This window comes from Chroicocephalus ridibundus, chromosome 11 (assembly GCF_963924245.1).
Source record: "Chroicocephalus ridibundus chromosome 11, bChrRid1.1, whole genome shotgun sequence".
NCBI classification, from domain to species: domain Eukaryota; kingdom Metazoa; phylum Chordata; class Aves; order Charadriiformes; family Laridae; genus Chroicocephalus; species Chroicocephalus ridibundus.
In genome coordinates, this window is record NC_086294.1 from 421,421 (window position 1) to 482,368 (window position 60,948).

General features: G+C 55.7%; 4 protein-coding genes across 4 annotated transcripts; all 4 read left to right on the forward strand.

Annotated features, from left to right (window-relative positions):
- Positions 1–16,940: 16,940 nt before the first annotated feature.
- Positions 16,941–19,549, forward strand: LOC134522107 (uncharacterized). Its single transcript, XM_063349409.1, has 6 exons — positions 16,941–17,062; positions 17,337–17,443; positions 17,889–18,038; positions 18,240–18,394; positions 18,769–18,916; positions 19,397–19,549. Exons 1-6 carry the CDS (start codon positions 16,945–16,947, stop codon positions 19,547–19,549), a joined length of 831 nt encoding a protein of 276 aa, XP_063205479.1. The 5' UTR covers positions 16,941–16,944.
- Positions 19,550–19,999: 450 nt separating this feature from the next.
- Positions 20,000–22,704, forward strand: LOC134522108 (uncharacterized). Its single transcript, XM_063349410.1, has 7 exons — positions 20,000–20,143; positions 20,272–20,387; positions 20,478–20,590; positions 21,107–21,208; positions 21,625–21,727; positions 22,025–22,084; positions 22,358–22,704. The coding sequence occupies exons 1-7, from the start codon at positions 20,000–20,002 to the stop codon at positions 22,527–22,529; spliced, it is 810 nt and encodes a 269-aa protein (XP_063205480.1). The 3' UTR covers positions 22,530–22,704.
- Positions 22,705–35,101: 12,397 nt separating this feature from the next.
- Positions 35,102–37,706, forward strand: LOC134522109 (uncharacterized). The gene is made up of 6 exons (XM_063349411.1): positions 35,102–35,219; positions 35,494–35,600; positions 36,046–36,195; positions 36,397–36,551; positions 36,926–37,073; positions 37,554–37,706. The coding sequence occupies exons 1-6, from the start codon at positions 35,102–35,104 to the stop codon at positions 37,704–37,706; spliced, it is 831 nt and encodes a 276-aa protein (XP_063205481.1).
- A 15,546-nt stretch (positions 37,707–53,252) lies between these two features.
- Positions 53,253–59,486, forward strand: LOC134522110 (uncharacterized). The gene is made up of 13 exons (XM_063349412.1): positions 53,253–53,374; positions 53,649–53,755; positions 54,201–54,350; positions 54,552–54,706; positions 55,081–55,228; positions 55,709–55,846; positions 56,279–56,455; positions 56,584–56,699; positions 56,790–56,902; positions 57,419–57,520; positions 57,937–58,039; positions 58,337–58,396; positions 58,670–59,486. The coding sequence occupies exons 1-13, from the start codon at positions 53,257–53,259 to the stop codon at positions 58,839–58,841; spliced, it is 1,659 nt and encodes a 552-aa protein (XP_063205482.1). The 5' UTR covers positions 53,253–53,256; the 3' UTR covers positions 58,842–59,486.
- The last annotated feature ends 1,462 nt before the right edge of the window (positions 59,487–60,948 follow it).

The window sequence follows — 60,948 nt, forward strand, 5'->3', positions numbered from 1 at the left end:
CTTTAGTCCGTAACACAACCAGCAATGTTCTGTAAGGTTAGGGTTAGTTTTGTTCAATACTTGGTAGCTAGCTTGCATCATTTTCCAGAGCGGCGCTACTGGTGTGGTAGTATATTTTCCTGTTGATGTTTCCTGGTTGTTGGTCTTTTTAGTCATGTAATCTTGACTGGGGGTGGTCAGAACTACTTCATTAACAAATGCTTGGCTGGGGCCTACCGGCAGTGGATCGTTCGGGACAACCTCCTTTTTTATGAGGATTAAGCCACCCTCGTCTGTTCCTGGTTCTGCGTACCTTATTCCCCAAATTCTCCCAAGTAACCAACTATCCTCTTGGGGCTCAGTAACATTTAAGAAGAGGTATCGGCAATTTCCACGTCCTTGCCATGCCTGTGGTGGAATGCACCCATATGGACCCCACTGGACTTTTAGGTATCTGTCTCTACCGCTACCCGGTATCCAAGCAGGGGCTATGGTCTCACATCCCCAACGGCTACAATAGTATTGATTAGGGTAGTTACAATACCCCTTCCCAGGATTCGAGCTAGGACACATATAGAATCCTAGGTATTCCCAACATCGGTCTCTCGGGACAAGCTGGCACAGAGAGGCATTAAAACTGGGTGCACCTGATGTTATTTGGGTTGCGATAACTTGGTGGTCCTCTAGTCGAAGGAAGGACCATTTAAATGGCTGGTGGTGAAGGTGACCTGATTTTACCTGTCCTATGGTGACAAGGTCTAAAATCAAAATCACACAAAGGCATCGCAGTCGTCGCTTGGTTTCTGCCAATGCGGGGCTCCCAGGCCTAGATAGGGCGCCTGCTGGCTTGTCAACTTCTTTTGCCACTGGGGTATACGGGTTACGGGGGTGTCCGATGATCCGGTCCTGTAAACAGAAACTCACAGTTTTCATTAATTACGTTAGTCTTATTCTGAAGGTCCGGTTTAATAGACTTAAGCGGACACCATTTAATTCTGCCGTCTTTTCTGACCGCAGCATACCCTCGGCCTGTCAGGACTAATTTCCACCCTTGTTCCCAGTCTCCCAGCTCATTTCTAACTATGACCGACGGGCCTTCTTCTAATGCTCGAGTGACCCAATGTTTTTGGGCGGGACTGTTCATCTCCTCTCCTCTGGGGAACTGGTTTAGTGCCAATAACGCAGTCGCTAGCAAGCGCGCCTGGTCTCCTGAGGGAACAGTGTTGGTAAAACCTTCTGTTTTTGCTAGTACCTCCAATTTAGATTTCAGAGTTTGGTTCGCTCGTTCTACTATGGCTTGTCCTGTGCTATTATACGGGATGCCACGTAATAGAGTAATGCCCCATTTCAGAGCGAATGCTTGGACTGACTTAGATACAAAGTTCGGACCATTGTCTGTTTTGATTTGATTAGGGACGCCGAGCCATGCCATGGCTGTCAGCCAATGTTGGATAGTTGCTTTGGAGTCGGTCTTAAGGTGTTGTGTAGCTACGATCACCCCGCTATATGTGTCTACGGTTACCGCTAGCCACGCTCGAGGTTTCAGCAACTGACAGAGCGTAAAATCCGTCTGCCACACCTCGGAGGCTTTGAGACCTCTGGGGTTAACTCCACTGGACCACAGTGGTACTTTTTGGCAGTGGGGACACGTAGCTACTATGTGTTTCGCGTCAGTGGCTGAAATCCCACATCTCTTTGCTAGCGCTTTAGCTCCAATGTGGAGAGATTCGTGTAGTTGGCGGGCATCTCTTAGTGTCCATAATCCTTTAGCAGCGGCATCGGCTTTGTCGTTACCGGTTTGGAAAAACCCTTTAACTGGGGTGTGGCTGTTGACGTGGATGACCGATATGGTACCTTTTCGGGAAAAAAGCGCCTCTTCTAGCATTAGAGCTACTGTAGATGTTGACACACCGGGCCCTGACATGGCTAAGCAAAGCTTGGCCACGAACATTGAATCAGTTACTATATTGAGATGTTCCGTTGGAAACAGTCCGCACGCTAGTACTACGGCCGCCGCTTCCAGCTGTTGGACTGAAAGCGCACAATCGGTCATTTTAATGCAGTGCCATTCTCCTCCTGATTGCCATACTGCTGCCGCGGTTGAGGTCGCTGAGGATGCGTCTGTGAAGACCGTTGGTCCCGACTGGGGCCGGTCCATGATCTTCTGTGGAAGGTCGATATCGACAATTGCCAGCAATTGAGTCCAAGGGGGCCTTGTGGCATACTGGACTTCCCCACCAAATCCGATGAGGGCTATAGCTAGATACTCTGACATTGCCACTGATTGCGTTGGGAGCCATTTGCGGAAGGGTAGGTATATTCTGGCAGGTTCAATGCCTAGATGTCTTAGGGCGAGTTTTCTGCCTTTCATGATGAGGTTACCAAGGCACTCGACTCCTGGGGAGAATGCACGTGACGGTTTTCCCAGGACTACCCATTGTATCGGTTGAGCTTTTTCAGGGGGGCCCTGGGCCAGTGCCCCTACTCCCCCCCATTTCGTGAAATGCACGTACAGATCGAGTGGTACAGCCGGGTTCCATCTGGCGAGTGAGCTTGACGACACCTGACGCTCGATAAAGTCAAGAGAAGTCAGTGCTTCCGGCGTTAGAGTTTTTGGTTCCCACGGGTGCTGTCCTTTTAAAAGATCGTATAGGGGGGCCATGGTTTCTGGAGGGATCAGGACGATATTGCGGAGCCATTGCAAGGACCCTACTAGCTGTTGTATGTCATGAAGCGTTTTGATGTTTCGACGGATTTTCATTAGGGGGGGGGTCACGTAGGAGCTTGTGATCCCCACTCCCAAAAAGCTAACACATGGTCCTTTTTTAATTTTTGCGCTCGCGATCTCAAACCCGCTTGTTTTGAGAGTCTCTGAAACCGTTAGCACCAGCTGGTCCACCTGGCTCCCTGATGGCGCGGCGATCAAAATATCATCCATATATTGAATGATAGTCGCAGTCGGGTCGCTGCGTCGGACCGGTGCCAACGCCTGATCCACTGTGATTTGACAGATAGTAGGTGAGTTAATCATTCCTTGTGGCAGCACTTTCCACTGGAAGCGTAGGTTGGGGCGTTGGCTATTTGGAAACACGACGGAAAAGGCAAACCGTTCCTTATCCTCCTCATGCAGAGGTATTGAAAAGAAACAGTCTTTAATATCGAGGACAGCGCAAGGTTGCCCTTCCGGTATCATAGAGTTCATGGGCAACAGCGTTTGGACAGGACCCATTGGTTGGATTCTTTTGTTTACTTCACGTAGGTCATGGAGGAGGCAAAACCCCTCACTGTTCCGCTTGGGTATTACAAAAACTGGGGTGTTCCATGGGCTAGTAGAAGGCTCTATGTGACCTCGTTGTAGCTCGCGATCGACTAGCTCGAGAAGAGCATCCATTCGAGGCTTCGACAGGGGCCACTGCTCGACCCACACTGGATCGGACGATTTCCACGTCAGTCTGATTGGTGGAAATGGGTGTACGGCAGTGGCCCTTAAGGTAAATTTGTCACCCTGGCATTTAATAGGGCTAGGGCGTCCCTTCCCAATAGTGGTGGGACTCCTGGCATGACATATGGGAAAAGGTTGATGGTTTTCTCCGGTCCCTTTTCAGTGTGAAGCGTAATTGCTATTAATTGGGCGCTCTTCCGAGCTTGGGTTAATCCCCCAACTCCGCCCACCATGGGGGCGTCTTCCAATTTCCAACCTGGGGGCCAGCTCGACTCGGGAAGAACTGTAACATCTGCTCCGGTGTCAATCAAAAAGGGGACCTTAATGGTGGTGCCATTGGGGATATTATAGAGAGAACAGATCCCCCACACCACCGGTGGGTTGTCACACTTTATTGCCAGGGCCACCCCAAGGTCTCGCCCCCAAGGGGTGGTCCTTGCTGTCCCTGAGATAAGGGCTGACTCAGTTGGACTATCGGTTGGGCCATGAAGCTGGTCGCTTCTCGAGGGGGCAACGGGTTCGAAAGCGCCTCGCCCCACCCAAGGTTGGTATGACTGGGCCGCGGGAGCTGTGTGGGAGAAGGCTGTGTGCGGCCCAGATGCCCTCTCCCCATCCCGTTTCCCTGAATTTTAGTTCTACATTCCTTAGCGAAATGCCCTTTCTTTCCACAAGACCAACACGGCCCTCTAGATCGATTCTGGTGTGGGGGGAACGCTGTTGGCGGGTCCCCCAACCGAGGGCAGTTTGCCACAACGTGGCCCGCTTGGCCACATTTAAAACATGCCATCAGATCAGTTATTGCGGTGCGAACAGCCACTTGAATCGGGGCTAAATGCTCTTCATTCACGACATGCCTAATCATGTCTGCGATAGCTGACCCCGGTGGTAGAGATCGTAAAATGTCTTTGGTTTTCGAATTACACTGCTGACGTAAGCAGTCTGCAACGACCGGGCCTTTCGCTTCCGCGGGCAGGGTCGAGGAGTCGACCGCTGCCTGAAGGCGGTCTACGAATTGCGTAAAGCTCTCACTTTCATTTTGTTTTATTGTGGACCATGGCGATGGCTTGGCGACAATTCTAGAGGCTACACGAATAGCTTCTCTGGCCGCACGAGTGGTTGCCGTAACTTCATGGGCCCGCATGCCTTGAGCTTGCGCCTGGGGGGTAACCATTGTAGGGTCTGTACCCATTAGCCGCTGCAGGCTGGAGCCGTGTAGCGGGTGGTCCGCTCCGGTTATTTGGGCTAGTTGCTTCGTACAGTTGTCCTCCCATTCTTGTTTAAAAACAATCATCCCTGCTCCGTCAAAGATCAATCTACAAGCTTGTTTTATATCGAACGGGAGCATGTCGTCCCCCCCGAAAACTCCGTCTATGAGGGTGAAAACCATGGCAGAATTAAGCCCTTTGTCTGCGATTGCTTTAACAATCGCTTGTATATCCTTAGGATTTATTGGCGAGTGGACCCTTTGTCCCCCGTCCGCCACCCGGACCGGGAACGCTAGCGTGGCCGATGGGGCCCAATCGGCGCATGCGATCTTTATTTTTCTCCAATCCGTGAGGGGAATTTTTCCCCTTCGCGTTTTCTCTTTATTGTGAATTGGGATATTGTGGCTTTTGACTCTGTCTACCCCTATTTCCTCCTCCTCTGAACTTGAATCGATTGCGCGCCACTCGTTCCAGGTAGTGTCTGACCCGGAGTCAGAACTCGACTGACTGCTCACTTCCGGGTTCCAGTGCTTTTCAGGTGGGCTCTGGCCCCGCCCATTTACCTTGCGGGCGGGCCATTCCCTCCCCCTTAGCTCACCTCGCCTTCTGCCCGGGGGGGTGTTTGCTCTGTGAGGGCATTTGTGCAGATGACGGCTCTGATTGGCTTTCCGCCCCCCGCTCGCGCTCCCCTCCTCCCCCCGATCGCCCCCGCCGCTTGCCTCTTTCTCATTCTCCCCCTTCCTTTGTCCGTGAGCACCTGTAGGTTTTAGCGCTTCCTCCCTGTTCCCGCCGGGGGCATCTTCGCCCCGCCTTTCCCTTCTTCGGTCGGGGCCGTCTTGGGGCGCACAGGGGGGTGGTCTCGCCCAGGGGTCCTCAGACTCTGATTTCCCTGCGGCACCCCTGGCCTCCTCGGCTAATTCGCCCCAGAAGGGCTTTGTTTGATTTTGTCCCTCCGCGAGCGGGACGGGGTTCGGGGATTGGGGGGGCGTACCGCCCTCCCGCGAGTCCGTGGGCTCAGCAGGATTACCGTCGCCCTGGGGGCACGGAGTCTGTGTGGCTGCCCCGACTCCCAATTTCGGGGTAACCATCAAACAGTCCCTTGCCGCCCTCCAGGTGTCCTGCTCCTGTATGGCCTTCTGCAAAGCCTGTACGACTTTTCCCCATGACTTAAGATTTTTCCCACAACCCGAAGACATCGTCTCCTCAGCTAACGCTTTAGTACATTTATCCCACACTTCTGGGTGGAGAATATCCACCGGCTGGTCAATGACCCCAATCTGTAAAAGCCTCGCAACTGCAAGGGTAAAATCTTTGAGCTTACAATCAATCCCCCACTGTTTATATACTTGGGATACGACCTTCACAAGGGCTTCCATCCTCCTTGTTGGTCCTGGTCTGGGAGCGTCCTCCCCTGACCTCCCCCGCCGGGCTGGTCCAGCCGCTCCGGCCGCCGTTCACCCGAATCCAGGTGACGATTCCCGGGTTTCGGCACCACTTGTTGCCTGGGGTAGGCGTGGCGACCTGGTTCAGGAACGGCACGGCGACCAATCACAGGCCGCTCGGTCCATCGACTCGCTGACACCAATGTGGTGGACGGCAAATGGCGTTTATTAGCACGTGGCACAGCCTTATATAGCTCGAGTTTACAACGTCACTTCCGTCTGCTTACATCATCAACTAACCGCCATTGGGGGAGGGGCTCTGTCTTTCCGTACAGCGCGATATCTTCCGGCCGCCAGACCCTAACTACCCACAGCGTGGGACCAATCTCCAGACATATGGCCATTTTTGTGCCTGGCGCGGCGCCACGTGGGAAAGGGTGCTTTTGAGGCTGAAGGCAGCAGGAAGGCCTGCAGGCCCCAGGTGTGTGGGGCTACGCAAGCGGTTCCCAAAGAGCTTTAGAACAAGGCATAGTTTTCCCTGCTCGCTCTTTGGGCGTGGGACCAGTCTCCAGACATATGGCCATTTTTGTGCCTGGCGTGGCGCCAAGTGGGAAAGGGTGGTTTTGAGGCTGAAGGCAGCAGGAAAGCCTGCAGCCCCCAGGTGTGTGGGGCTACGCAAGTGGTTCCCAAAGAGCTTTAGAAGAAGGCATAGTTTTCCCTGCTGGCTCTTTGGGCGTGGCACCAATCTCCAGACATATGGCCATTTTTTGCCTTGCGCGGTTAGAAGTGGGAAAGGGTGGTTTTGAGGCTGAAGGCAGCAGGAAAGCCTGCAGCCCCCAGGTGTGTGGGGCTACACAAGTAGTTTCCCAAAGAGCTTTAGAACAAGGCATAGTTTTCCCTGCTGGATCTTTGGGCGTGGGACCAATCTCCAGACATATGGCCATTTTTGTGCCTGGCGCAGCGCCAAGTGGGAAAGGGTGGTTTTGAAGCTGAAGGCAGCAGGAAAGCCTGCAGCCCCCAGGTGTGTGGGGCTACGCAAGCGGTTCCCAAAGAGCTTTAGAACAAGGCATAGCTTTCCCTGCTGGCTCTTTGGGCGGGGGACCCATCTCCAGACATATGGCCGTTTTTGTGCCTGGCGCGGCGCCAAGTGGTAAAGGGTGATTTTCAGGCTGAAGGCTCTAGAAAAGGCTGCAGCCCCCAGGTCTGTGGGGCTACGCAAGTTGTTTCCAAAGAGCTTTAGAACAAGGCAGTATTTGGCTCACCTCCCGGGACAGCCTCAACTCAGCTCCTGGGATGCCTCCGGAAGGCTCCCGGCCTGGCTCCGCATGGCTCCTAGGCCACACTCCATTCAGCTCCTTGGTCCAAGTCAACTTGCCCCCATGTGCCGCCTCAGCTTGCCTTTTGAGCCCGCTCAGCTCGGCTCCTTGCACCAACGTACCTTGACTGCTGGTGGCAGCTCAGCTCTGATCCTGAACAGCAAAGCTCGATTTTTGGGGACACCTCCACTCAGTTCTTGGGAACGACACAGCTCAGCTCCAGGGGCTGGCTGCCCTCAGCATGCTCAGCATCTCTGCCCGACTACTGAGCTGTCTCCGCTCGGCCCTCGCCAGAGACTTGCCTGGTCTTTTGACACAAAGTCAGATGGACTCTTGTGGCCAGCTCTGCCCAACTCCTTGGCCAGCTCATCTTGGCTCCTGGGACGGCTCATGGAGGCTCCTACATTGCCTCCGCAGGGTTCCTAGGGCCAGCTCAGCTCCTGGCGCTATCTCCGCATCCTTCCTTGTCCCCGCTGAGCTCGACTCTTTGGTCCAGCTGTGCTCTGCTCTGCTCCTACACCTGCATCAGCGTCACTCCTGTGACGGACTTGCCTGGCCGTTTGTGGCCAGCGCAGCTTGATATTTGGGCTCTGTTTGGCTCCGTTCCCGCGACCGCCTCAACTCAGCTCCTGGGACGTTGCCATAAGGCTCCTGGCCTGGCTCCGCATGGCTCCTAGGCCACACTCCACTCAGCTCCTTGGACCAACTCAAATTGCTTCCCTGGGCCGCCTTGGCTTGCCTATTGGAGCCGGCTCAGCTTGACTACTTGGTCCAGTGCTGCTCTGCTCCTAGGCCTGCATCAGCTTCACTCCTGTGACAAACTTGCCTGGGTCTTTGTCACCAGGGCGGCTCGACCTAAGGCCTCTCTTTGGCTCACCTCTGGGACCGTCTCCACTCGGCTCATGGGAAACCTCTGTAAGGCTCCTGGCCTGGCTCCACATGCCTCCTAGGGAACTCTCAACTCAGCTCCGTGGACCAACTCAAGGTGCTTCTATGTGTTGCCTCGGCTTGCCTTTTGGAACCAGGTCAGCTTGATTCCTTGGACTAACCTATCTTGACTCCTGGTGGCAGCACACCTCGGAACCTGAGGCCAGTGAAGCTCAACTTTGGGGCTGCCTCCCCTCGTTTCCTGGGACCAACGCAGCTCAGCTCTGGGGGCTTGCTCGTCCCAGCATCTGTTGCATATCGGCCCGAATCCTTAGCTTACACAGCTCAGCCCTCGCCGCAGCCTTGCCTGGTCTTATGGCACAAAGTCAGATGGGCTCCTGCGGCCAGCTCTGCCCAACTCCCTGGCCAGCTCATCTTGGCTCCTGGGATGGCTCATGGAGGCTCCTACGTTGGCTCCGCAGGGTTCCTAGGGCCGGCTCAGCTCCTGGCGCTATCTCAGCTTCGTTCCGTGTGCCAGCTCGACACGGCTCCTTGGTACAGCTCTGCTTTGCTCCTGGGCCTGCATCAGCTTGGCTCCTGTGATGGACTCGCCTCGGCGTGTGTTGCCAGTGAGGCTCAACCTTGCCGCTGTATTTGGCTCACCTCCCGGGACAGCCTCAACTCAGCTCCTGGGATGCCTCCAGAAGGCTCCCGGCCTGGCTCCGCATGGCTTGCTTGATTCCTCTGTTCATTTATTAGCAACTAATATTTCAGGTCCTTTACCCCCGAAAACACAAGGGCTACTATTAGGGAGATCATCGGTTACCTTAGCCGGACTTTTTGTATTGCCTGGAGTAATTGATGCGGATACCATTGGGGAAATTAAAATCATGGCCTGGACCCCATTTCCCCCTTGCACAGTACCCAAAGGAAGCCGCATTGCACAATTACTATTGATCCCGCAGAACGCAAGCTCTCTTTCGCTTCACCCACCTCCGCAGCAAAGACAAGGAGGTTTTGGATCTACTGGGGATCCACAGATTCTCTGGGTACAGTCCATTTCCCAGAAGCGACCACTTTGTCAATGTACTCTTATTCATGGCACTCAGCAAGTAATCCTGAATGGGATTATTGACACAGGGGCCGATGTTACCGTAATTTCACAGGCGAAGTGGCCTCCACAATGGCCTTTGGCAGCTGTGCCTCAGGCGCTAGCCGGAATCGCAGGAGTTGGTAGAAGCCACCAATCCTCGGAATTGATCCAAATCAAAGGCCCAGAAGGACGAGTAGCTTCCGTCAAGCCTTTTGTGCTGCCTGTTCCTATGGTCTTATGGGGACGTGATGTGCTGTCACAAGGGGGAACTTCCATTCAGTCGCATTTTTAGGGGGGGCCATTGAGGTGCACGACACCCTGAAACTGACTTGGAAAACTCAGACGCCCATTTGGGTAGATCAGTGGCCCCTACCACTCGAAAAGCTTCGCGCTCTCCAAGAACTGGTTACGGAACAATTAGCAAAAGGACATATAGTACCTACTACTAGTCCTTGGAATTCACCTGTCTTTGTTATTAAGAAGCAGTCTGGCAAGTGGCGCCTCCTCCATGATCTCAGAAAAATCAATGATGCTATGGTAGATATGGGAGCTCTGCAGCCAGGGCTCCCTTCTCCAACTATGATCCCCCGCAATTGGCATCTCACCGTTATTGACCTTAAGGATTGCTTTTTTAATATTCCACTACACCCTGACGACGCTGCCAAATTTGCTTTTTCAGTCCCAAGTGTCAATATGCAAGCTCCTGTGCAACGATATCAGTGGGTTGTACTGCCACAGGGAATGAAAAAGAGCCCGACAATTTGTCAATGGTATGTCGCTAAGGTACTTAGCCCTGTCAGGGTTGCGTTGCCTCAAGTTCTGTTATATCATTATATGGATGATATCTTGATGGCTGCGCCTCACCTTGAGCTCATGGAAAAGGCCGTAGCCCTTGTCACGGCCACTGTCAATTCGGCAGGCCTCTGTATTGCGCCCAAAAAAGTCCAGAAAATGCCCCCTTGGACCTACTTGGGTTGGCGCATCAGGACCCAGACGATAGTTCCCCAACCTGTGCATATACAGGCGGACATTAAAAATTTGCACGATGTTCAAAAATTATTAGGGACCATTACTTGGGTCCGACCCTTGCTAGGAATCTCCAATTCAGACTTAAGCCCTTTGTTTGAACTCCTCAAGGGAGATTCCGATTTACGCTCCCCTCGTCGACTGGGTCCTGAAGCCGCTGCCTCATTACAAAAAGTAGCGGAAGCCATTGCCTCACGGCAAGCACACCGCTGTGCGCCTGAATTGCCCTTCAATTTAATTATTTTGAACCCTGCACGTCAGCCATATGCTTTGATTTTTCAATGGGACCCTAACAATCCTGATCCCTTATTAATCATTGAGTGGGTCTTTTTACCCAACCAGCCCACTAAAACAATTTGGACGCAACATGAAATGTTTGCTTCCTTGATAATTAAAGCACGGCAGCGATTGCTTGCCCTGTCAGGGATGGACTTTGCTTCTATCTGTTTACCTGTAACTAATATGTACCTACAATGGTTATTCCAACAGTCTGATGCTTTCGTATTTGCCTTAACAGATTATTCGGGTCAACTAACCTCACATCCTCCGTCCCACAAGCTTCTACATGCTCATTTTAACTTAATATCCATACCAAAGAGATGTCACCAGCCCCTCCAAGGCCTTACTGTGTTCACCGATGGGTCTGGAAAAACACACAAGTCGGTGATTGTCTGGTGGGATGACCGCTCTCAACAATGGGAGTCGGACGTTGAGACAGTTTCCGGGTCCCCTCAAATCGTAGAGCTTGCCGCTGTTGTTCGAGCTTTTCGTAAGTGGTCTACACCACTGAATCTTATTACTGATTCTGCTTATGTTGCAGGCGTCGTCGAACGGGCAGAGGCCTCGGTGCTGCGTCATACTTCGCATGCTGATTTGTTTGCTTTGTTGCAGGAACTTGTTTTCCTTTTAACCTCTCGAACACATCCCTATTTTGTTTTACATGTTAGATCGCACACCTCTTTACCTGGGTTTATTGCAGAGGGCAATCGACGGGCCGATATGCTCACTCTGCCGGTACAAGTTTTACCTGACCGTATTGCGCAAGCTAAGCTTAGTCATTCCTTTTTCCATCAGAATGCAGGGGGCCTCAAACATCAGTTTGGCCTCACTTCTCAGCAAGCGGCGAACATTATCGCTGTCTGCCCTGATTGTCAAAAACATTCTTTTCCTACGGCACCAGGTGGGGTTAATCCCAGAGGCTTACAAAGCCTGCAATTATGGCAGACGGATGTCACACACTATCCAGACTTTGGGAGATTAAAATACGTCCATTCCTCTATTGACACCCTTTCAGGCGCTCTGTTTGCCTCCTGCCATGTGGGGGAGGCGGCAAAAGATGTTTGCAGGCATCTGCTGCGTGCTTTTGCTACCTTAGGCATCCCTGCACAAATCAAAACAGACAATGGCCCTGCTTATATCTCGGCTGCACTTAAAACCTTTTTTATCTCTTGGGGGATCACTCACATCACTGGGATCCCGCATTGCCCTACGGGCCAGTCCCTGATTGAACGCTCTCATCAGTCTTTAAAGCGCTTGTTGCAGCAACAGAAGGGGGGAGTAGGGACAGCCACCCCTGAAGAACGTCTACAGAAAGCCCTGTATGTTTTTAACTTTTTAAATTGTTCTTTAATAGATAACAACCCTCCGATCGTTCGCCACTTTAACACAAACACTTCTTTCGAAGCCAGCGTAAAAGCTCCAGTCCTGATCCGCGACCCTGAGACAGGTAAGGTCTTGGGGCCATACCCCCTTGTCACATGGGGCAGAGGCTATGCTTGTGTTTCCACAGAACGAGGCCCCAGGTGGATCCCAGCGAAGAGCGTGCGACCTTTCCGTGAACCCCTACCACAGTCGGACGGCCACAACACCAATCCACAGCTAGATCATTCCCCTGAACAGCATACCGGAGAACATTCGGAGGACTGATGCAGTGCTCTTATGGACAATAGAGCAGAGACTCCAGTAGAACATATTCATTGCGTCACCTGTGGTAATTGTGACCCTTGGGTTTTATGTGACTGCTATCGCTGTGGTAAGAGATGGTAGCGACGGTTAACGTTGGCCAATAGATGGTGTCACAGTTGCCTAATATATGAAATTAGCATTGTAAGAATTTTGCTTGCAAAAAAAAAAAAAAAAAAAAGAGGGAAAAAGATTCCTTCAAACATTATGATCCTGTTAACACTTTTTTGTATATGTGCAGCCTGGACACATGCCAATCCTTTGCCAGGGTACCACCCTCACCTTTTTGACCCCCGTCAAAATTCTGGGTTACTCTGGCCAGGTCGCTCAATACAACTAGCTTTTGTGCTAGTCTTGCTACGCCCAGCTCGCCCTTCATCACCTGCTTAGTAGGGGTACCACTGAATAACTCGACCTTTTTACTGTTTAATAACTCTATGACAACCTTACGGAAGCAGTACAGTATTTCCGGAAGGTTTCCTTTTTCACGGAAAAATCTTAAGGACCTTTTTGAAAAACACGATAATTGGGATGATAAATTGCCAATAGGGCCCGAGCCGCAGGAAATTGACTTAGTAGATTCTCTTAATGCTTCTCACTGTTTGTTTATTGGCCTTAGGTCATGGTCGGGGGCCCAAAAAGAGGGGCGCTTAGTAAAGGATTCTCCACCGACCGCCATCTCACCTATTGGTAATGCTACCCTCTGGCAACAACAATGGTGTTTGAGCATTGCTCGAGACGCCACTCACTCAGCCCCCGGTACCATGCTCCCTAGGCGGCTCCCCTTGGGGTTCTTTTTTATTTGCGGAAACAGAGCTTGGTCTGGGATCCCTTCCAACCCTAGAGGAGGCCCGTGTACTATTGGACAGCTTAGTCTTGGCACTCCTCACTATCATCCAAGCCCAAAACAGCGGTTACGTTTTACCCGTGACACAACACAAGCATTAGAAAATACTTGCGACGATAATGTTAAGCTATGGAATCGCTGGGAGGTTTTTTTCGCCTCGCTATTTACCCCTGGGGTGGCAGCAGTGAGAGCCCACAGAGACTTAGATGCAATTGCTTGTTGGGTTGTTAAGCAAGCAAATGCTACCAGCCGCATACTATCTGAGATGGCTGAAGACTTGTCCACGGTACAACACGCAGTCCTGCAAAACAGAGCCGCTATTGACTTCTTGCTACTAGCCCACGGACATGGCTGTGAGGACTTTGACGGAATGTGCTGCATGGACTTAGAGGACCACTCTTCTTCGCTACATAAGCAAATTAAACAACTCCTCACGCATTCGCAAAAGGTGCAATCTGATATGGACTTCTTCGGATTGGGTGCTTTGGGTGATTGGTTTGGGCTAAAGGGCTGGCTTAGGAGCCTGGTACAATCTGCTGTACTCATATTAGTTATTATATTGGTAGGCCTTTCGATTCTAAGCTGCGCTCTTTCCTGTGTCAGGTCTATGGCGACTAAAGTTGTTCGACATACATGGTTTATTCAAAACGGCGATATTCCGAAGATTTACGGTAGTGTTAGTTCTGTCCAGCTCACTGAGTATGATGACCTTTAAACCCGTGCCTCAGTTCTGCCTTTAAAGAAACAAAAAAGGGGGAGATGTCGGGGCGGCTAGCGGAAAAGTACAGGTATGCAAGAAACTCGAGGGCGTGCCAGCCTTGCAGATCTGGGAGAAATAACTCTGAGGAGTCAGGGAACAGCTGGCCTTGCAGGTCCGAGATAAATAACCTTGAAGAAGTAGGGAGTAGGCAACAAGTTATAACTGTAGCTTCTAGCACGTAGCAAAACCGTAGCTTCTAGCATGTAGCGAAACCGCAAGTAGGAGGGATTATTGTAATGAAATATTTAGAGCTAAGCCAATCAGAAATGATAGAATTTGTGTAATTTGTGTAACTGTTAAGTAGCTGTATAAAAGGCTTTCCGACGCGTCTAATAAACTGACATTTTGCTTGCATCAAGCAGCGTCCCGTCTCTCAATCGCGGCAGTGACCTGTGTTCTCCCACAGACATGGGGGATGTCTCCTCCTCCTCCTCCTCTTTGTCCTGTTCCTCCTGTTCATCCACTTCCTTTGTCTGTTCTTTCTTCTTCTGTTTCTTCTGATCTTTTTCCTATTCCTCCTTTTCCATGTCTTCCTCTTCCTGTTTTTCCTCTAATGCCTGCTGCTCCTGTTCCTTATGTGCCTCTTCTCGTTCTCCCTCTTCCTCCTACAACTCCTCCTCCTGTTCATTTCTTGTTCCTCCTGTTCCTCCCTCTGCTCCTCCTTTTCCTTCTCACCTCCTCTTCCTCCCACAAGAGGGAGTCCTTGCTAGAGAGTGGTTTTAACGAGAGAGTCCTTGCTAATGAGAGAGAGAAAGAGAGAGAGTCCAAACCTGCTGTTCTCCCCTGTTTTTCAGGGATTGAAGCAGGCGAAGTTTTCCACCGTGCTTTCATTTTTTCTGACAGCAAGGCAGGAATCTCAAGCATGGTCGATAAGGGGCCTCCGAGGCCATCACAGGCCTATGTTATCTAAGTGCAGATGTTCTGCTTGTCAAGCACGCAAGACTAAATGACGATTAGTGTGATACACGTGTTCTCCGACACCCCAGGTGCGAGTCACTTGAGCGTATTTGCAGTCCTCCTCACCAATCTTCCGTTACTGTCCCACATACGATTTGCGTGAGTACTATGTTGAGGTACGGCAGTCATAGTGCCATCAGAAGAAAAGCAAGGGAAAGAAGACGAGGATGGCGAAGAAGTTAAAAACTGTTACAACCTTTGACAGTGGAAACATGTCATTTAGAGCTTATACAAACAGTTTTCCTTCAATGTAACATTCTTTCTAAAGATGAGGAGGGGACGGTTTGCTATGCCCACATCAGAGCTCACTGAGGTTTTAAAACAAAACCCCCAAACAAATGGGTGCTGGAAAAAAGAGTAATGAGACTCAAGAGCCTTGTTGTTTTCAGTTCTACTGAAAGCGCAGGTCTTTGTTTTTTCACTTGTGCCTGGCAGCGATTGCAAAGAAAAAAGAAAAAAATCCTTGAAAGTTCCTTGGAAATGCCAGGTCAGCGAGACACAGCACCGTTTCTGCCTCTTCCGCTCTCCTGCTTTCTCTGAAACTTGTTTGTATCATTTTTCCAAATCCTTTGCTTTTGCTAGAGCTGAGACAACCAAAGATCCTGTTTTCGGGCCGGCGGAAAACAGATGAGGAAAAGAGATGCAGATGACGTGTGTCGTGGTTTGGCCTCAGACAGCGACAGAACTGTTGGCTGGCGAGGTTTGATCCCTCCTCTGTCCTCTCCAGGGTGCCGCTTTGCTGATGTTGGGGAGCGCTCCAGGTCTGCCTGACTCCAGGAGCCGGTCAAAGCCAGGCAGTGCAGGCAGGGCAACAGGTCTCTCGTCCTGCTGCGCTGGCAGGTACAGGGCTGCTGGACTGGCACCCCCAGGCATCCCCAGCTATTTTCAGCTGAACCTTCTAGTCCCTCTGTCGTGGCTTGGCCTCAGACGGCAACAAAGAACCACCTGCCGCTCTCTCGAACTCCCCCCACCACGGGGAGGAATCGGAAGAAAAAGGCAAAGCTCGTGGGTTGAGACAAAGGCAGTTTAACAGAACAGCAAAGGGAACAAGAAAACAACAACAGCAACGCGGACAGAGGAATGTACAAACACGATTATGGAACCAGCGCTCACCGACCGGACCCAGGGCGCCCCAGCCCGCTCCCAAGAGGCGACTTCCTGCCCCCTCCCCCGGCAGCTCCTGGCTACAGACCGGGGGATGGAATACCTGTGTCCCTGCCGGAGCCTGGGGAGAATTAACCCTGTCCCCACCGGAACCAGGACGCCCTCTTTTCCCCTTTTATCCTGACGGTCTATTTTCCAGTCTTTTGCCCGGTAGGTTTTACCGGTATGGTCTCCCCAGTTTCACCCCAGGCCAACTAGTTTTCTGCATGACTCCTCAAGCTCTCTCTCTCTTAGGCTGTAGGTGAAGGCATTGATTAAAGATTTTAAGCCAGCGTAGAAAAGAGAGAGGATATTCCTTTCTCATCTCCTGTTCTGACAGCATCTGGTGAGCGACACACACTGTAAGAGTCCCATCACCAACTGTATCCCCAACCAGCGATGGGAGGAGAGGAGCAGGCGTAAACATCTTTTGCTTCCTGGTACAGAACGAGGTTATCGGAGTCGGGGAAAGGATGTCATTGTGAGAGGCCAGAAACTGTAGAGATGTGAAGAGAGCACTACACGGATGGGGAGAAGCAGGGATCTCCCAGGGAGGTCCTGGGGCCACGCCGGGCTGTGTGAGCACACGGCTCTGGGACGAGCCGGAGAATACAGAAAGGTCCTGAGGGGACATGAGGGCAGATGAGAGGAGCCATGGGCCAGCTGGCTCCCTGCCCCCCGCAAAAGTGGGCGCCCTGCCCCTCCTGGCCCGGGCAGCGGGTCCCATTGGGGCCCTTTGTGACATCACTGCGTGACACCCCACAGCACCCTAGAAACCCAGCGTGGCCGCGGCCCTGCAGTGTCCGGCAGGACAGCGACGGGACAGGGCGGGAGTGCGGAGCTGGCGAGGAGACTCCAAGCGCAAGCCCACGTCTTTCCCCGCCACCCCCAGTAGCCCCGCGGCACTGAGGTGTTCCCCTTAAGCTGCCCTCCCCTCTCCCCCACGCTTTCCTCCATTTGGCAGGATGGCGGAGAGACCCCCCAGCAGCCCCAGGGTGGCCTGGGAGGAGGTGGCGGCTCCCCGGGAGACCAGGTCTCCAGCGGAGCCCTACGCGGTGACCATGGTCCAGCCGCTGCAGATGGGTGAGTGAGGAGCCCCTCCGGGACTGGCAGGGCCAGCAAGCGCGACCGCCTCGATGCCGGAATCCCGTTTCCGCGGCACACCTGCAACAGGGGTCCCACGGGCAGGGGGCAAAGCGGTGCTTGCATGCCAGGGACGCTCAGGGCTGGGAGCCCTCCCCAGCACAGCCTCCTCCTCCTCAGCTGTGCCGAGCTTAAAGCTCTTTTCACCCTTTGGGAAGCTTGTTGGCAAAGGTGCTGTGTCCTGCTGACTCTTCTCTGTTTCCCCTCCTTGTAGGCGAGACGCTGCCAGAGGAGAATCCAGAGCATCCAGAGCTCGAACCAGGATGGGATTCCGAGGGCAGCTGCTCGCTTTCTTCGCTTGACAGCAGCGAGTCGACCACGGTAACAAGCTGCCCCCTTCCTGGGACTCTTGTCCGTGTCACCAGCAGGAGGCTTGTGTGAGCAAAGGGACCCACAATCAGCGTGTCTCGCGTGGCCTCCCTGTCCCCGGTGAGAGGGTTCCTGCTGTCCCCGCGCAGGGACTATGTGAGGGCGGCACTCCAGTGTCCCAGCAGCAGCTCCAGCCCTCCTCAGCAGCAGCGAGCCCCGGTTCTCTCTCGGGCCAGCACACTATGCCCATGAGCCCAAGCCTCCTCCCTCACCCTGGGGACCCTCTGCTCTCACGCTCTGCCCTGCAGAGACTGCAGCCCCTGCTGCCACCTTTCCTGCGGGCACTGCCGACAGCACTGCAGGGCATCTGTCGCCAGAGCTCCTCGGCTGCTCAGTCTAGCAGCACCAGCAGGGTGCTTGGCATGACATGGCTTCCCTCCCTTCCTTCCTCCCGTAGGTGTTTGGACTACACCTTGAGCCTTCTCAGGTGACAGACATTGTCCTCATTGCGATCGAGGCCCTGACAGCAGATGACATCTCTGACAGGCAGATGGGCAGCAACATCCTGGACATGGTCGTGCTAGACCCTGGCTACTGGCTGACGGACGTAAGTGCCCTGTGGCTGGACTGCCCTGCCCGTGAGCCCTGACAGGCCTTGCTCTTCCCTCCTTCCCTAAGCCAGCTCTCTCGGGCACCTGAAGCCGTTTCAAGGCAACAGAGAGGGATGGGAAGGGCAGCACTTTCAGTCGCAGCTGGAGAAATGGCTGCACTCCACTGGCCGCACCATCCTCACCTGTGTCCTCTCCAGGTGCCAAAGTTCATGAGGTACATCCACAAAAACGTGGAGTGCATCTGCACGGAGCCAGCCCGGCACAGCCTGGACTCCCTTCTCCTCCGAATGACCGAGTGGTGCCCCAGAGAAGTGGTCAGGAGCCTGTTGAAGATCTCGCCAACCTGTGACAGGTACTAGCCCAGACAGCCTTGAGGGCTTGTGCCCTGCGGGGAGAGGGACGCGGGGACTCTCTGGCTGCCAGACCCAAGGAATGTTGCAAGACATCGCTGAGGAGCAGGGCCCTCCATCCCACCACGCTTCCCAGAACCAGTGGGTCACCAGGCCTGCAGCAGCCAGAGCTGGCCAAGCCAGAGCCCCACCACCACGCTCCTCCCAGCCCCAGGGGGAACACCACCGCAGCCCCCTCCCGCCTGCCCGGTCAGGGCCCCCGCACACCCCAAGCGAAAGGGCCAGGGCTGCAGCACAGCCAGGGCCCGGAGAGGCTGGCCCAGGCATGGTGCAGTGGCCGAGGCAGCCCTGCTGACCCAGCGCTCTGGGTCTGCAGCGCTGCCCTGGCCATGTGGGAGGTGATGATCTCCGTGCCTTGGATTTTGTGGAGCGTCTTGACGGAGCTGCTCAGCGTGCTCCAGGACCAGCGGGTGCGCAAGGTGTTCAGCTGTGCCACGGAGGACGCCTGCATCTATCCCTTGGCTGTGAGTGACCACGCTCATCCTCAGGGCTGCGCCTGCCTCCCCAGCGAAACGGGCACGGAGCCCTCCCCTCCTGTCTGCCTCCAAATGGCCACCTCCCCCCGTACAGAGGGACACAGCCCCTTAGGGCCAGCAGGGCCTTGCCCAGCACCAGCCAGACCCCCTGCCAGACTCTTGGGGCTGCCCTGCGCCCTTTTGGCCCCGGTGCACAAACACAAAGCCTGCTCCTGCCCGGGCAGCGCTCTGCTTCCCCCCGCCCTGCTCTGCAGCCCACAAACCTGGGGCAGAGAAAGGGGCAGAAGCCAGAGCCAGGCCAGGCGCTGGGCCTGGGGCGGAGGCATGGCCTCTGCACAGCCTGAGGGGGCTTCAGGTCTGGGGAGAGGAGATGATTGCCACCGCTGGCGGGTCACGCCGCCTTCGTGCCAGCGTGGCGGAGGGAGCCCCGCAGGCTCTGCTGCTCTCTAACCGCTGTCTTCGTTTTAGCTGCTGCTCTACACTGACATTGACGCCGAGGAGTTTGCTGCCCTGTACAGAGCCCAGAGGTACCTGAGGTGTCCAAGCTCAGTGATGCTCTCGCTGGTGCTCAGTGTCCTCATCACGCTTTCGAAAAAACCTAAGATGGTGAGCAAGGTGTAGCCAAGCGGAGCCACGTTGGCAGCTGGGGCCTGGGGCAGTGGGTGATGCGGTGGCTTGGCCTTGGCTGGGAGTCAGGAGGTGGGGTGTCAGGTCCAGTCACCCTCCCTGCTACGGAGGGGGCTGGTGGGTGCCGGCGGAGCCCTCCAGGCACAGAGGGTTACCAGTCCATCTGCCCCTTCCGCCTGGTCGGTAAAGGGCATGGCTGAGTAAGGGGATGCTGCTCTCCCGCAATCCCTTCCCTTCCTCCTGCTCTCCCTGCATGCCATCAGTGGCCACTGCCGGCCAGGAGGCTGCTGCAGTGACTCCTGTGACACCTGCTGGGAAGCAGCACGGGAGGCTGGTGCTTAGCAACCAGTGCATTTTTGCCAGGGTGGCCTTTCACCACTTCATCCTAAGGAAACTGTGTGTTTCATACAGGCAACAGAAATGCAGGTCCTGCTGCCAGACATCATGGAGAACCTGCAGGATGCCAACGCTGATGCCAAGATGAAGGCCCTGGTGTTCCTCAGGAGCATGATGGGTGACGCGAAGACTGAGGAGGCCAGCCTCATTGCTGTGCAGCTGGCGGAGAAGCTCCCACCCCTCTTTGATGATGTAAGGCTGCCGCGGGCACCTCAGCCCTACAGATGGGCGCTCTGCACAGACAGCTGCCCCTCAGCCCAGCCCGGTGGGCAGCGCTCGGGCAGGGCTGCCCTCCTCGCCCCTCTTGCCTGGCCTTTCAGGGCTCTGGGGCCACTCAGCCTCAGCTGCACAGCGGGCCCACAGCTCCTGTGTTCGGGATCCGAGCCCAGAGCATCTCCCCTCACATCAGCCACGCTAACGCCCTTGCTCACCGTGGGCAGGGAGCGGCTGTTGATGAAGTCCCCCTGTGCTCCTCCCTGCCAGGAGTCCAGCCAGGTGCGGGAGCTCTCCATCAGCCTCTTCAAAGATGTGATGAAGGCCGTGGTGGGGATAAACAAGAAAAAGATGAAGAAGAGAGTGCAGAGGGTCCTGCTCCCGCTCTTCCTCCACATGAGCGACGAGATCGAGAGCGTGGCACAGGTACAGTGACCAGCGACCAGTGTCACGGGGAAGGGTGTGCTGACAGCGCAGTCCAGCAGCGGACTGGCCCTGCATCCCTGCATCAAAGCTCTGCCCACCCTGGGCCTGGCCGTGAAGGAGCTGGGGCAGCCCCAGCTGGGCAGCCAAGCGTCCTGCCGGGGGATGCCCGTGGGAGGTGCTGCTGGCCCGGTCCTGCCCCGCTGTCTCTGGCACTGCTGCCCTCCCTGCCTACAGCCCAGGGCCCGCAGCTCCTTTGCCCTTCACTTTGCCCCCAGCCCTGGCGGCAGCTCAGCAGCTCCTGAGAATCTCTCTTCTGCTGGCCGGCAGCATGAGACACCCGAGGTGGTGGCTGCCCCGTGTCCCTGCCCTGGGCACTGAACCCAGTTCAGCCTCGGTCCCCCGCTGCCTCTTCCCATAAGGGGCTGGGAAAGGCTCGCAGCCTGGACAAGAGGAGGAGGATGCCAGCTCTCCTTCCCTGGGCTCTGGTGCCATCTCCCAGTCTCTGCTTCTCTGCAGGCCTCAAGGGACACCCTCCTCGCCTGTGCCGAGTTCCTGGGGTGGAGGAAGCTCAGCCACCTGGCCAAGACAAACCAGACGCACCTGATCGGAGAGTCCTTGGTGAGGACAAGCCCCAAGCCCCAGGGCCGGGTGGACAAGGGCTGCTCCAGGTGCCCGTGGGCTGCGCTGTGCAACCCTGCCTCTGCTCCCGCCTGGAGCATGCGGCCTGCAGCTGCATTCTCCTTCCCTGCCCTCAAGCACGGAGCCCCCAAGGGCTCTTCTCCAGGCCCCTCTCCCCTCCCTGCCCCCGGGATGCTGAAGGAGACCCCGGCCCATCTGGGTCCTGGCAGTGGGACAGAGGAGTCTCGCCGTCCTCCGGCCCCCTCCGCCTGCAGCTCCCTCTGGACCTCAGCCCCACAGGGCTCCTGGCTGGGAGACGGGAAGCGCCGGGAGGGAAAGGGGGTGCTGGTAGGAGGGGCTGGTCCAGATGGCTGCCGAGGGTCTGTGCCAGCCCCGTTCCCTTGTTCTCTCTCCAGTTAGTGCACGACAGGAGCAGGGCAGAAGACTATCTGTTTCAGAGCCTGCAGTACCTGCGCAACGCTCAGGCCACCTTGCGAGAGGTGGCTGTCAGGTTCATTGGTGAGCCACGTCCCCCGGGGTCGCTCTTTTGGCGGCCAGGCCCCTGTCCCCACCGCTGCACCGGCAGTGAGGGGCAGCCCTGCGGTGCCAGAGCCCTGGCTGCCCTCTGCAGGGCCCACCACACAGGTGGGCTCGCTGGGAGCCTTGCTCAGTCCCACTGCCCTTGGGTGCTGCCATTCCCTGGGCTCAGCCCTGCTGAGGAGCAGGAGGGCGTGCAGCCCCGAGCTGGCAGGGCCAGGGGCCGTGCTGCCGGGCGTGTGCTGGGGAGCAGAGCTCTGACACGAATTCTGTGCCTAGGGCTTGCCGTGCAGCACCTGAGGAACCTAAGTCAGACCAAGGTGTGGAATGTCTGCAACGGTGAGTAGGGGCAGTGCTGGGCTGGTGGGGCAGGGGACAGAGCCTGGGCAGGGTGCTGCCATGCCTAAGCCTGCTCCAGGGAACTGCGTCAGGGGCAAGAGGAACACGTCCGGGCCACATGGGGCACTCCTGAGCAACAGCTTCCAGCTGCTCTCTTTGTCTCACCTGCTCCTCCTGGCCAGGGAAAGAGATGAGTGGGGTGGCACGGTCGGGATGGAGGAGGTCTCTGCAGGCAGTGGGGGTTCATGTCTGCTCGCCTTCCTTCTCTTGCAGCCCTCTTGCCCTTGAGGAGAGACACGGAGCGCTTGGTCAGCTCCCTGGCAGCTCAGACCGTCTTCAAACTGACAAAACGCGTGAGAACACGAGGATGGAGCCGGCGGTGGCTGTGCTGCTGTCTCGGCTGAGCCATGGAGAACTGAAAGAATCCTCTGGAAAAGGGCCATAGATTTGAATAATTCTTTGTTTTTAATAAAGCTGGAATAACAAGCCCCGTCCCATGGTGTCCTTCCCATGGGGACCACCCTGAGCGGGCCGAGCAGACAGCGTCCCTCCTGGCCTCTGCTGCTGCCTGCAGGACAGCACCCGCGGACCCAGGCTGTCCTGGCAACAAAGCCCCAGCTGCGCCCCTAGACCACCAAGCCCGGAGGGGAGGAGGAGGAGAGAAGCTTTAGCCCAACCTGCCCCTCCTGAGACATCTCAGGGCACGCAAAGGCATCCAAGCTCCGCAAAGCTGGCGAGTCGTCATTTCTCCCAGCATCAAAATCCTCTCTTGTTCCGCGGAGCTGTGCGGGCGTTGGCTGGGATGGAGTTAATTTTCTTCCTACTAGCTCCTATGGGGCGATGTTTTGGATTCGTGATGGAAACGGTGTTGATCACACAGGGATGTTTTCATTATGGCCGAGCAGTGCAGCCATATGATATATGATATAGTGATGACCCCAGCTGACCAAAGGGACGTTCCGTGCCGTATGACGTCGTGCTCAGTGACAAACGTGGGGGGAGGCTGGTGGGGGACTGCTGCCCGGGCATCGGTTGGTCAGTGGTGAGCAAGTGCTTTCCTTTGCATCGCTTGTCTGTCTCGGGGTTTAGTTCTCTCTCTGTGTTATTTCCTTGGCCATCACAATTTATTGTTACTCTTACTACCCTGTTTCTCCAATCATTAAAGGGTTTTTCCCTCAACCCACCAGCTGTCTCACTTTTCACCCCTCCGATTCTCTCCCCCGTCCCGCTGGGGGCAGTGAGGGAGCGCCTGTCTGCTGCTCAGTTACCGGCCGGCGTCAAACCACGGCAGTCCTTTCCCCACCCCTCACTCCACACCACAAACGTCAGGCCCAGGTCCCGCACCACCCAGTGCATCCTCAGGAGCCACCGCTCCCCTTCCCACCCTTTTGACAGGATGCACAGGCAGCACTCCCTCAGTCGACGGAGCACCCCTGTTAGACGTCCATAAAAAGTCCACAAAACGCCCACGGAGCCCATTCGGCCCATGCCTTCGGGCTCCACCCCTCACGCTGCTCCCTCCGGACAGGAGAGGTGGTGTCTTGCGGCACCAAAGTTCCTGGGCACCAAAGCCCGCTCAGGCCGGAACCAAGAGGTCGGTCCCCCTCGTTTTCAGGGTCCAAAGCGCCACTGTGTGCATCTAGCCCACCCTTTGCGTGCCCAAAGCCTCCTGTCCTCGGCCGAAATCCTCACGCTGAGGGCCCCCACCCGCCTTCCATGCCCCACGGCCTGTCCTCAGGGCCCACAGGTCCAACCCCTGAAGGCGGAGCCGGTCGCCTGGCAGCACCCGCCCAGGAGGGGAGGCAGCGGCCCGGGACAGCCAATGGCCTCAGGGGAGGCGGGGCAAGGCATGTGATTGACTGGAAGCAGGCAGCCAATCAGAGGAAACATCCCCACAGGGCAGGGCGGGCCCTGGTGTGTGGGAGGGGAGCGACGCCTCAGGCAGCCAATAAGAGAGAGCATCCCCGCAGGGGAGGGTAGGCCTGAAACCAGGGCAGAGTGACAGCCCAGATGGCCAATCAGACATGAAGGGCGGGCACTGCAGCCCAGCAGCCTGCCCCCCCGTGGCCAATCAGCGGCGGTAGCGCCTCAGGGGAGGAGACTGACAGCACTCCCGACCTATGAGGGCGGAGACCGAGGGGGGAAGAAGGCGGGCTCCGCTGGTGGCCAGGCCCAGCTTCGCCGTGGCGCCCGTGGGGCCTGCCCCGAGGCCCAGCAGCCCCCGGCCCAGGCCCGAGGCCCCTCTTCCCCCCCTCCCAGCCCTCCCTCCCCTCAGCTGCCCCTGTCTTCCGGAAACCCCCATCTCCAAGGGAGCCACCGCGTCCCAGAGAGTCAGGATGCCCTGGCCATGCCACTGGACGGCAGCCATGGGCCCTGGGGCTTCTGGCTGCCATCGCCACCGGCGTCCGCCCGACGGTGATGAGGAGGTGAGGCTGAGGCCGCAGGGATGGTGGTGGGGTGGGGGAGGATGGGGGAGGCTGATGCTTGCTGTGGGTCCGCCCGCCATCACATCCCCTCCCCGCAGCCCAAGTGACCCTGCAGTGGCCTGAAGGGTGTTGGGGAGGGGGAAGACGCAGCACCTCCTCCTCCTGCATTACGGTGTGGTGTTGGGGGAAACTGAGGGGATGGGAGGGACACTTTGCGGTGGGGAGCAAACTGGGACACACACACACACGCACACGCGCGCGCACACACACACAAACCGCAAATACAGCCCCCAGGCTCCCCCTCGGTGAACACAGAGTGGGGTAGGTGTACGACCTGCGGCTGGACATAGCCCACTTGGCCCCACAACATACTGGCCAAAGTCCCCTAAATGCACTCAAACCCCACTCCCTCAGGTGACCTGTCGGGGCGGCTAGCGGAAAAGTACAAGTATGCAAGAAACTCGAGGGCATGCCAGCCTTGCAGATCTGGGAGAAATAACTCTGAGGAGTCAGGGAACAGCTGGCCTTGCAGGTCCGAGATAAATAACCTTGAAGAAGTAGGGAGTAGGCAACAAGTTATAACTGTAGCTTCTAGCATACAGCAAAACAGTAGCTTCTAGCGTGTAGCGAAACCACAAGTAGGAGGGATTATTGTAATGAAATATTTAGAGCTAAGCCAATCAGAAATGATAGAATTTGTGTAATTTGTGTAACTGTTAAGTAGCTGTATAAAAGGCTTTCCGACGCGTCTAATAAACTGACATTTTGCTTGCATCAAGCAGCATCCCGTCTCTCAATCGCGGCAAATTGGTGACCCCGACGTGATGGGGTGGTGAACCGCCTAGCTGAGCGGCTTGCTGCGAGTCCCACGGAACATTGAATGAGCTGCTGAAAGGAAGCAGGAACTGGCCAGGAATCCCTCTGGATTTAAGAGGTGAGCTGTGGGAAACATGGGGAATCAGATTATCCCCCGCAGAGAGAGACGTATATGAGGTTATGAAAACGCTCCTCCGGAAACATAAAAAAGATATTTCCGGGCAGGACTTAAAGATTACGCTTAAGTGGGTACAAATGAAGATCCCCACTGTTACGGCCTCTAGTATTTTTACCCGGGAACTTTGGGACGATGTGGGGGTAAAGTTGTGGGACTCAGCGACGTCAGGGAATGCCGAGGCTCAGCGTTTGCTTCCGTGGTGGAGAAATATCTTTGAGGCTATTAAGGCACAGGGAAGGGGCCATAAAGACTCTCCAGATACTAAGGGGGAACCTTCATCAGCTCAGCCTTTGCTTCCCCCTCCGCTATCTCCGCGACGCGCTAAGTCGCCCGGACCCTTAAAGGTCTGTGCTGCAGGCTACCCTCCTGAGGAAGATCCGCTTGACCCGGGGCCCGTTGATCCTGATAAGGAGCCTGACTTGTACCCCCCTGACCCTCATGATACGTGGGCGAATATTAAACGTCAAGCTTTAAAAGAAGGTGACTTGGAAATAGCGCGAACGATAGTCGCCCCTGTTATTTATCAAGGCCGGGGAGTGCAGTGGGAGGCTTTGTCCTTCCCGGTGATTAAAGAGCTGCGCCGTACCGTCACAGAACACGGGCTCTCTTCCCCATATTTTGCGAGCCTGCTGTCTTCTGTCTTTGATACGTATGTTATGACTCCCCGTGATTTAAAATCGCTAGCGCAATTGTTATTAACCCCTTCCCAGTATTCCCTCTGGGAGTCGCGTTGGAGGGGGGGCCTTCAAACTCTCCTCACCAGCTACGTGGGTCATAATAATGCTGCTCTTGCCGCACTGACCATGGAGCACCTTATGGGTACGGGTCAGCACTCTGATCCAGCGGCACAGGCTCGAGATTGTCTACGAGAGGCCCTTGGAAGCGATCCGCGAAGAAGCAAAAAAGGCTTTACTCAAAATACCCGATTCCCGTAAACCTCAAAAGGCATTCACCTCTATTACGCAGGAACCTCGGGAGCCGTACATGCAATTCATTGATAGACTTAAGCAAGCTTTAGAACGCCAAATAGATAATACCGAAGCTCGAGAGATTTTGCTATTAAAATTAGCAGTTGAAAATGCTAACGCCGACTGTAAAAAATTACTTAAATCTCTCCCTAACCCAGCTCCGACTTTGGTTGAAATGGTAGAGGCTTGTAATCGTATTGGTACTGTGGACCATAAATTTGAAGCGATGGCAGCTGCTTTCGTAGCTATGAGAGGCATGTCTGGGGGAGGAAATTGCTACGGTTGTGGTAAACCAGGCCATATCAAACGAAATTGTCCCGCTTCTAATGGGGGGGCTAAAGCCCAAGTCCCTGGGATCTGTCCCCGATGCAGGAAGGGGCGTCATTATGCTAATCAATGTCGTTCTAAGTATAATTTTCAAGGGCAGCCGATACAGGGAAACCGCTTGCGGAGCGCGGGGCAGCGACGCGCACAGACACAAGTATCGTCGCCGGTGAATCGAGCCATGCGGATGGGTGTGACCTCGCCACAAGTCTTCGCCCAGCAACAGCCGGTAGCGCCGGATTGGACCTGGCAACCTCACACGCGGTAACGTTGCTTGATTCCTCTGTTCATTTATTAGCAACTAATGTTTCAGGTCCTTTACCCCCGAAAACACAAGGGCTACTATTAGGGAGATCATCGGTTACCTTAGCCGGACTTTTTGTATTGCCTGGAGTAATTGATGCGGATACCATTGGGGAAATTAAAATCATGGCCTGGACCCCATTTCCCCCTTGCACAGTACCCAAAGGAAGCCGCATTGCACAATTACTATTGATCCCGCAGAACGCAAGCTCTCTTTCGCTTCACCCACCTCCGCAGCAAAGACAAGGAGGTTTTGGATCTACTGGGGATCCACAGATTCTCTGGGTACAGTCCATTTCCCAGAAGCGACCACTTTGTCAATGTACTCTTATTCATGGCACTCAGCAAGTAATCCTGAATGGGATTATTGACACAGGGGCCGATGTTACCGTAATTTCACAGGCGAAGTGGCCTCCACAATGGCCTTTGGCAGCTGTGCCTCAGGCGCTAGCCGGAATCGCAGGAGTTGGTAGAAGCCACCAATCCTCGGAATTGATCCAAATCAAAGGCCCAGAAGGACGAGTAGCTTCCGTCAAGCCTTTTGTGCTGCCTGTTCCTATGGTCTTATGGGGACATGATGTGCTGTCACAAGGGGGAACTTCCATTCAGTCGCATTTTTAGGGGGGGCCATTGAGGTGCACGACACCCTGAAACTGACTTGGAAAACTCAGACGCCCATTTGGGTAGATCAGTGGCCCCTACCACTCGAAAAGCTTCGCGCTCTCCAAGAACTGGTTACGGAACAATTAGCAAAAGGACATATAGTACCTACTACTAGTCCTTGGAATTCACCTGTCTTTGTTATTAAGAAGCAGTCTGGCAAGTGGCGCCTGCTCCATGATCTCAGAAAAATCAATGATGCTATGGTAGATATGGGAGCTCTGCAGCCAGGGCTCCCTTCTCCAACTATGATCCCCCGCAATTGGCATCTCACCGTTATTGACCTTAAGGATTGCTTTTTTAATATTCCACTACACCCTGACGACGCTGCCAAATTTGCTTTTTCAGTCCCAAGTGTCAATATGCAAGCTCCTGTGCAACGATATCAGTGGGTTGTACTGCCACAGGGAATGAAAAAGAGCCCGACAATTTGTCAATGGTATGTCGCTAAGGTACTTAGCCCTGTCAGGGTTGCGTTGCCTCAAGTTCTGTTATATCATTATATGGATGATATCTTGATGGCTGCGCCTCACCTTGAGCTCATGGAAAAGGCCGTAGCCCTTGTCACGGCCACTGTCAATTCGGCAGGCCTCTGTATTGCGCCCAAAAAAGTCCAGAAAATGCCCCTTTGGACCTACTTGGGTTGGCGCATCAGGACCCAGACGATAGTTCCCCAACCTGTGCATATACAGGCGGACATTAAAAATTTGCACGATGTTCAAAAATTATTAGGGACCATTACTTGGGTCCGACCCTTGCTAGGAATCTCCAATTCAGACTTAAGCCCTTTGTTTGAACTCCTCAAGGGAGATTCCGATTTACGCTCCCCTCGTCGACTGGGTCCTGAAGCCGCTGCCTCATTACAAAAAGTAGCGGAAGCCATTGCCTCACGGCAAGCACACCGCTGTGCGCCTGAATTGCCCTTCAATTTAATTATTTTGAACCCTGCACGTCAGCCATATGCTTTGATTTTTCAATGGGACCCTAACAATCCTGATCCCTTATTAATCATTGAGTGGGTCTTTTTACCCAACCAGCCCACTAAAACAATTTGGACGCAACATGAAATGTTTGCTTCCTTGATAATTAAAGCACGGCAGCGATTGCTTGCCCTGTCAGGGATGGACTTTGCTTCTATCTGTTTACCTGTAACTAATATGTACCTACAATGGTTATTCCAACAGTCTGATGCTTTCGTATTTGCCTTAACAGATTATTCGGGTCAACTAACCTCACATCCTCCGTCCCACAAGCTTCTACATGCTCATTTTAACTTAATATCCATACCAAAGAGATGTCACCAGCCCCTCCAAGGCCTTACTGTGTTCACCGATGGGTCTGGAAAAACACACAAGTCGGTGATTGTCTGGTGGGATGACCGCTCTCAACAATGGGAGTCGGACGTTGAGACAGTTTCCGGGTCCCCTCAAATCGTAGAGCTTGCCGCTGTTGTTCGAGCTTTTCGTAAGTGGTCTACACCACTGAATCTTATTACTGATTCTGCTTATGTTGCAGGCGTCGTCGAACGGGCAGAGGCCTCGGTGCTGCGTCATACTTCGCATGCTGATTTGTTTGCTTTGTTGCAGGAACTTGTTTTCCTTTTAACCTCTCGAACACATCCCTATTTTGTTTTACATGTTAGATCGCACACCTCTTTACCTGGGTTTATTGCAGAGGGCAATCGACGGGCCGATATGCTCACTCTGCCGGTACAAGTTTTACCTGACCGTATTGCGCAAGCTAAGCTTAGTCATTCCTTTTTCCATCAGAATGCAGGGGGCCTCAAACATCAGTTTGGCCTCACTTCTCAGCAAGCGGCGAACATTATCGCTGTCTGCCCTGATTGTCAAAAACATTCTTTTCCTACGGCACCAGGTGGGGTTAATCCCAGAGGCTTACAAAGCCTGCAATTATGGCAGACGGATGTCACACACTATCCAGACTTTGGGAGATTAAAATACGTCCATTCCTCTATTGACACCCTTTCAGGCGCTCTGTTTGCCTCCTGCCATGTGGGGGAGGCGGCAAAAGATGTTTGCAGGCATCTGCTGCGTGCTTTTGCTACCTTAGGCATCCCTGCACAAATCAAAACAGACAATGGCCCTGCTTATATCTCGGCTGCACTTAAAACCTTTTTTATCTCTTGGGGGATCACTCACATCACTGGGATCCCGCATTGCCCTACGGGCCAGTCCCTGATTGAACGCTCTCATCAGTCTTTAAAGCGCTTGTTGCAGCAACAGAAGGGGGGAGTAGGGACAGCCACCCCTGAAGAACGTCTACAGAAAGCCCTGTATGTTTTTAACTTTTTAAATTGTTCTTTAATAGATAACAACCCTCCGATCGTTCGCCACTTTAACACAAACACTTCTTTCGAAGCCAGCGTAAAAGCTCCAGTCCTGATCCGCGACCCTGAGACAGGTAAGGTCTTGGGGCCATACCCCCTTGTCACATGGGGCAGAGGCTATGCTTGTGTTTCCACAGAACGAGGCCCCAGGTGGATCCCAGCGAAGAGCGTGCGACCTTTCCGTGAACCCCTACCACAGTCGGACGGCCACAACACCAATCCACAGCTAGATCATTCCCCTGAACAGCATACCGGAGAACATTCGGAGGACTGATGCAGTGCTCTTATGGACAATAGAGCAGAGACTCCAGTAGAACATATTCATTGCGTCACCTGTGGTAATTGTGACCCTTGGGTTTTATGTGACTGCTATCGCTGTGGTAAGAGATGGTAGCGACGGTTAACGTTGGCCAATAGATGGTGTCACAGTTGCCTAATATATGAAATTAGCATTGTAAGAATTTTGCTTGCAAAAAAAAAAAAAAAAAAAAGAGGGAAAAAGATTCCTTCAAACATTATGATCCTGTTAACACTTTTTTGTATATGTGCAGCCTGGACACATGCCAATCCTTTGCCAGGGTACCACCCTCACCTTTTTGACCCCCGTCAAAATTCTGGGTTACTCTGGCCAGGTCGCTCAATACAACTAGCTTTTGTGCTAGTCTTGCTACGCCCAGCTCGCCCTTCATCACCTGCTTAGTAGGGGTACCACTGAATAACTCGACCTTTTTACTGTTTAATAACTCTATGACAACCTTACGGAAGCAGTACAGTATTTCCGGAAGGTTTCCTTTTTCACGGAAAAATCTTAAGGACCTTTTTGAAAAACACGATAATTGGGATGATAAATTGCCAATAGGGCCCGAGCCGCAGGAAATTGACTTAGTAGATTCTCTTAATGCTTCTCACTGTTTGTTTATTGGCCTTAGGTCATGGTCGGGGGCCCAAAAAGAGGGGCGCTTAGTAAAGGATTCTCCACCGACCGCCATCTCACCTATTGGTAATGCTACCCTCTGGCAACAACAATGGTGTTTGAGCATTGCTCGAGACGCCACTCACTCAGCCCCCGGTACCATGCTCCCTAGGCGGCTCCCCTTGGGGTTCTTTTTTATTTGCGGAAACAGAGCTTGGTCTGGGATCCCTTCCAACCCTAGAGGAGGCCCGTGTACTATTGGACAGCTTAGTCTTGGCACTCCTCACTATCATCCAAGCCCAAAACAGCGGTTACGTTTTACCCGTGACACAACACAAGCATTAGAAAATACTTGCGACGATAATGTTAAGCTACGGAATCGCTGGGAGGTTTTTTTCGCCTCGCTATTTACCCCTGGGGTGGCAGCAGTGAGAGCCCACAGAGACTTAGATGCAATTGCCTGTTGGGTTGTTAAGCAAGCAAATGCTACCAGCCGCATACTATCTGAGATGGCTGAAGACTTGTCCACGGTACAACACGCAGTCCTGCAAAACAGAGCCGCTATTGACTTCTTGCTACTAGCCCACGGACATGGCTGTGAGGACTTTGACGGAATGTGCTGCATGGACTTAGAGGACCACTCTTCTTCGCTACATAAGCAAATTAAACAACTCCTCACGCATTCGCAAAAGGTGCAATCTGATATGGACTTCTTCGGATTGGGTGCTTTGGGTGATTGGTTTGGGCTAAAGGGCTGGCTTAGGAGCCTGGTACAATCTGCTGTACTCATATTAGTTATTATATTGGTAGGCCTTTCGATTCTAAGCTGCGCTCTTTCCTGTGTCAGGTCTATGGCGACTAAAGTTGTTCGACATACATGGTTTATTCAAAACGGCGATATTCCGAAGATTTACGGTAGTGTTAGTTCTGTCCAGCTCACTGAGTATGATGACCTTTAAACCCGTGCCTCAGTTCTGCCTTTAAAGAAACAAAAAAGGGGGAGATGTCGGGGCGGCTAGCGGAAAAGTACAGGTATGCAAGAAACTCGAGGGCGTGCCAGCCTTGCAGATCTGGGAGAAATAACTCTGAGGAGTCAGGGAACAGCTGGCCTTGCAGGTCCGAGATAAATAACCTTGAAGAAGTAGGGAGTAGGCAACAAGTTATAACTGTAGCTTCTAGCACGTAGCAAAACCGTAGCTTCTAGCATGTAGCGAAACCGCAAGTAGGAGGGATTATTGTAATGAAATATTTAGAGCTAAGCCAATCAGAAATGATAGAATTTGTGTAATTTGTGTAACTGTTAAGTAGCTGTATAAAAGGCTTTCCGACGCGTCTAATAAACTGACATTTTGCTTGCATCAAGCAGCGTCCCGTCTCTCAATCGCGGCAGTGACCTGTGTTCTCCCACAGACATGGGGGATGTCTCCTCCTCCTCCTCCTCTTTGTCCTGTTCCTCCTGTTCATCCACTTCCTTTGTCTGTTCTTTCTTCTTCTGTTTCTTCTGATCTTTTTCCTATTCCTCCTTTTCCATGTCTTCCTCTTCCTGTTTTTCCTCTAATGCCTGCTGCTCCTGTTCCTTATGTGCCTCTTCTCGTTCTCCCTCTTCCTCCTACAACTCCTCCTCCTGTTCATTTCTTGTTCCTCCTGTTCCTCCCTCTGCTCCTCCTTTTCCTTCTCACCTCCTCTTCCTCCCACAAGAGGGAGTCCTTGCTAGAGAGTGGTTTTAACGAGAGAGTCCTTGCTAATGAGAGAGAGAAAGAGAGAGAGTCCAAACCTGCTGTTCTCCCCTGTTTTTCAGGGATTGAAGCAGGCGAAGTTTTCCACCGTGCTTTCATTTTTTCTGACAGCAAGGCAGGAATCTCAAGCATGGTCGATAAGGGGCCTCCGAGTCCATCACAGGCCTATGTTATCTAAGTGCAGATGTTCTGCTTGTCAAGCACGCAAGACTAAATGACGATTAGTGTGATACACGTGTTCTCCGACACCCCAGGTGCGAGTCACTTGAGCGTATTTGCAGTCCTCCTCACCAATCTTCCGTTACTGTCCCACATACGATTTGCGTGAGTACTATGTTGAGGTACGGCAGTCATAGTGCCATCAGAAGAAAAGCAAGGGAAAGAAGACGAGGATGGCGAAGAAGTTAAAAACTGTTACAACCTTTGACAGTGGAAACATGTCATTTAGAGCTTATACAAACAGTTTTCCTTCAATGTAACATTCTTTCTAAAGATGAGGAGGGGACGGTTTGCTATGCCCACATCAGAGCTCACTGAGGTTTTAAAACAAAACCCCCAAACAAATGGGTGCTGGAAAAAAGAGTAATGAGACTCAAGAGCCTTGTTGTTTTCAGTTCTACTGAAAGCGCAGGTCTTTGTTTTTTCACTTGTGCCTGGCAGCGATTGCAAAGAAAAAAGAAAAAAATCCTTGAAAGTTCCTTGGAAATGCCAGGTCAGCGAGACACAGCACCGTTTCTGCCTCTTCCGCTCTCCTGCTTTCTCTGAAACTTGTTTGTATCATTTTTCCAAATCCTTTGCTTTTGCTAGAGCTGAGACAACCAAAGATCCTGTTTTCGGGCCGGCGGAAAACAGATGAGGAAAAGAGATGCAGATGACGTGTGTCGTGGTTTGGCCTCAGACAGCGACAGAACTGTTGGCTGGCGAGGTTTGATCCCTCCTCTGTCCTCTCCAGGGTGCCGCTTTGCTGATGTTGGGGAGCGCTCCAGGTCTGCCTGACTCCAGGAGCCGGTCAAAGCCAGGCAGTGCAGGCAGGGCAACAGGTCTCTCGTCCTGCTGCGCTGGCAGGTACAGGGCTGCTGGACTGGCACCCCCAGGCATCCCCAGCTATTTTCAGCTGAACCTTCTAGTCCCTCTGTCGTGGCTTGGCCTCAGACGGCAACAAAGAACCACCTGCCGCTCTCTCGAACTCCCCCCACCACGGGGAGGAATCGGAAGAAAAAGGCAAAGCTCGTGGGTTGAGACAAAGGCAGTTTAACAGAACAGCAAAGGGAACAAGAAAACAACAACAGCAACGCGGACAGAGGAATGTACAAACACGATTATGGAACCAGCGCTCACCGACCGGACCCAGGGCGCCCCAGCCCGCTCCCAAGAGGCGACTTCCTGCCCCCTCCCCCGGCAGCTCCTGGCTACAGACCGGGCATGGCTCACGGGGGATGGAATACCTGTGTCCCTGCCGGAGCCTGGGGAGAATTAACCCTGTCCCCATCGGAACCAGGACGCCCTCTTTTCCCCTTTTATCCTGACGGTCTATTTTCCAGTCTTTTGCCCGGTAGGTTTTACCGGTATGGTCTCCCCAGTTTCACCCCAGGCCAACTAGTTTTCTGCATGACTCCTCAAGCTCTCTCTCTCTTAGGCTGTAGGTGAAGGCATTGATTAAAGATTTTAAGCCAGCGTAGAAAAGAGAGAGGATATTCCTTTCTCATCTCCTGTTCTGACAGCATCTGGTGAGCGACACACACTGTAAGAGTCCCATCACCAACTGTATCCCCAACCAGCGATGGGAGGAGAGGAGCAGGCGTAAACATCTTTTGCTTCCTGGTACAGAACGAGGTTATCGGAGTCGGGGAAAGGATGTCATTGTGAGAGGCCAGAAACTGTAGAGATGTGAAGAGAGCACTACACGGATGGGGAGAAGCAGGGATCTCCCAGGGAGGTCCTGGGGCCACGCCGGGCTGTGTGAGCACACGGCTCTGGGACGAGCCGGAGAATACAGAAAGGTCCTGAGGGGACATGAGGGCAGATGAGAGGAGCCATGGGCCAGCTGGCTCCCTGCCCCCCGCAAAAGTGGGCGCCCTGCCCCTCCTGGCCCGGGCAGCGGGTCTCATTGGGGCCCTTTGTGACATCACTGCGTGACACCCCACAGCACCCTAGAAAACCAGCGTGGCCGCGGCCCTGCAGTGTCCGGCAGGACAGCGACGGGACAGGGCGGGAGTGCGGAGCTGGCGAGGAGACTCCAAGCGCAAGCCCACGTCTTTCCCCGCCACCCCCAGTAGCCCCGCGGCACTGAGGTGTTCCCCTTAAGCTGCCCTCCCCTCTCCCCCACGCTTTCCTCCATTTGGCAGGATGGCGGAGAGACCCCCCAGCAGCCCCAGGGTGGCCTGGGAGGAGGTGGCGGCTCCCCGGGAGACCAGGTCTCCAGCAGAGCCCTACGCGGTGACCATGGTCCAGCCGCTGCAGATGGGTGAGTGAGGAGCCCCTCCGGGACTGGCAGGGCCAGCAAGCGCGACCGCCTCGATGCCGGAATCCCGTTTCCGCGGCACACCTGCAACAGGGGTCCCACGGGCAGGGGGCAAAGCGGTGCTTGCATGCCAGGGACGCTCAGGGCTGGGAGCCCTCCCCAGCACAGCCTCCTCCTCCTCAGCTGTGCCGAGCTTAAAGCTCTTTTCACCCTTTGGGAAGCTTGTTGGCAAAGGTGCTGTGTCCTGCTGACTCTTCTCTGTTTCCCCTCCTTGTAGGCGAGACACTGCCAGAGGAGAATCCAGAGCATCCAGAGCTCGAACCAGGATGGGATTCCGAGGGCAGCTGCTCGCTTTCTTCGCTTGACAGCAGCGAGTCGACCACGGTAACAAGCTGCCCCCTTCCTGGGACTCTTGTCCGTGTCACCAGCAGGAGGCTTGTGTGAGCAAAGGGACCCACAATCAGCGTGTCTCGCGTGGCCTCCCTGTCCCCGGTGAGAGGGTTCCTGCTGTCCCCGCGCAGGGACTATGTGAGGGCGGCACTCCAGTGTCCCAGCAGCAGCTCCAGCCCTCCTTAGCAGCAGCGAGCCCCGGTTCTCTCTCGGGCCAGCACACTATGCCCATGAGCCCAAGCCTCCTCCCTCACCCTGGGGACCCTCTGCTCTCACGCTCTGCCCTGCAGAGACTGCAGCCCCTGCTGCCACCTTTCCTGCGGGCACTGCCGACAGCACTGCAGGGCATCTGTCGCCAGAGCTCCTCGGCTGCTCAGTCTAGCAGCACCAGCAGGGTGCTTGGCATGACATGGCTTCCCTCCCTTCCTTCCTCCCGTAGGTGTTTGGACTACACCTAGAGCCTTCTCAGGTGACAGACATTGTCCTCATTGCGATCGAGGCCCTGACAGCAGATGACATCTCTGACAGGCAGATGGGCAGCAACATCCTGGACATGGTCGTGCTAGACCCTGGCTACTGGCTGACGGACGTAAGTGCCCTGTGGCTGGACTGCCCTGCCCGTGAGCCCTGACAGGCCTTGCTCTTCCCTCCTTCCCTAAGCCAGCTCTCTCGGGCACCTGAAGCCGTTTCAAGGCAACAGAGAGGGATGGGAAGGGCAGCACTTTCAGTCGCAGCTGGAGAAATGGCTGCACTCCACTGGCCGCACCATCCTCACCTGTGTCCTCTCCAGGTGCCAAAGTTCATGAGGTACATCCACAAAAACGTGGAGTGCATCTGCACGGAGCCAGCCCGGCACAGCCTGGACTCCCTTCTCCTCCGAATGACCGAGTGGTGCCCCAGAGAAGTGGTCAGGAGCCTGTTGAAGATCTCGCCAACCTGTGACAGGTACTAGCCCAGACAGCCTTGAGGGCTTGTGCCCTGCGGGGAGAGGGACGCGGGGACTCTCTGGCTGCCAGACCCAAGGAATGTTGCAAGACATCGCTGAGGAGCAGGGCCCTCCATCCCACCACGCTTCCCAGAACCAGTGGGTCACCAGGCCTGCAGCAGCCAGAGCTGGCCAAGCCAGAGCCCCACCACCACGCTCCTCCCAGCCCCAGGGGGAACACCACCGCAGCCCCCTCCCGCCTGCCCGGTCAGGGCCCCCGCACACCCCAAGCGAAAGGGCCAGGGCTGCAGCACAGCCAGGGCCCGGAGAGGCTGGCCCAGGCATGGTGCAGTGGCCGAGGCAGCCCTGCTGACCCAGCGCTCTGGGTCTGCAGCGCTGCCCTGGCCATGTGGGAGGTGATGATCTCCGTGCCTTGGATTTTGTGGAGCGTCTTGACGGAGCTGCTCAGCGTGCTCCAGGACCAGCGGGTGCGCAAGGTGTTCAGCTGTGCCACGGAGGACGCCTGCATCTATCCCTTGGCTGTGAGTGACCACGCTCATCCTCAGGGCTGCGCCTGCCTCCCCAGCGAAACGGGCACGGAGCCCTCCCCTCCTGTCTGCCTCCAAATGGCCACCTCCCCCCGTACAGAGGGACACAGCCCCTTAGGGCCAGCAGGGCCTTGCCCAGCACCAGCCAGACCCCCTGCCAGACTCTTGGGGCTGCCCTGCGCCCTTTTGGCCCCGGTGCACAAACACAAAGCCTGCTCCTGCCCGGGCAGCGCTCTGCTTCCCCCCGCCCTGCTCTGCAGCCCACAAACCTGGGGCAGAGAAAGGGGCAGAAGCCAGAGCCAGGCCAGGCGCTGGGCCTGGGGCGGAGGCATGGCCTCTGCACAGCCTGAGGGGGCTTCAGGTCTGGGGAGAGGAGATGATTGCCACCGCTGGCGGGTCACGCCGCCTTCGTGCCAGCGTGGCGGAGGGAGCCCCGCAGGCTCTGCTGCTCTCTAACCGCTGTCTTCGTTTTAGCTGCTGCTCTACACTGACATTGACGCCGAGGAGTTTGCTGCCCTGTACAGAGCCCAGAGGTACCTGAGGCGTACAAGCTCAGTGATGCTCTCGCTGGTGCTCAGTGTCCTCATCACGCTTTCGAAAAAACCTAAGATGGTGAGCAAGGTGTAGCCAAGCGGAGCCACGTTGGCAGCTGGGGCCTGGGGCAGTGGGTGATGCGGTGGCTTGGCCTTGGCTGGGAGTCAGGAGGTGGGGTGTCAGGTCCAGTCACCCTCCCTGCTACGGAGGGGGCTGGTGGGTGCCGGCGGAGCCCTCCAGGCACAGAGGGTTACCAGTCCATCTGCCCCTTCCGCCTGGTCGGTAAAGGGCATGGCTGAGTAAGGGGATGCTGCTCTCCCGCAATCCCTTCCCTTCCTCCTGCTCTCCCTGCATGCCATCAGTGGCCACTGCCGGCCAGGAGGCTGCTGCAGTGACTCCTGTGACACCTGCTGGGAAGCAGCACGGGAGGCTGGTGCTTAGCAACCAGTGCATTTTTGCCAGGGTGGCCTTTCACCACTTCATCCTAAGGAAACTGTGTGTTTCATACAGGCAACAGAAATGCAGGTCCTGCTGCCAGACATCATGGAGAACCTGCAGGATGCCAACGCTGATGCCAAGATGAAGGCCCTGGTGTTCCTCAGGAGCATGATGGGTGACGCGAAGACTGAGGAGGCCAGCCTCATTGCTGTGCAGCTGGCGGAGAAGCTCCCACCCCTCTTTGATGATGTAAGGCTGCCGCGGGCACCTCAGCCCTACAGATGGGCGCTCTGCACAGACAGCTGCCCCTCAGCCCAGCCCGGTGGGCAGCGCTCGGGCAGGGCTGCCCTCCTCGCCCCTCTTGCCTGGCCTTTCAGGGCTCTGGGGCCACTCAGCCTCAGCTGCACAGCGGGCCCACAGCTCCTGTGTTCGGGATCCGAGCCCAGAGCATCTCCCCTCACATCAGCCACGCTAACGCCCTTGCTCACCGTGGGCAGGGAGCGGCTGTTGATGAAGTCCCCCTGTGCTCCTCCCTGCCAGGAGTCCAGCCAGGTGCGGGAGCTCTCCATCAGCCTCTTCAAAGATGTGATGAAGGCCGTGGTGGGGACAAACAAGAAAAAGATGAAGAAGAGAGTGCAGAGGGTCCTGCTCCCGCTCTTCCTCCACATGAGCGACGAGATCGAAAGCGTGGCACAGGTACAGTGACCAGCGACCAGTGTCACGGGGAAGGGTGTGCTGACAGCGCAGTCCAGCGGCGGACTGGCCCTGCATCCCTGCATCAAAGCTCTGCCCACCCTGGGCCTGGCCGTGAAGGAGCTGGGGCAGCCCCAGCTGGGCAGCCAAGCGTCCTGCCGGGGGATGCCCGTGGGAGGTGCTGCTGGCCCGGTCCTGCCCCGCTGTCTCTGGCACTGCTGCCCTCCCTGCCTACAGCCCAGGGCCCGCAGCTCCTTTGCCCTTCACTTTGCCCCCAGCCCTGGCGGCAGCTCAGCAGCTCCTGAGGATCTCTCTTCTGCTGGCCGGCAGCATGAGACACCCGAGGTGGTGGCTGCCCCGTGTCCCTGCCCTGGGCACTGAACCCAGTTCAGCCTCGGTCCCCCGCTGCCTCTTCCCATAAGGGGCTGGGAAAGGCTCGCAGCCTGGACAAGAGGAGGAGGATGCCAGCTCTCCTTCCCTGGGCTCTGGTGCCATCTCCCAGTCTCTGCTTCTCTGCAGGCCTCAAGGGACACCCTCCTCGCCTGTGCCGAGTTCCTGGGGTGGAGGAAGCTCAGCCACCTGGCCAAGACAAACCAGACGCACCTGATCGGAGAGTCCTTGGTGAGGACAAGCCCCAAGCCCCAGGGCCGGGTGGACAAGGGCTGCTCCAGGTGCCCGTGGGCTGCGCTGTGCAACCCTGCCTCTGCTCCCGCCTGGAGCATGCGGCCTGCAGCTGCATTCTCCTTCCCTGCCCTCAAGCACGGAGCCCCCAAGGGCTCTTCTCCAGGCCCCTCTCCCCTCCCTGCCCCCGGGATGCTGAAGGAGACCCCGGCCCATCTGGGTCCTGGCAGTGGGACAGAGGAGTCTCGCCGTCCTCCGGCCCCCTCCGCCTGCAGCTCCCTCTGGACCTCAGCCCCACAGGGCTCCTGGCTGGGAGACGGGAAGCGCCGGGAGGGAAAGGGGGTGCTGGTAGGAGGGGCTGGTCCAGATGGCTGCCGAGGGTCTGTGCCAGCCCCGTTCCCTTGTTCTCTCTCCAGTTAGTGCACGACAGGAGCAGGGCAGAAGACTATCTGTTTCAGAGCCTGCAGTACCTGCGCAACGCTCAGGCCACCTTGCGAGAGGTGGCTGTCAGGTTCATTGGTGAGCCACGTCCCCCGGGGTCGCTCTTTTGGCGGCCAGGCCCCTGTCCCCACCGCTGCACCGGCAGTGAGGGGCAGCCCTGCGGTGCCAGAGCCCTGGCTGCCCTCTGCAGGGCCCACCACACAGGTGGGCTCGCTGGGAGCCTTGCTCAGTCCCACTGCCCTTGGGTGCTGCCATTCCCTGGGCTCAGCCCTGCTGAGGAGCAGGAGGGCGTGCAGCCCCGAGCTGGCAGGGCCAGGGGCCGTGCTGCCGGGCGTGTGCTGGGGAGCAGAGCTCTGACACGAATTCTGTGCCTAGGGCTTGCCGTGCAGCACCTGAGGAACCTAAGTCAGACCAAGGTGTGGAATGTCTGCAACGGTGAGTAGGGGCAGTGCTGGGCTGGTGGGGCAGGGGACAGAGCCTGGGCAGGGTGCTGCCATGCCTAAGCCTGCTCCAGGGAACTGCGTCAGGGGCAAGAGGAACACGTCCGGGCCACATGGGGCACTCCTGAGCAACAGCTTCCAGCTGCTCTCTTTGTCTCACCTGCTCCTCCTGGCCAGGGAAAGAGATGAGTGGGGTGGCACGGTCAGGATGGAGGAGGTCTCTGCAGGCAGTGGGGGTTCATGTCTGCTCGCCTTCCTTCTCTTGCAGCCCTCTTGCCCTTGAGGAGAGACACGGAGCGCTTGGTCAGCTCCCTGGCAGCTCAGACCGTCTTCAAACTGACAAAACGCGTGAGAACACGAGGATGGAGCCGGCGGTGGCTGTGCTGCTGTCTCGGCTGAGCCATGAAGAACTGAAAGAATCCTCTGGAATAGGGCCATAGATTTGAATAATTCTTTGTTTTTAATAAAGCTGGAATAACAAGCCCCGTCCCATGGTGTCCTTCCCATGGGGACCACCCTGAGCGGGCCGAGCAGACAGCGTCCCTCCTGGCCTCTGCTGCTGCCTGCAGGACAGCACCCGCGGACCCAGGCTGTCCTGGCAACAAAGCCCCAGCTGCGCCCCTAGACCACCAAGCCCGGAGGGGAGGAGGAGGAGAGAAGCTTTAGCCCAACCTGCCCCTCCTGAGACATCTCAGGGCACGCAAAGGCATCCAAGCTCTGCAAAGCTGGCGAGTCGTCATTTCTCCCAGCATCAAAATCCTCTCTCGTTCCGCGGAGCTGTGCGGGCGTTGGCTGGGATGGAGTTAATTTTCTTCCTACTAGCTCCTATGGGGCGATGTTTTGGATTCGTGATGGAAACGGTGTTGATCACACAGGGATGTTTTCATTATGGCCGAGCAGTGCAGCCATATGATATATGATATAGTGATGACCCCAGCTGACCAAAGGGACGTTCCGTGCCGTATGACGTCGTGCTCAGTGACAAACGTGGGGGGAGGCTGGTGGGGGGCTGCTGCCCGGGCATCGGTTGGTCAGTGGTGAGCAAGTGCTTTCCTTTGCATCGCTTGTCTGTCTCGGGGTTTAGTTCTCTCTCTGTGTTATTTCCTTGGCCATCACAATTTATTGTTACTCTTACTACCCTGTTTCTCCAATCATTAAAGGGTTTTTCCCTCAACCCACCAGCTGTCTCACTTTTCACCCCTCCGATTCTCTCCCCCATCCCGCTGGGGGCAGTGAGGGAGCGCCTGTCTGCTGCTCAGTTACCGGCTGGCGTCAAACCACGGCAGTCCTTTCCCCACCCCTCACTCCACACCACAAACGTCAGGCCCAGGTCCCGCACCACCCAGTGCATCCTCAGGAGCCACCGCTCCCCTTCCCACCCTTTTGACAGGATGCACAGGCAGCACTCCCTCAGTCGACGGAGCACCCCTGTTAGACGTCCATAAAAAGTCCACAAAACGCCCACGGAGCCCATTCGGCCCATGCCTTCGGGCTCCACCCCTCACGCTGCTCCCTCCGGACAGGAGAGGTGGTGTCTTGTGGCACCAAAGTTCCTGGGCACCAAAGCCCGCTCAGGCCGGAACCAAGAGGTCGGTCCCCCTCGTTTTCAGGGTCCAAAGCGCCACTGTGTGCATCTAGCCCACCCTTTGCGTGCCCAAAGCCTCCTGTCCTCGGCCGAAATCCTCACGCTGAGGGCCCCCACCCGCCTTCCATGCCCCACGGCCTGTCCTCAGGGCCCACAGGTCCAACCCCTGAAGGCGGAGCCGGTCGCCTGGCAGCACCCGCCCAGGAGGGGAGGCAGCGGCCCGGGACAGCCAATGGCCTCAGGGGAGGCGGGGCAAGGCATGTGATTGACTGGAAGCAGGCAGCCAATCAGAGGAAACATCCCCACAGGGCAGGGCGGGCCCTGGTGTGTGGGAGGGGAGCGACGCCTCAGGCAGCCAATAAGAGAGAGCATCCCCGCAGGGGAGGGTAGGCCTGAAACCAGGGCAGAGTGACAGCCCAGATGGCCAATCAGACATGAAGGGCGGGCACTGCAGCCCAGCAGCCTGCCCCCCCGTGGCCAATCAGCGGCGGTAGCGCCTCAGGGGAGGAGACTGACAGCACTCCCGACCTATGAGGGCGGAGACCGAGGGGGGAAGAAGGCGGGCTCCGCTGGTGGCCAGGCCCAGCTTCGCCGTGGCGCCCGTGGGGCCTGCCCCGAGGCCCAGCAGCCCCCGGCCCAGGCCCGAGGCCCCTCTTCCCCCCCTCCCAGCCCTCCCTCCCCTCAGCTGCCCCTGTCTTCCGGAAACCCCCATCTCCAAGGGAGCCACCGCGTCCCAGAGAGTCAGGATGCCCTGGCCATGCCACTGGACGGCAGCCATGGGCCCTGGGGCTTCTGGCTGCCATCGCCACCGGCGTCCGCCCGACGGTGATGAGGAGGTGAGGCTGAGGCCGCAGGGATGGTGGTGGGGTGGGGGAGGATGGGGGAGGCTGATGCTTGCTGTGGGTCCGCCCGCCATCACATCCCCTCCCCGCAGCCCAAGTGACCCTGCAGTGGCCTGAAGGGTGTTGGGGAGGGGGAGGACGCAGCACCTCCTCCTCCTGCATTATGGTGTGGTGTTGGGGGAAACTGAGGGGATGGGAGGGACACTTTGCGGTGGGGAGCAAACTGGGACACACACACACACGCACACGCGCGCGCACACACACACAAACCGCAAATACAGCCCCCAGGCTCCCCCTCGGTGAACACAGAGTGGGGTAGGTGTACGACCTGCGGCTGGACATAGCCCACTTGGCCCCACAACATACTGGCCAAAGTCCCCTAAATGCACTCAAACCCCACTCCCTCAGGTGACCTGTCGGGGCGGCTAGCGGAAAAGTACAAGTATGCAAGAAACTCGAGGGCATGCCAGCCTTGCAGATCTGGGAGAAATAACTCTGAGGAGTCAGGGAACAGCTGGCCTTGCAGGTCCGAGATAAATAACCTTGAAGAAGTAGGGAGTAGGCAACAAGTTATAACTGTAGCTTCTAGCATACAGCAAAACAGTAGCTTCTAGCATGTAGCGAAACCGCAAGTAGGAGGGATTATTGTAATGAAATATTTAGAGCTAAGCCAATCAGAAATGATAGAATTTGTGTAATTTGTGTAACTGTTAAGTAGCTGTATAAAAGGCTTTCCGACGCGTCTAATAAACTGACATTTTGCTTGCATCAAGCAGCATCCCGTCTCTCAATCGCGGCAAATTGGTGACCCCGACGTGATGGGGTGGTGAACCGCCTAGCTGAGCGGCTTGCTGCGAGTCCCACGGAACATTGAATGAGCTGCTGAAAGGAAGCAGGAACTGGCCAGGAATCCCTCTGGATTTAAGAGGTGAGCTGTGGGAAACATGGGGAATCAGATGTCCCCCGCAGAGAGAGACGTATATGAGGTTATGAAAACGCTCCTCCGGAAACATAAAAAAGATATTTCCGGGCAGGACTTAAAGATTACGCTTAAGTGGGTACAAATGAAGATCCCCACTGTTACGGCCTCTAGTATTTTTACCCGGGAACTTTGGGACGATGTGGGGGTAAAGTTGTGGGACTCAGCGACGTCAGGGAATGCCGAGGCTCAGCGTTTGCTTCCGTGGTGGAGAAATATCTTTGAGGCTATTAAGGCACAGGGAAGGGGCCATAAAGACTCTCCAGATACTAAGGGGGAACCTTCATCAGCTCAGCCTTTGCTTCCCCCTCCGCTATCTCCGCGACGCGCTAAGTCGCCCGGACCCTTAAAGGTCTGTGCTGCAGGCTACCCTCCTGAGGAAGATCCGCTTGACCCGGGGCCCGTTGATCCTGATAAGGAGCCTGACTTGTACCCCCCTGACCCTCATGATACGTGGGCGAATATTAAACGTCAAGCTTTAAAAGAAGGTGACTTGGAAATAGCGCGAACGATAGTCGCCCCTGTTATTTATCAAGGCCGGGGAGTGCAGTGGGAGGCTTTGTCCTTCCCGGTGATTAAAGAGCTGCGCCGTACCGTCACAGAACACGGGCTCTCTTCCCCATATTTTGCGAGCCTGCTGTCTTCTGTCTTTGATACGTATGTTATGACTCCCCATGATTTAAAATCGCTAGCGCAATTGTTATTAACCCCTTCCCAGTATTCCCTCTGGGAGTCGCGTTGGAGGGGGGGCCTTCAAACTCTCCTCACCAGCTACGTGGGTCATAATAATGCTGCTCTTGCCGCACTGACCATGGAGCACCTTATGGGTACGGGTCAGCACTCTGATCCAGCGGCACAGGCTCGAGATTGTCCACGAGAGGCCCTGGAAGCGATCCGCGAAGAAGCAAAAAAGGCTTTACTCAAAATACCCGATTCCCGTAAACCTCAAAAGGCATTCACCTCTATTACGCAGGAACCTCGGGAGCCGTACATGCAATTCATTGATAGACTTAAGCAAGCTTTAGAACGCCAAATAGATAATACCGAAGCTCGAGAGATTTTGCTATTAAAATTAGCAGTTGAAAATGCTAACGCCGACTGTAAAAAATTACTTAAATCTCTCCCTAACCCAGCTCCGACTTTGGTTGAAATGGTAGAGGCTTGTAATCGTATTGGTACTGTGGACCATAAATTTGAAGCGATGGCAGCTGCTTTCGTAGCTATGAGAGGCATGTCTGGGGGAGGAAATTGCTACGGTTGTGGTAAACCAGGCCATATCAAACGAAATTGTCCCGCTTCTAATGGGGGGGCTAAAGCCCAAGTCCCTGGGATCTGTCCCCGATGCAGGAAGGGGCGTCATTATGCTAATCAATGTCGTTCTAAGTATAATTTTCAAGGGCAGCCGATACAGGGAAACCGCTTGCGGAGCGCGGGGCAGTGACGCGCACAGACACAAGTATCGTCGCCGGTGAATCGAGCCATGCAGATGGGTGTGACCTCGCCACAAGTCTTCGCCCAGCAACAGCCGGTAGCGCCGGATTGGACCTGGCAACCTCACACGCGGTAACGTTGCTTGATTCCTCTGTTCATTTATTAGCAACTAATGTTTCAGGTCCTTTACCCCCGAAAACACAAGGGCTACTATTAGGGAGATCATCGGTTACCTTAGCCGGACTTTTTGTATTGCCTGGAGTAATTGATGCGGATACCATTGGGGAAATTAAAATCATGGCCTGGACCCCATTTCCCCCTTGCACAGTACCCAAAGGAAGCCGCATTGCACAATTACTATTGATCCCGCAGAACGCAAGCTCTCTTTCGCTTCACCCACCTCCGCAGCAAAGACAAGGAGGTTTTGGATCTACTGGGGATCCACAGATTCTCTGGGTACAGTCCATTTCCCAGAAGCGACCACTTTGTCAATGTACTCTTATTCATGGCACTCAGCAAGTAATCCTGAATGGGATTATTGACACAGGGGCCGGTGTTACCGTAATTTCACAGGCGAAGTGGCCTCCACAATGGCCCTTGGCAGCTGTGCCTCAGGCGCTAGCTGGAATCGCAGGAGTTGGTAGAAGCCACCAATCCTCGGAATCGATCCAAATCAAAGGCCCAGAAGGACGAGTAGCTTCCGTCAAGCCTTTTGTGCTGCCTGTTCCTATGGTCTTATGGGGACGTGATGTGCTGTCACAAGGGGGAACTTCCATTCAGTCGCATTTTTAGGGGGGGCCATTGAGGTGCGCGACACCCTGAAACTGACTTGGAAAACTCAGACGCCCATTTGGGTAGATCAGTGGCCCCTACCACTCGAAAAGCTTCGCGCTCTCCAAGAACTGGTTACGGAACAATTAGCAAAAGGACATATAGTACCTACTACTAGTCCTTGGAATTCACCTGTCTTTGTTATTAAGAAGCAGTCTGGCAAGTGGCGCCTGCTCCATGATCTCAGAAAAATCAATGATGCTATGGTAGATATGGGAGCTCTGCAGCCAGGGCTCCCTTCTCCAACTATGATCCCCCGCAATTGGCATCTCACCGTTATTGACCTTAAGGATTGCTTTTTTAATATTCCACTACACCCTGACGACGCTGCCAAATTTGCTTTTTCAGTCCCAAGTGTCAATATGCAAGCTCCTGTGCAACGATATCAGTGGGTTGTACTGCCACAGGGAATGAAAAAGAGCCCGACAATTTGTCAATGGTATGTCGCTAAGGTACTTAGCCCTGTCAGGGTTGCGTTGCCTCAAGTTCTGTTATATCATTATATGGATGATATCTTGATGGCTGCGCCTCACCTTGAGCTCATGGAAAAGGCCGTAGCCCTTGTCACGGCCACTGTCAATTCGGCAGGCCTCTGTATTGCGCCCAAAAAAGTCCAGAAAATGCCCCTTTGGACCTACTTGGGTTGGCGCATCAGGACCCAGACGATAGTTCCCCAACCTGTGCATATACAGGCGGACATTAAAAATTTGCACGATGTTCAAAAATTATTAGGGACCATTACTTGGGTCCGACCCTTGCTAGGAATCTCCAATTCAGACTTAAGCCCTTTGTTTGAACTCCTCAAGGGAGATTCCGATTTACGCTCCCCTCGTCGACTGGGTCCTGAAGCCGCTGCCTCATTACAAAAAGTAGCGGAAGCCATTGCCTCACGGCAAGCACACCGCTGTGCGCCTGAATTGCCCTTCAATTTAATTATTTTGAACCCTGCACGTCAGCCATATGCTTTGATTTTTCAATGGGACCCTAACAATCCTGATCCCTTATTAATCATTGAGTGGGTCTTTTTACCCAACCAGCCCACTAAAACAATTTGGACGCAACATGAAATGTTTGCTTCCTTGATAATTAAAGCACGGCAGCGATTGCTTGCCCTGTCAGGGATGGACTTTGCTTCTATCTGTTTACCTGTAACTAATATGTACCTACAATGGTTATTCCAACAGTCTGATGCTTTCGTATTTGCCATAACAGATTATTCGGGTCAACTAACCTCACATCCTCCGTCCCACAAGCTTCTACATGCTCATTTTAACTTAATATCCATACCAAAGAGATGTCACCAGCCCCTCCAAGGCCTTACTGTGTTCACCGATGGGTCTGGAAAAACACACAAGTCGGTGATTGTCTGGTGGGATGACCGCTCTCAACAATGGGAGTCGGACGTTGAGACAGTTTCCGGGTCCCCTCAAATCATAGAGCTTGCCGCTGTTGTTCGAGCTTTTCGTAAGTGGTCTACACCACTGAATCTTATTACTGATTCTGCTTATGTTGCAGGCGTCGTCGAACGGGCAGAGGCCTCGGTGCTGCGTCATACTTCGCATGCTGATTTGTTTGCTTTGTTGCAGGAACTTGTTTTCCTTTTAACCTCTCGAACACATCCCTATTTTGTTTTACATGTTAGATCGCACACCTCTTTACCTGGGTTTATTGCAGAGGGCAATCGACGGGCCGATATGCTCACTCTGCCGGTACAAGTTTTACCTGACCGTATTGCGCAAGCTAAGCTTAGTCATTCCTTTTTCCATCAGAATGCAGGGGGCCTCAAACATCAGTTTGGCCTCACTTCTCAGCAAGCGGCGAACATTATCGCTGTCTGCCCTGATTGTCAAAAACATTCTTTTCCTACGGCACCAGGTGGGGTTAATCCCAGAGGCTTACAAAGCCTGCAATTATGGCAGACGGATGTCACACACTATCCAGACTTTGGGAGATTAAAATACGTCCATTCCTCTATTGACACCCTTTCAGGCGCTCTGTTTGCCTCCTGCCATGTGGGGGAGGCGGCAAAAGATGTTTGCAGGCATCTGCTGCGTGCTTTTGCTACCTTAGGCATCCCTGCACAAATCAAAACAGACAATGGCCCTGCTTATATCTCGGCTGCACTTAAAACCTTTTTTATCTCTTGGGGGATCACTCACATCACTGGGATCCCGCATTGCCCTACGGGCCAGTCCCTGATTGAACGCTCTCATCAGTCTTTAAAGCGCTTGTTGCAGCAACAGAAGGGGGGAGTAGGGACAGCCACCCCTGAAGAACGTCTACAGAAAGCCCTGTATGTTTTTAACTTTTTAAATTGTTCTTTAATAGATAACAACCCTCCGATCGTTCGCCACTTTAACACAAACACTTCTTTCGAAGCCAGCGTAAAAGCTCCAGTCCTGATCCGCGACCCTGAGACAGGTAAGGTCTTGGGGCCATACCCCCTTGTCACACGGGGCAGAGGCTACGCTTGTGTTTCCACAGAACGAGGCCCCAGGTGGATCCCAGCAAAGAGCGTGCGACCTTTCCGTGAACCCCTACCACAGTCGGACGGCCACAACACCAATCCACAGCTAGATCATTCCCCTGAACAGCATACCGGAGAACATTCGGAGGACTGATGCAGTGCTCTTATGGACAATAGAGCAGAGACTCCAGTAGAACATATTCATTGCGTCACCTGTGGTAATTGTGACCCTTGGGTTTTATGTGACTGCTATCGCTGTGGTAAGAGATGGTAGCGACGGTTAACGTTGGCCAATAGATGGTGTCACAGTTGCCTAATATATGAAATTAGCATTGTAAGAATTTTGCTTGCAAAAAAAAAAAAAAAAAAAACAAAAAAAGAGGGAAAAAGATTCCTTCAAACATTATGATCCTGTTAACACTTTTTTGTATATGTGCAGCCTGGACACATGCCAATCCTTTGCCAGGGTACCACCCTCACCTTTTTGACCCCCGTCAAAATTCTGGGTTACTCTGGCCAGGTCGCTCAATACAACTAGCTTTTGTGCTAGTCTTGCTACGCCCAGCTCGCCCTTCATCACCTGCTTAGTAGGGGTACCACTGAATAACTCGACCTTTTTACTGTTTAATAACTCTATGACAACCTTACGGAAGCAGTACAGTATTTCCGGAAGGTTTCCTTTTTCACGGAAAAATCTTAAGGACCTTTTTGAAAAACACGATAATTGGGATGATAAATTGCCAATAGGGCCCGAGCCGCAGGAAATTGACTTAGTAGATTCTCTTAATGCTTCTCACTGTTTGTTTATTGGCCTTAGGTCATGGTCGGGGGCCCAAAAAGAGGGGCGCATAGTAAAGGATTCTCCACCGACCGCCATCTCACCTATTGGTAATGCTACCCTCTGGCAACAACAATGGTGTTTGAGCATTGCTCGAGACGCCACTCACTCAGCCCCCGGTACCATGCTCCCTAGGCGGCTCCCCTTGGGGTTCTTTTTTATTTGCGGAAACAGAGCTTGGTCTGGGATCCCTTCCAACCCTAGAGGAGGCCCGTGTACTATTGGACAGCTTAGTCTTGGCACTCCTCACTATCATCCAAGCCCAAAACAGCGGTTACGTTTTACCCGTGACACAACACAAGCATTAGAAAATACTTGCGACGATAATGTTAAGCTATGGAATCGCTGGGAGGTTTTTTTCGCCTCGCTATTTACCCCTGGGGTGGCAGCAGTGAGAGCCCACAGAGACTTAGATGCAATTGCTTGTTGGGTTGTTAAGCAAGCAAATACTACCAGCCGCATACTATCTGAGATGGCTGAAGACTTGTCCACGGTACAACACGCAGTCCTGCAAAACAGAGCCGCTATTGACTTCTTGCTACTAGCCCACGGACATGGCTGTGAGGACTTTGACGGAATGTGCTGCATGGACTTAGAGGACCACTCTTCTTCGCTACATAAGCAAATTAAACAACTCCTCGTGCATTCGCAAAAGGTGCAATCTGATATGGACTTCTTCGGATTGGGTGCTTTGGGTGATTGGTTTGGGCTAAAGGGCTGGCTTAGGAGCCTGGTACAATCTGCTGTACTCATATTAGTTATTATATTGGTAGGCCTTTCGATTCTAAGCTGCGCTCTTTCCTGTGTCAGGTCTATGGCGACTAAAGTTGTTCGACATACATGGTTTATTCAAAACGGCGATATTCCGAAGATTTACGGTAGTGTTAGTTCTGTCCAGCTCACTGAGTATGATGACCTTTAAACCCGTGCCTCAGTTCTGCCTTTAAAGAAACAAAAAAGGGGGAGATGTCGGGGCGGCTAGCGGAAAAGTACAGGTATGCAAGAAACTCGAGGGCGTGCCAGCCTTGCAGATCTGGGAGAAATAACTCTGAGGAGTCAGGGAACAGCTGGCCTTGCAGGTCCGAGATAAATAACCTTGAAGAAGTAGGGAGTAGGCAACAAGTTATAACTGTAGCTTCTAGCACGTAGCAAAACCGTAGCTTCTAGCATGTAGCGAAACCGCAAGTAGGAGGGATTATTGTAATGAAATATTTAGAGCTAAGCCAATCAGAAATGATAGAATTTGTGTAATTTGTGTAACTGTTAAGTGTATAAAAGGCTTTCCGACGCGTCTAATAAACTGACATTTTGCTTGCATCAAGCAGCGTCCCGTCTCTCAATCGCGGCAGTGACCTGTGTTCTCCCACAGACATGGGGGATGTCTCCTCCTCCTCCTCCTCTTTGTCCTGTTCCTCCTGTTCATCCACTTCCTTTGTTCTTTCTTCTTCTGTTTCTTCTGATCTTTTTCCTATTCCTCCTTTTCCATGTCTTCCTCTTCCTGTTTTTCCTCTAATGCCTGCTGCTCCTGTTCCTTATGTGCCTCTTCTCGTTCTCCCTCTTCCTCCTACAACTCCTCCTCCTGTTCATTTCTTGTTCCTCCTGTTCCTCCCTCTGCTCCTCCTTTTCCTTCTCACCTCCTCTTCCTCCCACAAGAGGGAGTCCTTGCTAGAGAGTGGTTTTAACGAGAGAGTCCTTGCTAATGAGAGAGAGAAAGAGAGAGAGTCCAAACCTGCTGTTCTCCCCTGTTTTTCAGGGATTGAAGCAGGCGAAGTTTTCCACCGTGCTTTCATTTTTTCTGACAGCAAGGCAGGAATCTCAAGCATGGTCGATAAGGGGCCTCCGAGTCCATCACAGGCCTATGTTATCTAAGTGCAGATGTTCTGCTTGTCAAGCACGCAAGACTAAATGACGATTAGTGTGATACACGTGTTCTCCGACACCCCAGGTGCGAGTCACTTGAGCGTATTTGCAGTCCTCCTCACCAATCTTCCGTTACTGTCCCACATACGATTTGCGTGAGTACTATGTTGAGGTACGGCAGTCATAGTGCCATCAGAAGAAAAGCAAGGGAAAGAAGACGAGGATGGCGAAGAAGTTAAAAACTGTTACAACCTTTGACAGTGGAAACATGCCATTTAGAGCTTATACAAACAGTTTTCCTTCAATGTAACATTCTTTCTAAAGATGAGGAGGGGACGGTTTGCTATGCCCACATCAGAGCTCACTGAGGTTTTAAAACAAAACCCCCAAACAAATGGGTGCTGGAAAAAAGAGTAATGAGACTCAAGAGCCTTGTTGTTTTCAGTTCTACTGAAAGCGCAGGTCTTTGTTTTTTCACTTGTGCCTGGCAGCGATTGCAAAGAAGAAAGAAAAAAATCCTTGAAAGTTCCTTGGAAATGCCAGGTCAGCGAGACACAGCACCGTTTCTGCCTCTTCCGCTCTCCTGCTTTCTCTGAAACTTGTTTGTATCATTTTTCCAAATCCTTTGCTTTTGCTAGAGCTGAGACAACCAAAGATCCTGTTTTCGGGCCGGCGGAAAACAGATGAGGAAAAGAGATGCAGATGACGTGTGTCGTGGTTTGGCCTCAGACAGCGACAGAACTGTTGGCTGGCGAGGTTTGATCCCTCCTCTGTCCTCTCCAGGGTGCCGCTTTGCTGATGTTGGGGAGCGCTCCAGGTCTGCCTGACTCCAGGAGCCGGTCAAAGCCAGGCAGTGCAGGCAGGGCAACAGGTCTCTCGTCCTGCTGCGCTGGCAGGTACAGGGCTGCTGGACTGGCACCCCCAGGCATCCCCAGCTATTTTCAGCTGAACCTTCTAGTCCCTCTGTCGTGGCTTGGCCTCAGACGGCAACAAAGAACCACCTGCCGCTCTCTCGAACTCCCCCCACCACGGGGAGGAATCGGAAGAAAAAGGCAAAGCTCGTGGGTTGAGACAAAGGCAGTTTAACAGAACAGCAAAGGGAACAAGAAAACAACAACAGCAACGCGGACAGAGGAATGTACAAACACGATTATGGAACCAGCGCTCACCGACCGGACCCAGGGCGCCCCAGCCCGCTCCCAAGAGGCGACTTCCTGCCCCCTCCCCCGGCAGCTCCTGGCTACAGACCGGGCATGGCTCACGGGGGATGGAATACCTGTGTCCCTGCCGGAGCCTGGGGAGAATTAACCCTGTCCCCACCGGAACCAGGACGCCCTCTTTTCCCCTTTTATCCTGACGGTCTATTTTCCAGTCTTTTGCCCGGTAGGTTTTACCGGTATGGTCTCCCCAGTTTCACCCCAGGCCAACTAGTTTTCTGCATGACTCCTCAAGCTCTCTCTCTCTTAGGCTGTAGGTGAAGGCATTGATTAAAGATTTTAAGCCAGCGTAGAAAAGAGAGAGGATATTCCTTTCTCATCTCCTGTTCTGACAGCATCTGGTGAGCGACACACACTGTAAGAGTCCCATCACCAACTGTATCCCCAACCAGCGATGGGAGGAGAGGAGCAGGCGTAAACATCTTTTGCTTCCTGGTACAGAACGAGGTTATCGGAGTCGGGGAAAGGATGTCATTGTGAGAGGCCAGAAACTGTAGAGATGTGAAGAGAGCACTACACGGATGGGGAGAAGCAGGGATCTCCCAGGGAGGTCCTGGGGCCACGCCGGGCTGTGTGAGCACACGGCTCTGGGACGAGCCGGAGAATACAGAAAGGTCCTGAGGGGACATGAGGGCAGATGAGAGGAGCCATGGGCCAGCTGGCTCCCTGCCCCCCGCAAAAGTGGGCGCCCTGCCCCTCCTGGCCCGGGCAGCGGGTCCCATTGGGGCCCTTTGTGACATCACTGCGTGACACCCCACAGCACCCTAGAAACCCAGCGTGGCCGCGGCCCTGCAGTGTCCGGCAGGACAGCGACGGGACAGGGCGGGAGTGCGGAGCTGGCGAGGAGACTCCAAGCGCAAGCCCACGTCTTTCCCCGCCACCCCCAGTAGCCCCGCGGCACTGAGGTGTTCCCCTTAAGCTGCCCTCCCCTCTCCCCCACGCTTTCCTCCATTTGGCAGGATGGCGGAGAGACCCCCCAGCAGCCCCAGGGTGGCCTGGGAGGAGGTGGCGGCTCCCCGGGAGACCAGGTCTCCAGCGGAGCCCTACGCGGTGACCATGGTCCAGCCGCTGCAGATGGGTGAGTGAGGAGCCCCTCCGGGACTGGCAGGGCCAGCAAGCGCGACCGCCTCGATGCCGGAATCCCGTTTCCGCGGCACACCTGCAACAGGGGTCCCACGGGCAGGGGGCAAAGCGGTGCTTGCATGCCAGGGACGCTCAGGGCTGGGAGCCCTCCCCAGCACAGCCTCCTCCTCCTCAGCTGTGCCGAGCTTAAAGCTCTTTTCACCCTTTGGGAAGCTTGTTGGCAAAGGTGCTGTGTCCTGCTGACTCTTCTCTGTTTCCCCTCCTTGTAGGCGAGACGCTGCCAGAGGAGAATCCAGAGCATCCAGAGCTCGAACCAGGATGGGATTCCGAGGGCAGCTGCTCGCTTTCTTCGCTTGACAGCAGCGAGTCGACCACGGTAACAAGCTGCCCCCTTCCTGGGACTCTTGTCCGTGTCACCAGCAGGAGGCTTGTGTGAGCAAAGGGACCCACAATCAGCGTGTCTCGCGTGGCCTCCCTGTCCCCGGTGAGAGGGTTCCTGCTGTCCCCGCGCAGGGACTATGTGAGGGCGGCACTCCAGTGTCCCAGCAGCAGCTCCAGCCCTCCTCAGCAGCAGCGAGCCCCGGTTCTCTCTCGGGCCAGCACACTATGCCCATGAGCCCAAGCCTCCTCCCTCACCCTGGGGACCCTCTGCTCTCACGCTCTGCCCTGCAGAGACTGCAGCCCCTGCTGCCACCTTTCCTGCGGGCACTGCCGACAGCACTGCAGGGCATCTGTCGCCAGAGCTCCTCGGCTGCTCAGTCTAGCAGCACCAGCAGGGTGCTTGGCATGACATGGCTTCCCTCCCTTCCTTCCTCCCGTAGGTGTTTGGACTACACCTTGAGCCTTCTCAGGTGACAGACATTGTCCTCATTGCGATCGAGGCCCTGACAGCAGATGACATCTCTGACAGGCAGATGGGCAGCAACATCCTGGACATGGTCGTGCTAGACCCTGGCTACTGGCTGACGGACGTAAGTGCCCTGTGGCTGGACTGCCCTGCCCGTGAGCCCTGACAGGCCTTGCTCTTCCCTCCTTCCCTAAGCCAGCTCTCTCGGGCACCTGAAGCCGTTTCAAGGCAACAGAGAGGGATGGGAAGGGCAGCACTTTCAGTCGCAGCTGGAGAAATGGCTGCACTCCACTGGCCGCACCATCCTCACCTGTGTCCTCTCCAGGTGCCAAAGTTCATGAGGTACATCCACAAAAACGTGGAGTGCATCTGCACGGAGCCAGCCCGGCACAGCCTGGACTCCCTTCTCCTCCGAATGACCGAGTGGTGCCCCAGAGAAGTGGTCAGGAGCCTGTTGAAGATCTCGCCAACCTGTGACAGGTACTAGCCCAGACAGCCTTGAGGGCTTGTGCCCTGCGGGGAGAGGGACGCGGGGACTCTCTGGCTGCCAGACCCAAGGAATGTTGCAAGACATCGCTGAGGAGCAGGGCCCTCCATCCCACCACGCTTCCCAGAACCAGTGGGTCACCAGGCCTGCAGCAGCCAGAGCTGGCCAAGCCAGAGCCCCACCACCACGCTCCTCCCAGCCCCAGGGGGAACACCACCGCAGCCCCCTCCCGCCTGCCCGGTCAGGGCCCCCGCACACCCCAAGCGAAAGGGCCAGGGCTGCAGCACAGCCAGGGCCCGGAGAGGCTGGCCCAGGCATGGTGCAGTGGCCGAGGCAGCCCTGCTGACCCAGCGCTCTGGGTCTGCAGCGCTGCCCTGGCCATGTGGGAGGTGATGATCTCCGTGCCTTGGATTTTGTGGAGCGTCTTGACGGAGCTGCTCAGCGTGCTCCAGGACCAGCGGGTGCGCAAGGTGTTCAGCTGTGCCACGGAGGACGCCTGCATCTATCCCTTGGCTGTGAGTGACCACGCTCATCCTCAGGGCTGCGCCTGCCTCCCCAGCGAAACGGGCACGGAGCCCTCCCCTCCTGTCTGCCTCCAAATGGCCACCTCCCCCCGTACAGAGGGACACAGCCCCTTAGGGCCAGCAGGGCCTTGCCCAGCACCAGCCAGACCCCCTGCCAGACTCTTGGGGCTGCCCTGCGCCCTTTTGGCCCCGGTGCACAAACACAAAGCCTGCTCCTGCCCGGGCAGCGCTCTGCTTCCCCCCGCCCTGCTCTGCAGCCCACAAACCTGGGGCAGAGAAAGGGGCAGAAGCCAGAGCCAGGCCAGGCGCTGGGCCTGGGGCGGAGGCATGGCCTCTGCACAGCCTGAGGGGGCTTCAGGTCTGGGGAGAGGAGATGATTGCCACCGCTGGCGGGTCACGCCGCCTTCGTGCCAGCGTGGCGGAGGGAGCCCCGCAGGCTCTGCTGCTCTCTAACCGCTGTCTTCGTTTTAGCTGCTGCTCTACACTGACATTGACGCCGAGGAGTTTGCTGCCCTGTACAGAGCCCAGAGGTACCTGAGGCGTACAAGCTCAGTGATGCTCTCGCTGGTGCTCAGTGTCCTCATCACGCTTTCGAAAAAACCTAAGATGGTGAGCAAGGTGTAGCCAAGCGGAGCCACGTTGGCAGCTGGGGCCTGGGGCAGTGGGTGATGCGGTGGCTTGGCCTTGGCTGGGAGTCAGGAGGTGGGGTGTCAGGTCCAGTCACCCTCCCTGCTACGGAGGGGGCTGGTGGGTGCCGGCGGAGCCCTCCAGGCACAGAGGGTTACCAGTCCATCTGCCCCTTCCGCCTGGTCGGTAAAGGGCATGGCTGAGTAAGGGGATGCTGCTCTCCCGCAATCCCTTCCCTTCCTCCTGCTCTCCCTGCATGCCATCAGTGGCCACTGCCGGCCAGGAGGCTGCCGCAGTGACTCCTGTGACACCTGCTGGGAAGCAGCACGGGAGGCTGGTGCTTAGCAACCAGTGCATTTTTGCCAGGGTGGCCTTTCACCACTTCATCCTAAGGAAACTGTGTGTTTCATACAGGCAACAAAAATGCAGGTCCTGCTGCCAGACATCATGGAGAACCTGCAGGATGCCAACGCTGATGCCAAGATGAAGGCCCTGGTGTTCCTCAGGAGCATGATGGGTGACGCGAAGACTGAGGAGGCCAGCCTCATTGCTGTGCAGCTGGCGGAGAAGCTCCCACCCCTCTTTGATGATGTAAGGCTGCCGCGGGCACCTCAGCCCTACAGATGGGTGCTCTGCACAGACAGCTGCCCCTCAGCCCAGCCCGGTGGGCAGCGCTCGGGCAGGGCTGCCCTCCTCGCCCCTCTTGCCTGGCCTTTCAGGGCTCTGGGGCCACTCAGCCTCAGCTGCACAGCGGGCCCACAGCTCCTGTGTTCGGGATCCGAGCCCAGAGCATCTCCCCTCACATCAGCCACGCTAACGCCCTTGCTCACCGTGGGCAGGGAGCGGCTGTTGATGAAGTCCCCCTGTGCTCCTCCCTGCCAGGAGTCCAGCCAGGTGCGGGAGCTCTCCATCAGCCTCTTCAAAGATGTGATGAAGGCCGTGGTGGGGATAAACAAGAAAAAGATGAAGAAGAGAGTGCAGAGGGTCCTGCTCCCGCTCTTCCTCCACATGAGCGACGAGATCGAGAGCGTGGCACAGGTACAGTGACCAGCGACCAGTGTCACGGGGAAGGGTGTGCTGACAGCGCAGTCCAGCAGCGGACTGGCCCTGCATCCCTGCATCAAAGCTCTGCCCACCCTGGGCCTGGCCGTGAAGGAGCTGGGGCAGCCCCAGCTGGGCAGCCAAGCGTCCTGCCGGGGGATGCCCGTGGGAGGTGCTGCTGGCCCGGTCCTGCCCCGCTGTCTCTGGCACTGCTGCCCTCCCTGCCTACAGCCCAGGGCCCGCAGCTCCTTTGCCCTTCACTTTGCCCCCAGCCCTGGCGGCAGCTCAGCAGCTCCTGAGAATCTCTCTTCTGCTGGCCGGCAGCATGAGACACCCGAGGTGGTGGCTGCCCCGTGTCCCTGCCCTGGGCACTGAACCCAGTTCAGCCTCGGTCCCCCGCTGCCTCTTCCCATAAGGGGCTGGGAAAGGCTCGCAGCCTGGACAAGAGGAGGAGGATGCCAGCTCTCCTTCCCTGGGCTCTGGTGCCATCTCCCAGTCTCTGCTTCTCTGCAGGCCTCAAGGGACACCCTCCTCGCCTGTGCCGAGTTCCTGGGGTGGAGGAAGCTCAGCCACCTGGCCAAGACAAACCAGACGCACCTGATCGGAGAGTCCTTGGTGAGGACAAGCCCCAAGCCCCAGGGCCGGGTGGACAAGGGCTGCTCCAGGTGCCCGTGGGCTGCGCTGTGCAACCCTGCCTCTGCTCCCGCCTGGAGCACGTGGCCTGCAGCTGCATTCTCCTTCCCTGCCCTCAAGCACGGAGCCCCCAAGGGCTCTTCTCCAGGCCCCTCTCCCCTCCCTGCCCCCGGGGTGCTGAAGGAGACCCCGGCCCATCTGGGTCCTGGCAGTGGGACAGAGGAGTCTCGCCGTCCTCCGGCCCCCTCCGCCTGCAGCTCCCTCTGGACCTCAGCCCCACAGGGCTCCTGGCTGGGAGACGGGAAGCGCCGGGAGGGAAGGGGGGTGCTGGTAGGAGGGGCTGGTCCAGATGGCTGCCGAGGGTCTGTGCCAGCCCCGTTCCCTTGTTCTCTCTCCAGTTAGTGCACGACAGGAGCAGGGCAGAAGACTATCTGTTTCAGAGCCTGCAGTACCTGCGCAACGCTCAGGCCACCTTGCGAGAGGTGGCTGTCAGGTTCATTGGTGAGCCACGTCCCCCGGGGTCGCTCTTTTGGCGGCCAGGCCCCTGTCCCCACCGCTGCACCGGCAGTGAGGGGCAGCCCTGCGGTGCCAGAGCCCTGGCTGCCCTCTGCAGGGCCCACCACACAGGTGGGCTCGCTGGGAGCCTTGCTCAGTCCCACTGCCCTTGGGTGCTGCCATTCCCTGGGCTCAGCCCTGCTGAGGGGCAGGAGGGCGTGCAGCCCCGAGCTGGCAGGGCCAGGGGCCGTGCTGCCGGGCGTGTGCTGGGGAGCAGAGCTCTGACACGAATTCTGTGCCTAGGGCTTGCCGTGCAGCACCTGAGGAACCTAAGTCAGACCAAGGTGTGGAATGTCTGCAACGGTGAGTAGGGGCAGTGCTGGGCTGGTGGGGCAGGGGACAGAGCCTGGGCAGGGTGCTGCCATGCCTAAGCCTGCTCCAGGGAACTGCGTCAGGGGCAAGAGGAACACGTCCGGGCCACATGGGGCACTCCTGAGCAACAGCTTCCAGCTGCTCTCTTTGTCTCACCTGCTCCTCCTGGCCAGGGAAAGAGATGAGTGGGGTGGCACGGTCGGGATGGAGGAGGTCTCTGCAGGCAGTGGGGGTTCATGTCTGCTCGCCTTCCTTCTCTTGCAGCCCTCTTGCCCTTGAGGAGAGACACGGAGCGCTTGGTCAGCTCCCTGGCAGCTCAGACCGTCTTCAAACTGACAAAACGCGTGAGAACACGAGGATGGAGCCGGCGGTGGCTGTGCTGCTGTCTCGGCTGAGCCATGGAGAACTGAAAGAATCCTCTGGAAAAGGGCCATAGATTTGAATAATTCTTTGTTTTTAATAAAGCTGGAATAACAAGCCCCGTCCCATGGTGTCCTTCCCATGGGGACCACCCTGAGCGGGCCGAGCAGACAGCGTCCCTCCTGGCCTCTGCTGCTGCCTGCAGGACAGCACCCGCGGACCCAGGCTGTCCTGGCAACAAAGCCCCAGCTGCGCCCCTAGACCACAAAGCCCGGAGGGGAGGAGGAGGAGAGAAGCTTTAGCCCAACCTGCCCCTCCTGAGACATCTCAGGGCACGCAAAGGCATCCAAGCTCCGCAAAGCTGGCGAGTCGTCATTTCTCCCAGCATCAAAATCCTCTCTTGTTCCGCGGAGCTGTGCGGGCGTTGGCTGGGATGGAGTTAATTTTCTTCCTACTAGCTCCTATGGGGCGATGTTTTGGATTCGTGATGGAAACGGTGTTGATCACACAGGGATGTTTTCATTATGGCCGAGCAGTGCAGCCATATGATATATGATATAGTGATGACCCCAGCTGACCAAAGGGACGTTCCGTGCCGTATGACGTCGTGCTCAGTGACAAACGTGGGGGGAGGCTGGTGGGGGGCTGCTGCCCGGGCATCGGTTGGTCAGTGGTGAGCAAGTGCTTTCCTTTGCATCGCTTGTCTGTCTCGGGGTTTAGTTCTCTCTCTGTGTTATTTCCTTGGCCATCACAATTTATTGTTACTCTTACTACCCTGTTTCTCCAATCATTAAAGGGTTTTTCCCTCAACCCACCAGCTGTCTCACTTTTCACCCCTCCGATTCTCTCCCCCGTCCCGCTGGGGGCAGTGAGGGAGCGCCTGTCTGCTGCTCAGTTACCGGCCGGCGTCAAACCACGGCAGTCCTTTCCCCACCCCTCACTCCACACCACAAACGTCAGGCCCAGGTCCCGCACCACCCAGTGCATCCTCAGGAGCCACCGCTCCCCTTCCCACCCTTTTGACAGGATGCACAGGCAGCACTCCCTCAGTCGACGGAGCACCCCTGTTAGACGTCCATAAAAAGTCCACAAAACGCCCACGGAGCCCATTCGGCCCATGCCTTCGGGCTCCACCCCTCACGCTGCTCCCTCCGGACAGGAGAGGTGGTGTCTTGCGGCACCAAAGTTCCTGGGCACCAAAGCCCGCTCAGGCCGGAACCAAGAGGTCGGTCCCCCTCGTTTTCAGGGTCCAAAGCGCCACTGTGTGCATCTAGCCCACCCTTTGCGTGCCCAAAGCCTCCTGTCCTCGGCCGAAATCCTCACGCTGAGGGCCCCCACCCGCCTTCCATGCCCCACGGCCTGTCCTCAGGGCCCACAGGTCCAACCCCTGAAGGCGGAGCCGGTCGCCTGGCAGCACCCGCCCAGGAGGGGAGGCAGCGGCCCGGGACAGCCAATGGCCTCAGGGGAGGCGGGGCAAGGCTTGTGATTGACTGGAAGCAGGCAGCCAATCAGAGGAAACATCCCCACAGGGCAGGGCGGGCCCTGGTGTGTGGGAGGGGAGCGACGCCTCAGGCAGCCAATAAGAGAGAGCATCCCCGCAGGGGAGGGTAGGCCTGAAACCAGGGCAGAGTGACAGCCCAGATGGCCAATCAGACATGAAGGGCGGGCACTGCAGCCCAGCAGCCTGCCCCCCCGTGGCCAATCAGCGGCGGTAGCGCCTCAGGGGAGGAGACTGACAGCACTCCCGACCTATGAGGGCGGAGACCGAGGGGGGAAGAAGGCGGGCTCCGCTGGTGGCCAGGCCCAGCTTCGCCGTGGCGCCCGTGGGGCCTGCCCCGAGGCCCAGCAGCCCCCGGCCCAGGCCCGAGGCCCCTCTTCCCCCCCTCCCAGCCCTCCCTCCCCTCAGCTGCCCCTGTCTTCCGGAAACCCCCATCTCCAAGGGAGCCACCGCGTCCCAGAGAGTCAGGATGCCCTGGCCATGCCACTGGACGGCAGCCATGGGCCCTGGGGCTTCTGGCTGCCATCGCCACCAGCGTCCGCCCGACGGTGATGAGGAGGTGAGGCTGAGGCCGCAGGGATGGTGGTGGGGTGGGGGAGGATGGGGGAGGCTGATGCTTGCTGTGGGTCCGCCCGCCATCACATCCCCTCCCCGCAGCCCAAGTGACCCTGCAGTGGCCTGAAGG

Bases quoted from the DNA above. Each gene is read 5' to 3' on its own strand.
- LOC134522107 (XM_063349409.1), top strand. From the start codon at position 16,945: ATGGCGGAGAGACCCCCCAGCAGCCCCAGGGTGGCCTGGGAGGAGGTG. The intron at 17,063-17,336 runs GTGAGTGAGGAG...CCCTCCTTGTAG, and splicing joins GGTCCAGCCGCTGCAGATGG to GCGAGACGCTGCCAGAGGAG. The intron at 18,917-19,396 runs GTGAGTGACCAC...TCTTCGTTTTAG, and splicing joins CCTGCATCTATCCCTTGGCT to CTGCTGCTCTACACTGACAT.
- LOC134522108 (XM_063349410.1), top strand. From the start codon at position 20,000: ATGGAGAACCTGCAGGATGCCAACGCTGATGCCAAGATGAAGGCCCTG. The intron at 21,209-21,624 runs GTGAGGACAAGC...TTCTCTCTCCAG, and splicing joins ACCTGATCGGAGAGTCCTTG to TTAGTGCACGACAGGAGCAG. The intron at 21,728-22,024 runs GTGAGCCACGTC...TTCTGTGCCTAG, and splicing joins GGTGGCTGTCAGGTTCATTG to GGCTTGCCGTGCAGCACCTG.
- LOC134522109 (XM_063349411.1), top strand. From the start codon at position 35,102: ATGGCGGAGAGACCCCCCAGCAGCCCCAGGGTGGCCTGGGAGGAGGTG. The intron at 35,601-36,045 runs GTAACAAGCTGC...TTCCTCCCGTAG, and splicing joins ACAGCAGCGAGTCGACCACG to GTGTTTGGACTACACCTAGA. The intron at 37,074-37,553 runs GTGAGTGACCAC...TCTTCGTTTTAG, and splicing joins CCTGCATCTATCCCTTGGCT to CTGCTGCTCTACACTGACAT.
- LOC134522110 (XM_063349412.1), top strand. From the start codon at position 53,257: ATGGCGGAGAGACCCCCCAGCAGCCCCAGGGTGGCCTGGGAGGAGGTG. The intron at 56,456-56,583 runs GTAAGGCTGCCG...CTGGCCTTTCAG, and splicing joins TCCCACCCCTCTTTGATGAT to GGCTCTGGGGCCACTCAGCC. The intron at 57,521-57,936 runs GTGAGGACAAGC...TTCTCTCTCCAG, and splicing joins ACCTGATCGGAGAGTCCTTG to TTAGTGCACGACAGGAGCAG.